General features: G+C 46.2%; 1 protein-coding gene and 1 long non-coding RNA gene across 3 annotated transcripts; both read right to left on the reverse strand.

Annotated features, from left to right (window-relative positions):
• Nucleotides 1–2,491: 2,491 nt before the first annotated feature.
• Nucleotides 2,492–42,101, reverse strand: LOC135326982 (SH2 domain-containing adapter protein B-like). Of its 2 annotated transcripts, XM_064504626.1 has the most exons (3): nucleotides 40,990–42,101; nucleotides 10,713–10,830; nucleotides 2,492–9,233 (listed from the first exon to the last, which is right to left on the reverse strand). In XM_064504626.1, the coding sequence occupies exons 1-3, from the start codon at nucleotides 41,599–41,601 to the stop codon at nucleotides 9,106–9,108; spliced, it is 858 nt and encodes a 285-aa protein (XP_064360696.1). In that variant the 5' UTR covers nucleotides 41,602–42,101; the 3' UTR covers nucleotides 2,492–9,105. The 2 variants fall into 2 exon arrangements, with proteins under 2 accessions (XP_064360696.1, XP_064360697.1); XM_064504627.1 differs by lacking the exon at nucleotides 2,492–9,233 and having other exon boundaries at nucleotides 9,890–10,830.
• Nucleotides 42,102–45,293: 3,192 nt separating this feature from the next.
• Nucleotides 45,294–50,199, reverse strand: LOC135326985 (uncharacterized). Its single transcript, XR_010387126.1, has 2 exons — nucleotides 49,146–50,199; nucleotides 45,294–48,166 (listed from the first exon to the last, which is right to left on the reverse strand). It is a non-coding gene; the product is annotated as an uncharacterized LOC135326985 (long non-coding RNA).
• Between the last annotated feature and the right edge of the window lie 21,621 nt (nucleotides 50,200–71,820).

Genomic DNA, 71,820 nt, shown 5'->3' on the forward strand with positions numbered 1-71,820 from the left:
GATATATGGAAGAAAACTTTTCATCATGACAGTCAAGCAGTAGAACATGTTGCCTGGTGAGGTTGTGACATCTCCATCCTTGGAGGATTTCAAGACCCGACTGGACCAAGCTCTGAGCAACCTGGTCTGAATTCATTGTTGACCCTACTTTGAGCAGGAGATCAGACTAGAGACCTCCTGAAGTCCCTTCCAACTGGAGTGATTCTATGATTCTATGTTCTCGCCCTATGCATGCCTGGGTGCTGCAGAGACTTCCCACAGAGGAGAGGTTTTAGGGTCAGCCAGAAGGGCACAATAGAGCTGGGATGAAGAGAGGAACCGTGTACAGTCAGTGCATCTTGAGAGACACTCAAGTCCAAGCCTGGCTCACTGTGTTCATAAGGCTATGCTCATCTGGAGGCTTCAAGGAACACTAGGGGAGAAAGCACCTGCAATGTGTGCTTTTGCCCTCACGTATATCACCTAGCTTGGGAGTGACAACAGATCGCAGTAGCCGAATGAACCCTGAAGAGAAAGCTCTGAAGCTGTGGGCCTCAAAGGCTGATGGGATATGTATGGTTGGAGCTCAAGCTTTTCCAGGCAGATTGTCAATATCTCGGGATCTCCACATAAGGCTGCACAGTGGTCAGGGAGCCCACCATTCCCTGCCTGGTGCTCACAGGTATTGTGTAGACATATATTTATTGTCGCTCTCCTTCTCTAGCTCCCAGCCAGAATGATTTAGTTCCAAGGACTTGGGCCAGCATCCAAGGATGGGTGGAACACAGGGGCATCCAATTTTCACAGTCTACTGTAACAAATGGGTTTGGGGATGGGAGGATCTTGCCAGAGCAAAACAAAGCAACACTGATGACAATGAGCCAACCCTGCATTTTGGTCCCTTCCCTGAATGTCACTGGTGTAGTGATTGCCTCTTAGAAACCCACTGAATAATCTGGGGTGGGCAGGGGCAGAGAGGAGCTGTGCTCCCAGAACAACACAAACAAATATCAATGACAAACTGCTCAAGGCAAGGTATTTGCAGCCCCGCCTGCTGAAGGTTACACCTCCCCTTGCTATTTGCTAAGCAGTAAAACCAGAACTCTCAGTGTTGGATTAAGCCGGGTTGAGTGCACTCAGGACCGAGGGGCTTGGGGCAGAGACCCCCCTAAGCAGGATTCCCCATGCAATGTAGAAGATTGCAATCAATAAGCATCACAGTGCTTTCCGGCTTTATCATCATCAAGTCAATATGACAGCTGAAAGACTTGGCTTTTAAACAAAACATATACACATCACATTTGCTAGAGAGGCTCTGATTTATAGTCAGTCCATAAACATTGTACGAATCCTGCATGAGCCAATTATCTCTGCCTGGAAGGTGTAAATACAGGCTCTGTTAGGCCAAAAACTGACTTTGCTGGGACATTCCCAACTAGCTGTACTCAAAGACTTCACTGAGCTGTGTTAAAATAAACACCTCCATGACAGCAGTAAAATACATTGTAGTTTCTTTATGACTGAAACCATCTTGAGTAAGATAACGTTTCCTGGAAGAAGAGTGTTTATTCTAGGCTCTGTTGTATTGTGATCAAAATTTCAACCCTACAAGATTTTTTTTCCAAATGAACCTAACTTGGAAAACAGATTTTTATATCCTTAACAACTGACAGGGATGTGAAGCTCTCTTGGCTAAAAGCAAAAGAAGTAAATATTTAGTCATTCTGGATAACTTGATTTAGCCCAATTATTAGGACTGAGCTTGTCTCCAGATTCTCTTGACATAATTTGAACAGAACTAAGAAATGGCTGTCAGACAGGAATGCCAAATTTATTCCTATTAATTTTTATTTATGTGGAAAATGGGCCCATTTTGGAAAGCCAGAAATCATTTTCCCTACTGCAAAGGCAGCTGAGTTCCATTGTTGTCTTGCAGACCAAAGCAAAATGAGAATTTGCTCCTGGAAGTTGAAACTGGAGAAATGCAGGTGGGGTGGAAGGCGTGCTATCTTAGCTGTGGGGGTATTTAACCTGCTGGGACTATCTTCCCAGGGCTGTGCTGGCTTCTCCCTGCCTGACATTTGAACATCAAGACTGCGGGTTTTTTTGTTTGCTTTCTTTCCAGAGAAGTCCTATTTCAAATGGGAATTAATTTAGGGAGCACCTTTGGCCTGTGTCACATGGGGTGTCAGATTAGCTGCTCACAGTTTGGGACCCTCTGGTCTTTTAATCTCTGAATCCCTGTTCCAGGGAAAAACTGCTCAACTCACATGGTTTAAATGAAATCAGCATCAAAGCAGTTGATCAATTTATTAATGACACATAGTTAACCAGCAAGCAGTGAACTGTACATTCAGGATCAATATTGGTAATGCAGCAGATAGATAAACCACAACACTACACACTTTTAAAATGTTAATAAACACCTACATATTTCTAAAACCCTTCTATAACAAATCCAAAGCTAATCCCCCCCCCCATGCACCCCCCCCCCCAGCAGTGTGGGTTACAAGCACACCCCTCCTGTGGGAGCTGCGGGTGCTCCAGCTATAGGTGCACCCGTGCTGCTCCCTACAACCTGCTGATCCACATGCTGGTGAGAAAGCCCCCCCACGAGGCCTGTGCACACCTGAGGGGCGGGGTCCCTATGTGTTGTACCCTGTGCTGTCAGTCTGCTAACTGGATGCAGGTGCTCGCGGCATCCAACGGGGTGGGGTGGCTGCTCCGTCAGGCCTAGGCAGAGGTCGCGATGCCAGCGGGGCCACTTCTGGCAGTGCCAAAGGTGGTTTGACTGCTGCTCTGTTACCTACTTCTCTCCTTTCCCCAGTCACAAATTTTCTTCTTCTTTTACACTTCTTTTCAAGCTAACTCCTTAGTTTCAAAAGTCTCTTTGAAATTCCCCAGTTTAATCAAGCTGATGGTCATCTTCCTCTTTAACTTGATCAGTTTTGGACAAATGCCCTCTCAGACAGATTTGGGTGTCCCATTCACACATGCCATTTACTCACACATTCCTATTTTATCAGCTATAGTTATCCAGGACATTTTGTTGGGTGGGGGTGGGGGGGTGGCTGTGTGAGCATCCCCACTGACCACCATGAGGGCTATTTCAGATGTGCTGGAATTCTTACCTTGTGTCCACAGTAGTCACTAGCAGTTCAGGGGGCAGATGTCTGGTGGTGTGGAACCTCTAGTATTGAGGTAGGGCCAGGTGGGACCTCTAGACACTGGGTTGTGTCACAGGGCAAATGGAACTGAGGAACATTGTCTTGTGTGATTCAGTGTCCTCTGTCTTCACTCAAGCACTTCCCTGCTATCTGCAGGAAAGGCTGGTACGTGGCCCTGAGGACCAACAGTTATGCAGGTCTCACCCCTGGGCATGTGTGCCTACTGTGGTCTGGGGGGCTGATTGTGTGGGCAAGAGGTTTAGAACAGGGCTTGGAAGGCTCCTTCTGCCCAGAGCCTTTGAAAAGAAGTCAGATCTAGCTCCAAATACCTTCCTTCAACTGTTTAGTACACAGAGCATTTGCATCACAAAGAGTGCGAATAACATCCTTGCCATTAAGGACCTAATTCTCTTTAAGCTCCATTTTTTGGTACTTCAGTTTTGTGCTCTTTGGGAGAGCCATAGTTAGAAGGTGCCAAGGAACAGGAGGAATATACACTTAGGCTTCCCTTCTTAGAGGGTTTGCTTTAAATCTGCTGTTAAAACAATGCTGAGGTTCCACAAGGTTCCCCTCCTCTCTCCTAGCTTAGACAATTAATTCATTGAGCAGGGCTGGATGGATGTTTGCCCCCTGTGCTCTGTGGCCATCAGTGTATGTGCATTTCTGGGTTAGTCCACTATAGTGGGACTTTACAGAAATCATTTGGTCACTGTGAAGAGGCTCAAATTCTTCCCAAGTGCTGAAATCTACACTTCTTGTGGGGGTGGTGGGAGTGGGGGTCAAACTCTTTTTCAAAACTCGCCATGCTAAATACCAGTCCTGAAAGAAGAATGGGGGACTGTGCCCTTGTCAGCAGGAATCTGGGCATGCTGGGATGAAATGGAGTATGCATGGGAACAAACTGCCACCTGGCAGAAGAGGGTTTGGTTGAAGGTACAAAATCCACAGGGGCAAAAATGAATTGCAGAGCGAGTCAGAGTATAAATAAAAGGGAGCTAGCCAGTTTGCTCCTTCCTCCCCTGTCCACCAAGGGGAGGACACTTGTCTGGGACCCCAGCTGGCCACTGGGAAGAGTTTTCCCTTTCCCTTTCCCTTTCCCTTTCCCCTCTCTCTCTCCTTTATTTTCCCCAAAGGTAACTTACATTGTTAGAGTCAATGGATGCCATCAGCTACAGACCCTGCTAATAAGTCTTTGTGCGTGTGAATTTGTCTCAACCTCCTTTGTGCAATACATCTGCAGGTCTGCCTTCCCGTGTATCACAGGCTGGAGAATTGCACGTCATTATTCCTGTATTTAACCCAATAACCTGATATTCAACCCCCAGAAGGAACAAAGACAAGGCAAAGATGTGACACTGCTCCCATGCCTGTACCCAAACCAGCTGAGACTCACAACTAGAGCATGCAGCCCATCATGAAATGGTGGGCTGAGCAGGGGCCCCCCTTCCCCATCACGTAAGGAGGAGCTGTAACTTCTGAAGACTACTAGGCTCTTTATGTATGCTTTTCTTCAGTACCATTGAAGGCAAAAACACCAGCTACAGTTATTGTCAACTAGCTGTGCTTCAAAAAGACCCATTAATAAAACACTTGATGATTTTATATTCAGACTTTGAGCAGATGCATTGCAACGCCCCCCCCCCTCCCCCAATGCTATATCCCTAAAATACGAGGTGCAGATCCCACAACACTGTCTGGGCCATCTTCTTATTGCTACAGCTCTAGGTAATGCATTAGAAGGGTCTTCAAAGCACCAAATCCATTAAAAAGCATGTCCCCAGGGAAGCAAGAGAATCTGAAGGACGTAAGTTTAGCAGGCAGAAGATCACTGAATGTTGCCCTTAACCAAAAACTGCCTGACCATAAGACAACTGGAGACTTTCAGTTAATGCTGCTTTATCCTGCTATTCGGCCCATTGAATTATTTCATCATGGCTATCACCCAACAACTTCTGTGACACACAAGAGCATACACCATTCCACAAACTTCTAATTTTACAGGGGGAAAAGTGAATAAGCTATTGCTATTTTTCCTTCTGATGCTTTTATTTCTGGTTTTAGGCGTTTGGGAGCAGTGGGGGCCGGCTGCTCCACGAGGGAAGGTGAGCCAGGAGCCGAGCATGATAACAAGGCAGGCGCCAGCAGCGACCTCACCAACAAGGAGGCGGGATGCAGCGCGGCAAGTCCGGGTCAGGGCCAGGGCCAGAGACAGGGGCCAGGGCCAGACACAGCCCACTGCTCACCCGGCAAGTCCGTAGTGACGAGGCAGGCCCGGGCTCAAGCCAGGAAGCCGAGCCGGCGGGTCCGGGCCAGACTCGGGGAGGTAGGAGACCGGGCGCAGACACGGCTGCTGCACAGCTGCGACGTAGCACAGGCGGGGCCAGCGGTGCAGCCTCAGCTTAAAAGCGGCTCCCAAGGGCAAGGAGGGGCAGGGCCTTGCTCCTAGCTTGCTTCACAACAGCTCTTAGCAGCGAGGGAGCTGACCTTGGGCTCTGAAACTTTGGCACAAGCTCCCTGAAGACAGGACAATTGCACATGAGAATTTACCCAAGCCAGTGGACACATGTGGCCGACAGGAAAAGTCAGCTCCCTGTAAAAACATGGTGGTTCTTATTACATTCTTCCTTAGCATCAGACCTAACCTAGACCAAAGGAGGTGTTTCTCCTTCAGCAAGCCTTTCCAAACCTTGGCACAAGAGCCACTTTCTTATATCCAGCTTCACTGCAAGTCTTAAAAGACTCTATTTTGGGAGATATTATCAGCAGAGCAAACATTCAACCTAATTAAAGCCACTTCCACCATGGACAGCGTAGGATCAGATACACCAGTAAGTTAAGTCACCCACCTCAAGGTTTCTCATTTGATTAAAGTGCAGTTACAAACCAACTTCTTGGAGAACTATGTGGTACCAGGAAGAAAATAACAATACCAAGAAAATACCAACTGATGAGCAAGCAACTGGCTTTTGATAGTGACCAAAGATTGTTGCTGCAGATTGTAATTATCCTCCTCAAGCTCTGGAGCCAGTTAACACCATAATTGTGAGGCTCCACAGCTTTCAATAAGGAATAAGTTGAGATTCAGAAGAACTGACCACTTAGTATAGACAGCTTACATTCTCTTTTTAGTAGTAATTTTAGCTTCTCAAATTGGGGCCACAGGATTTTATTTTATATAGACATTTGCTCTTTGTTAATCCTCAAGACATCTTGCACAAACATTTTAGGCCCTAATTTTGAACTATTGCATCTAGTTTGATTCAACAGACTTGATTAAGAGTTGGAGTACATCTGTACACAGGGAAGGAGCAACCAAATGAGCTCCTTGGTTAATAACACATACAATTGACAAAAAAACCCACTTTGTTAGCTAACAGCATGTCATTCACAGCAGTAAAGAACAGATTGTTGACCTTGCTCAAAGGCTTTAACTTTACAGATATGTATGCAGGAAAAGTCTTAGAACTAAAGTTAGGCTGAAATAATTAAACTGAGTTGTGGGTTCTCTTCCAGAGTAGGAAGAGGTTATGGTGACCTCATTTGACCCTATTAAAAAGGAAAAGAAGGATATCATGCTATTTTTGGAGTTCAAACAGTTGGGGCTTCCTTGGGAAAATTGGTTTTGATTGGTACTAAGTGCAAGGTCAAGCTGCTTTGACACCAGCAATTTGAGGAGACTTTTCTACAGTTAAGCTATAACAACCTGCTACCTTTAAGATAAATACAGTATAAATATGAAAGATCTGTGAAACCAACAAATATTAAACACCCTAGAATGTTGCCTGTGTGATATAAAAATGTGAAATACATAAGAGAGATGGAGGGTTTTTAAGCTTTCTGCAAGACAGGGTCTCCAGACACCATGTTTCCCCACTCTGACAGATCATGTTAAAGGTAAACAAGGTAACAGGCTGAATGGAGAACAAGCTTTTTGATTTAAGCAATAAAAGGATGCGAGCTGATGCCTGAGTTCCTGCAAAAGTTTTTCTGGTATTATAATTGTTTCTGACAAGGTGCATTAAAACTAACCTAGAAAGAAAGGATAGCAAGCATTAAGGCATATTCCCCACTATCAGCCCACCAGACAGACTAGACCAGACCTTTGTACTCTGTATTTTTCATATTGCACCACTGAGGGCCTTAAACAAAAAGGTTTAAATCATAATTAAGCATGGAGACCAGCTCTGAATCTAGCAAAGACCCAGCAATATGTTTTATTTCCTCTACCTCTCCCAAAATGTATTCTGCTGCCGTTTGCAGATTTCCATTGTCTGGGATTAATTCATGCTCAAATACAGTCGTAATACAAAAGAAATTCACCAGATAAACTGAAGTCACAGAGATAGCCCTATAATGTGCTTTAACCCATTGTAATGGGCATGAGTTATAGTCTGCAAGTAGCAGGGGGCTGCAGTGGTGCCCCGTGTGGAAGAAGGCCATGAACTGTCCTGTGCTGGTGAAAAACAGCTCCAGCCAACTCTGAAACCGAAGTAAACAACAGTGGGAAAAAAAATCACACCCTAAAACTTTACCATCGCATGCCCCAATTCCAGCCAATCAGAGAAGCACATGGCACCCCTGCTCAAACATACTTAAGAAGGAAACTGGCAGCTGCTCAGGGCTGGAGACACACTCCTGGGGGGGACTGCAGCCCGTGGGCAACCCACACCAGAGCAGATACATTTAAGCCCAGAGTGGCAGAAAGAAATCATTGCACAAACCACCTCAACCTCCTACGCTACCCATTGCCTCACTGGAGGAATTTTGATGGACTGAGTGTAACCCACAGCAAAAATACAGAAGCTGAAACTGGGGAGGAGGGAGGATAGGTGTTTATGTAAATGTTTGTTTAATTGTTTGTGTCCTTCTTTTTCTCAATACCCAAATCAGTGATCAGAAGTTTGTGTTGATCAACAACAAATTAAGTAAAATTCCCCAACTTGAGACTGTTTGGCCCATGACACTCATCTGACAGCGCAGCAAGCATAATCTCACAAAAATTCAAAGCAGTAAACATTCTGAGACCAAACAAGACTGCATTAGGAATCTCTTCTTTAGAAAGGCTACTCTGGAATAGTTAACAATCCAAATTATAGCTTCCTTTATCCTCACACAGGAATCCAAAACTGAATCTTTAAAAGCTCTCAATAAAGAAGTTTTGGTTTTCATTTGTCAAGCAAAGCACAAAGGGGATATCTATAAGCACACATGCACAATTAAACAGGAGAGGATATAATCTACCGCCACTGAAGTTTGTGGGAAGATTCCCTCAATTTCCATGATCATTAAGGTAAGCCAAAAACAAACCAAATGTCCAGATCTCAAAGCACTAGGAAACTTCACAGAGATATCAAGCACTTTCTATCCAGTTCAATCAAAGGCAAATTAAGACCACTCAGCATTTGATTTTGTTAATTAGATTCCAGATTTGAAAACACCTTTAGCATCTAAGGTCTCTTAACATTTGCTTTATACCAATGTATGTGACCACAGTAGGCCTGCCAGTTCATCAGCTATGCCAAACACCAATTGGACCTAGAGGGTTGGAGAACACTCTCTTACAAATGCAAGGGTATGCAAATTCATTGCCCATCACCTTGGCCCAACCCACTCAATATTGTTCATATAACCATCCCATCTATTATAGCTAACCCATGAAAAGGAGCACACATTTGGGACAGGAGTTCATATTTGTGAAGACAGAAGTTAAGGCACTGCAAATTCAAACGAAAAGCCACATACATACATATTTCTAGTGGGGGGGGAGGGGAAGAGATGCTTCACCAATGCTATATAAGCAGCAAGAACCCATTTCAACCAATTTTTTTTCTGAGAGACTTTTTAGCTGAAATGAACAGAGTTACAGCAGTATATAAGGACCCTGAAAACTCTAGGATTCTGAAAGCTTCCAAATGAGGTAGCCTACAAGTCATTTTCTGTGCCTCTTCAAACACACTATTCAAAGGAAGAAACATAAGAACATTTGAATAAATAAAAAATAAATAAAAAAGAGGATTATTGCATCCAACAGCTTCCTCTTCCCTCTCTGATTACTCTCTACTGAGATGTATGGGCCCAATTCAGGAGCTGTTGATATAAAAGGAAAAAGCACAATCAACCCTGCTGAGCAATATAGCAATGCGCCACCAATCCCGTGTCAGGGCCCTGAGTGCCGCCCCTCCCCCCGCCCAAGGTTTAGCTGCCTGGGCTCAGGACCAACTTCGATACAGTGCAGGTGTCCAGCCTCAAAGAGAGCTCTTTGAGAAAGCTCTGGTAAGAAGCCTCAGCAGGGGCTTCTCCCCCGCCTTTGCTCAGGAGCTGCATTTAAGCTCAGGCCCTCACCCTTGGTCCCTGCCTGAGCTATGTTGCAGCCATGCCTGTACCTGGCCATGTACCCTGCTGATCTGCACCCCGACCCTCTGACTTGACTTACTGGCTTGACCTTGGACCTGCCTTGCCTAAACTGTGGCTGACCATGGTTATCATCATCATACCTGCTTTACTCTTCTTGTTTGGGTCCTGTGGGACGGCGCCCTGTCAGTGAGGGCACTGCCCTGCCTGTGCTGGGGTCACCCTCAGCTCCCAGCTCCCCTTCCCTTGGGAAGCAGCCTGCTCCCTGCTGCTTCCTGACACCCTGCATGAGACAGATGATAAACGGCTCTACCATCCAAACCAGAGGCTCCATCTGACTTCATTGTCACAATAGATAGACACGACCCATGACTCCACAGGCACACTGGCTCTCTGGCACAAAAGCAAATAATTTGTAGTTTATTAAGGTAAATGTGATTTGACTAAGTCAGTATTTCTTAAGTGCGGAGGACATGGCCCCAGGCCTCCCAGAAAAGCTTGTAGACTGAAAAGCCAAAGGGTAGGAAAGGGCTGTACAGAATACAAGGACAACACACAGATAACAACTAGTCACATAGTAATAGGGTTTAAGCAACATTTTGTCCGTACTCCTACAATGCTACCACCACAAAACACTTCCCTACATGATGACAGAGAAAGCAGACTGCCAATGAGCAATTGAAGGATCACAGGTGTGCTCAGGGGTCCTGTTTGGGCCACAGAAACAGAAAAATGGAGCATTAGAGGAGCAAGGCAGAAAGCTACATGAGGAGGTAGCTTCACAGCCCTACTACAGCTAAAACTCAAACAGGAAGCTTTAACCAGATGGAGAAGAAAGCTTACAGGCAAACTCATTAGTCTGCTTTCAACCAAACTACTGCAGCATCATGCTTCAGACAGCCCTACTACATACACAGATGAGAACCTTTCCATCTGCACACAAGGCAACATGCACTCCAACTCCCAGGGCTCATATCACTGTCATCTTCCTAGAACATGGCCCAAAATATTCATATACAATACTCAGGTCTAGAGCAATATTTAGGTACCAAGGTAGGCATGAAATGTCTACATAGTGTCCATTGTTGACTGTCTAAGCATCTTCAAAGCAGTTTCACACACCCAAAGGACATCAGTACAACTGCTATAAGAACATTCATATGAACTACCACAAAATTAAACCTCATATATACATGCATAACTCTCTCTTCTTACCAGTCATTATCCTCTGGGCTTCATACGGTTCCATATAGCCAGTGTCCTCCCCCTTTCCCATTTTGTTCAACTCACTTTTGGCATCAAATGGATCTGAGTAATCATCTGCTATCGAAACCTGAAAGAGAGGAAAAACGACCATTACTGGAATCACCTTTGAGACCTGCAAGCTAGAATTAAGCAATACTATCATCAGTACCCTGAAAGCAAGAAGATGAAGAGGTTTGCACAACTGCATCCCACCCCCCAAAAAAGCCCTTGGTTCAGAGGACATAAACACACAATCACTATAAATAAGCTGCTAATTGGAGCTGAAGTAGAAGCATGCTTATGCTTGCTCCTGCTCATCAAACCAGAAACGTCACAATGGCAGACTTCACTTTCAAGAAACATTTACCAACTAGCACAAAACCTGGAATAATTGGAGTCTGGCAAGCTAGGAAGATCTGAACACTCGGCATTATTCAATCCAAGGAAATTAGCTTGTCACGGCTCCACCTTTGAAATAAAATATTCGGCAGGTGGCTGAAGAGACCATTGGTGATGTCGGTTTGGTGTAGTATAGAAATGGCACCTCCATGGAGAGCAGGAGGGCTTTGAAGAGCTCCCATGCCTAAGTCCATGGTTCAAAGACCATGTTTACTTGCACTTTGTGAAACCAGAGGACAAGATGCAGCAAAGAGAAAGTATCTGTCAAACAGAAGAACTAGCCCCTCTCATCCATAAGGAAACTAGAAAACATTAAGACAGAACCTCATCCCTTACCCTGCACTACCTTCCTTGGTGGCTGCCTGGAACGTCATAACCAGTACGGCTCACACAACAGGTGATGTAGACCCTTTATGCAGCCACTAAGAAGCATTCCTCCCTATGAATGAATAGGCCAAAATGATTTTGTTTCCTAGCAGCTGACAAGACAGTCAAGACAGAAAATGAGATCTCCTTGTGAGAGTTATTGCAGAGCACATGGCAGAGATGCAATATAGGAGTATCTGAGAAGTACCACGGACACAGAGCTTGAAACAGAGAAAGAGGCCGAAGACCATCTAGCCAGAAAGCACAGGAGAAGAATCGCATCCTGTTCATCAGTATCAGGACAGTAGTTAAAGGCCAACTTCCATACAAGATAAGAAGTGACAGGCACTCCACCCCCCAACTTCCAACAGAAGTGATGCCTCCCTCACTTCTGGTCACATGACCTACTTGCCCTGGGGGGTCCCTCCCCATTTCCAGTCACATAGCCCTTTATCCCCAAAGTGCCTTCCCCTCCCTTCCATTTGCATGACCTTCCCTTCCCCCTTAAGTCCTCTCTTTGCCATGCTTCTTGCAGAAGTCACCTTTTTGTTTAGCCCAGAAGTATGTCAAAGGCCCTTAGAGTGAGAAAGTCCTCCCTCTGCCCTTGTGATTTGTCCCAGAATCCCCCAGGGTTATCACCACTTTGACACAGCCATACCCCATGTAATCTCAGAACTCCCTGCAGTTGGTTGGCAGTTGAAGCCCCACCTTCTTGTTTACCCTGGAAGTATGTCTAGTGCCCTTATATATATATATATATATATATACACATATATATACACACACACACACACAAATGCATAAATATATGCACAAATAGGTATAAATATATAGATTTATACCATATATATGCACACATTTTAATACATAATTTAATACACACATCAATAGGCATAAAGTTTGCTTAATAAGAGAAACTAAACTTTAATAATTAAGTTTAAATATGAATAGAAAGAAAATTAGATGAAAAGAAAATACCAGATCAAGGCCACTGTTTTCCAAGTCTGCTGAACAAGTGCTAACATGTCAGGGGTGGGGTGAGTTGGAGCAGGTGTGGGGCAAGGGACCAATCCTGTGAGTCTGACCAAGAGGCCCCGTCACCTGGCCCCAAACCAACCGGATGACCTTACAGTGTTACTGGGGCAGTCTTTTGTCTTTGTGCTGTGTTGCAAGATACAGGCAACACTGCTCACTAAAAGGGAAAGCCAGAACAAAAAAACCCAACTTCATAGGAACACGTGCGTGGGGACAATAAGGACAAGCCCCAAGGGGGTTTCCGAAAAAGACCACGTGCATCAGAAAAGATGAAGGTTGGCCTGGCAGTTAAGAAAAAGAAGATTGATGTGAGTGTGAGTTGGGGGGGGCTCCCTTTGCTCACATCTGTGAGTGAGCTTACAGGTACTTGTAATACCATTAAGGTGCACAGGCTTGCGCTATGTGTGCTTCCTTATCCTTAGGTCTGCACAGATTTTACAGTATGTTTTCAAAACATAGGCTCAGCTGATCGGGTAGAAGACAACATCGTTGTGTGAACTGTTTTCATTTCTGGAAAAAGGCTGAAGATGCCAGCCGCCACCCCTGATGCCCGATTTATAAAGCTTCTTTGACCATGACTTAAATTGATTGTCTGGTGCTTGATTTCTTACATGTGTGTAGTGGCAGCGTGTTACTAGACATGTCTACGCCACAGCATCTGTTAAAAGATGTTTACTATGCTCCTGGGGAGGTAAGAAGCTTTGGGGGTACAAATCCCGATGGTGTTAAACTCATCTTAATGGTGATAGGCATGTTATCCAAACATACCTGGGCCATGGGCTTAAAAGGCAAGATGGATTTCAAAATAGCTGGGGCTCTTAAAACCATTTTTATCAGGGGACTCGCCTCAGAAATTACAGACCAACTGGGGAGGGGGGATCTAAACCAGCCTTTAAACAAGCTGTTAAAGCGGTATAACTTTCACCGCCTTGTTACTAATAACGAAGTGAAAGCATCCATTGTGGAGCCTTTTAACAGGATGCTAAAACCCAAGACATGGAGATACTTCAGTGTGCAACACTTTTTGCTATGGGGACGTGTTATCAGAATTTATAAAGAGCTATAACCACAGCTTCCAGAGACCTATCAGAGGCAGGCCTGTGGACATGAACCCTTTAAACTCTGCGAGGGTTTGGAAAACCGTGGATGGGGATTGGTTTAAAAATAAAGAAACTACGCTCAGAAAGGGAGACGACGTCAGGGTGTCTAGATCAGAAGAGAGATTTGAGACTGGTTATGAGCAGACGTTTACAGATGAAATTTTCATAGTAGCTGAAATGGTGAGAAAGGATCAAATGCCCACATACCGCTTAATAGACTACAGTCACAAAGCTATCGAGGGGGTGCTTTATCCCAGAGAACTTCAAAAAGTGAACCCTGATGAGGACAGTTTGCAGAATTGAGAAGATCCTTGTTGTAAAAGGGAAAGGGAGAAAGAAACAGCTGTTGGTGAAGTGGCATGGCTGCCCCAGAAATGTAACAGCTAGATAGAAGCCTCCCAAGTCCACAACATTTAGCACTTATGGCTTGGGCGTTGGGGGGGGGGGGAGGAGGAGGAGGACGAGGACAAAGATGACGACGACGATGACAACTTACAGTGGTTTTTACATCATGCTTCTCAGCAATGCCTGCACCAGGATTTTCCCACAGAACACCAACTTGAACCTCACCATAGAGCTGGTGAGGCCCCTGGAGCTCTCAGGCAAGTGGGAGGTGGGGCTGGCAGAAATGCAGTACCCGCACAGCTGGAATAACATCAACAAAGACACTGCCTTTGAAATAGGGCTGCTGGGTGAGACGTGGCATTCTACTCTGTGGCCAGGTTTATTATCCATCCATCCCCCTGTTGCTGGAACACGTGAACTGTCTTATTAGCCCCCACAACACAGCTTCAGCCGTAGACCCTCCAGCCATAGGTGTGGTCTATGATCCCCTGACTAGAAAAGCAAAGCTTAAAACAGATAAAAATCCTTGCACTTTTTGTACGGCTGGGGAGCTAGCACATATTTTGGGGGCTGCCACTAAGAAATTTCCCTTTGCGGCAGACATCTCTGGAGGGTTTAACGTGCTCTACCTCGTCACAGATCTTGTAGAGCACCAGCTGATCAGACGCTTCTCGGTTCCATTGTTGCACTATGTTTTGACTGGCGGTAATAGCGAGATCGTTATGGTGATGCACAATAAGCCACATTATGTGTTGATGTGCTGTCAGGTCACGGACACGATCGGCACTGAAATAAAGACCGACCAGAGCAAGCACGTCTCATTTTGCTTCGGGAAGGTGATCGTGAAGTTGCATCTGCTTCTCCAGAAGGCTCTGATAACTTAAGAAAGCATATCAACATGGTGGTGGTAAAGAATTATGGGGACCCGTCCTTGTACATGAATTATTACAGAGCCCAAGCTGCCAACGGTCTCCCTGGTTTTCAGGGCATTCCTGTGATGCACGGGGCTGGTGCAAGAGGTACATTCCGCAGCCACTTTAGAAAGACCGTACCACTTTCAAAAAGGGTTGTGGAAATCATTAAACCTCACGTTAAAAGTGCTGCTCAGAACATTGCCAAAGATGTAATTGGACACATCTCCCAGGCTGTTCCAGACAAGTTGGAAATATCAGCAAAGCAGGAGGGTTCAAGGGCTTGTCTATATTCCAAAAAAAGAGCTTTAAAAGACAAAGAGTATCACCATGCCCCCAGAAAGAAGGCCCACCTCAACCCTTTAAAAGAAAAAAGAAGGGTGGCGCCAGGCATCATTTTGGCCAGGCCAAGAAGGAGGAAAGAACAAGCCATACTGACTGGTGCAAAAGAAATGAGAAACCCAGAGAAAGACAGACCGTTCTGCCACTAGGAAAGGCTACATCTTTCAACAGGGATGACTTTTGTTCACAGCTGCTCGGAAGAATGTACCAAATCAGAGCTGGATTTGTTTGAAGTGTCCCCGACGCAAACCAGCACTGAGAAAGCCTCTTCCTTGAGGTGACTCCGCTTTTGGCTATTGCTGAGTCCGCACCCGTGGACTTTTGCATAGCGGGGAATGGGGAAGATTACATAGATCTGAATGTGCACTCTGCTGTACCTTTGCCGCAAGACTGTAAAAGCTGATGGGTCTGACCTCGGTGCCGGTGAGGCTGTGGGCCTCATGAATTACCAGACGGCATATATTTTTAGCCAGTTGGATGTCAGGCTGGGGGGACCGGCTTACAAGCTGGAGTAACGACTGTTATCCCCACTGCGTATTCATTGAGTTGCTTCTCAATTACAGTCGTGACACGCTGTCCAAACACTTCTCCACAGGGCTGTTCTACAAAGACACAGCTGGGCAGCAGGAAGAGGTCACGCTGGATGGCATTAGTAATCGGGGTTTAGGCAATGCTCGGCTCTGACGGCCCAGAGCAGGAGGATCGAACTGTTGGGACCCCTCCACAGCAAACCGTTATTTCGAGACAAGCTTCTGCTGAATGGCGCAGACGTAAGAATTAAGCCAACTCACAGCAAAGACAGCTTTTGTTTGATGAGCTCCCCAGGGTCAGGGGCCTGCAAGCTGGTTATCACCTATGCCTCGCTGTTTGTGAAGAAAGTGCGGGTGGCACCTGGGGTGCATTTGGGGCACGCTGAGGCTTTGCTCACGGCCAGCGCTAAGTACTCACTTGACCGGATGGGCATGAAAGCGTTCAGCATACTGGCCAGCAGCCGTGTCAGCAACCAGGAAAACTTAGTTCTGGGACAACTACCCAAGCTTGTTGTTACTGGGTTTGTGAATAACAATGCTTTTAGCAGCAATTATGCTAAGAACCTTTTCAACTTTAAACATTACGATATAAACCTTGCGGCCCTGTCAATGGATGGTGAACAAACCCAGCGAAGCCACTGCAACCCGGTTTTGAGAACGGCTGCTGCGCGAGAGAATACATGCAGCTCATTCAGATGATCAGCAGCTGTATGAAGGATCGTTCCCTGCTGGTTGACAGGGAAGAGTTTGCCCGTGGCTATACTCTGTTCGCCTTCGACGTGTCTGCAGCCCAAGAATGCATTGACCACTATGCCCTGATTAAAACAGGGATCCTGAGAGCAGAAATGTGCTTTGCAGGGGCTCTGACCGCCAGCATTAACGTGATCATGTACAGCGTATTTAACAACGTGATGGAGAGAAACTGGAGGAGTCATGTACTTTTCAACTGCATGTGAAGATGAACACCTTGTGGATCTTGAATATTGCTCAGCATGATCTTCCTGTGCAGGGACCACCCCAGTTTGTCATGTAATGCTTCTGCACTGCTTAACAGTTCTGCGTCTGTCAGAGCCCTCACTGCCGTAAGCGCTGTGAGACTCCCAGCAAAACAGAGGTTAGTATCCCTGTTATTTAGAGCAATTAAATAATGCCGCTTCTTTTTGAAAAATTTAGAATTGGGGATAGACTGTATGGTTCTGCATACCCACCCCCAACCACTTTTACAATAACTGTGGTCAGGTGGAAAGTCTGATCAAAAAAACAAATCTCCCTTTGAATTTGCAGGAGATTACTGACCCATTCTAAAAGTTTTGCTGCATTTATATAGCTTAAATTGATCATGGGGGACTATAAAGAGTCATGCATGCTGACAGCTTCAAGATGGAGCTAAGCTTAGGCAACAGGTTCAAACAGCTGGCGTAAGCAGGCAAAGAATTGATCTACACCCCACACGATTGCTTCATAAGCTTCTGTGGTAGGTGAAAAAAAGCTTAAATTATGAATGCTAACAGATGGCAGATAATTGGGCGGATGCGTGCGTGTAAGTGAACTTTTGAACTCTCAAGTACAAGCCTGCTACTTGCTAGCTGCAAACAGTATGGGCTGGCTATAAATTTTGATAACAGCTGGACTAAACAAAAGTGGCATGTCCTGAATCCTGCAATTAATAAAGAGACATGAGACAGAACCACCAATTAGGGGGCTGATCATGCACTGTGCTGGGGGCCCCAAAGGCTTGTGGGTTTGGAAAGAAGAAGGTGAAGATCCTGGCTGGAGGAAAGATCCTGGAAGTAGGGGGAAGATTCTGGAGATGGGGGAGATGCAGGGAGAGAAGTGATGGGGGATACCCAGGGACCTTGGCTGGTAACACCCGAGACTGGTAAATGCAAGCAACTGCACAGCATGAAACCAGCACAACTTTCTACCTGACCTTCCTGGACCAGCAGCGATCTCCCTGATGGGAAGGGAAATCGAGACCCAGTGAATGTGATGTTGAAGGGGGGACGAGTGAGTGAGTGCACGCATGAAATAAGTACGGTAAAAGCTCTGATCTCGTTGGTTCTTAAATAAACCCCACTATCCAGATCCACTACGGCTTGTCGATTACTCTGTCTCGCCCGTGACAGCTTCATGAAGCAATACCTGGTCTAAATTAGCAAATCTGTATTTTTCCATGTGTCCTCTAGCCTTGAACCTCTGGATTGACCATTCCCACTGCCACATGTGTTCCATATAAGCCAAAGACTGTGCTACCTTCCTCTCCCCTGGGGCATTTGGGTTTGGGGGTAAAGTTGGACTTTCAAATGACACTTTGGGGTTATGGACTGCATCCAATGGCCCCTTGTGGGGGGTTGTCCACATTCTGAGATGGTGGGAGCACGGCCTCCTGCTCTTCAAGGGGGCAAAATGCCCTGGAAGTCCCCTCCATGAGGTCATTGTCTGCCCTAGCAGGAGACATGGGCACTAACCAATCAGGTTCAGAAAAGCAGTTTGCACTTGAGGGGTCTTGTTGTAAGCTTAACCCTTTGCCAACAAGATGCTTGTAGTGCTGCAAAATCCATTTAGCTTTACTAATGAGTAGCCTTTGCTGTAATTGTGATTTTTGCTTCATGAGTCTGTGAAATGCGGCACCAGACTTAGCAACACAACCAGCATTTTTACAAACCCTGTTCCATCTGCCACTCCTCTATATCTGGTAATAATCATGGTCTTTGAGTGCTGAAAAACCATCCTCACTGTTTCTGCCATGGTTGTGGTCTCTGAGAGCATGCTTGAGGAGGCTGTGTCCCAAAGACTGCAGCCTGTTGCTTCCACAGTAATCGTGGTCTAACAAAACAACATTGTTCAGATCCTCAGTCTTCTGCTTCTTATTATTTGCATTGTTGATGTAAGGATAAGGAAACAGCTATAGCACAAGCATGTAGGGTATAATGGTACCATTATGCCATTCATAATGGTAAGCTCACTCACAGCCATGGTCAGTTTTCTGTTTCTTATATGCCAGACCAACCTTCATTTCTCCTTGTGTGCATGGTATTTTTTGGAGTCTCCCTTGATGCTCTTTCTTATGTTCCCCACGCACATGTTCCTGTGAATTTTACTTTTTGTTCCGGCTTTCTATTTTTCTATGAATTGTTAAGTGTATCTTGCAGCACAGAGCAAAGGCCAAAGGCTGACACAGTAATACCGTACGACCAGCAGACTGAGATGGTTATGAGGGCCTCTTCTTTGCCTGGTGTTGGAGGTAGTTGGGGACTTCTTGATGAGACACACAGGCTTGTCCCCTTAGCCCTCACCCCCTCCAGCTCACCCCCACCCTGGACATCTTAGAACATGTGCTGCAGCCTTCTGCGATGGAGACCCCAACTGTAAGCTCACTCAGAGGTGCAGAAAATCAGGACATGCCACTTGGCAAAAAAAACCCAAAAAACAAAAAAACAGGCAATAATACATGTTCACAGAAGCTTAGCAACCAATCAGCATGCAACACTTGCACCTGATTAGGCATACTCCAATCAGCACCAATAGTATCATAAATGGGAACAACCATTAGGGAATTTGAGCAGGTCAGGGAATTTGAAAAGTATATAGTACTGGGGGGAAACCATGGCAAAAAAAAATCCTCATCATCCTCATCATCTCCAGCTGCACTGGAAAGGACGTCCAGAGGAGGACAGTCATCTCAGGACCCCATTGCTGCTCTTCCTGGCTGGCCACTGGGGAGAATTTTCCCTTTTCTTTTCCTCTCTCTGTTCTTTTTTTGTTTGTTTTTAAACTTTTCCCCAAAAAAGTAACTTTCACCATTAGAGTCAATGTATGCCATCAGCTACGGGCCCTGCTAATAAGTCTTTGTACATGCGAACCTGCCTCAACATCCTTTGTGCAACACAACCAATCGCAGGGAGTTCTGAGATCACATAGGATATGGCTGTGTCAAAATGGTGGTAATCCTGGGGATTCTGGAACAGATCACATGGGCAAAGGGAGGCCCTCCTGGTCCTAAGGGTCCTTGATGTACTTCTGGGGTAAACAAAATGGTGACTTCCACAGGAAGCATGGCAAGAAGAGGACTTTGGTGGGGAGGTCATATGAATGGAAGCGAGGAGCAGAGACTTTGGGCGGGGGAGGGGAGGGAATGCTCACGTGACCAGAAGTGAGGGAGGCATCACTTCTGTTGGAAGCAGGGGGGGGGGGGGGGTGTGGAGTGCCTGTCGCTTCTTATCTTGTATGGAAGTTGGCCTTTAACTACTGTCGTCACCAAGACAGACGCAGGATTCTCCAAACTCTGGTCTGTCTCTAACCCTTTGCCCAATGGGACTTGTCATGTCACTGTATGCCTTGAAGTTAAAGAAGGAGGATATTCGGAGGTTGGATGGTGTGTAAAGACCTGGGAGGCCAGCGTGAGTGCCGTGAACAGCGCTTTTTTCCAGGGCCAATAAGTACAGTCCACTGGAGTGGATGTGGCAGAACTTAACCCTCAGATAGCAACGTAGAGCAGAATTATGCTTGATATTGTGGTGGTATTAAGGGCCCTGGTTTAGGCACTAGCACAAGGCACTGTATGGACACACACAAGCCAGAGGGCAGCCCCTCTGGAAGCCCAAGCACCCTGAACTTGGGGATACGCCAAAGTGATTATTTTGAGCTATGGAAGAGGATCTCCCATTACACACACACAACCCCAGAGCCTGTGCTCCCAGTGCAGGTGACAGAGTTTTGGTGGTGGTGCATTTTTGCTTTTCTGACAAATATTTTGCTGACCCCATCTTTCCCTCCCACCCTCTTCACCTGCACTTGAAATAGCCCTAGGCTACTGTAGGCTGTGTTTGCTTTGTTACTAGCATCACTAAGACAAATTTCAAGGCCTTACTGTTAGCAACTGTGACTGTCATTTTTCAAAAGAGGCACAGACTCAGCTGCCAAAAGGCCATGGGCCCTCTCAGTTCCCGAGCAGTGAGAGGGAACAATTTAAAGCATGAGGGAAATCATCTCCAGCAACTAAGACAGTAAAGCTGCAGGGATTGTCTGGAGAGCCTTTCATGACAAATGGCATCTGGTTCCCACTGCCTTTCACATGCAGGGTGCTTCATTCCACATCCTATTCTGAGAGCTGAGTGGTGCTGGTCCCTTGCCATCCCCCACCCCCTCTTTCTGTGGTGTGTATCTGGTTTATGGACCTGATTTGCATTAGAAAGGAGACACATGGCTGTTAAATATAGCGCTGGGGGGGGGGGGGGGGAGGTCGCTCTTCAGCTTTTCAACACTTGGCCGCAGGTGACTGCAGGGTTAAATTCAGAGAAATTCTGTCTCATCTGAGCACTCAGCCACTGGAATACCTCTGCAATAAGGGAAGCAACCCCTGCATCAGGAATTGTCTGCAGACGCTGCTGGTCTGGATGGAGGGGGAGCCCAGTGCCACCACATTGACTATGCTTTACAGTCTGAGCTCCCTTCCACTCCTTTGGGCAATGCAGTCTAAGGGCTGGAGCAAGGGGAGGGTGGGGTGCACTCATTTTCCAACTCTGCCCGTTGAGTCACGGTGTGATTTGGGCTGAGTCATTCGTTGCTGCTATGCATGTTTATCAGTTTCCCCTCCTTAGGGACAGTGGAGTAGCCCAGGGAGAGGAGGCAAAGAACTGCTGGGAGGGTGGCTGGTAGAGAAGGGGTTGGCAAAAGCCCACCTTTCTGGGACAACACTGCAGCCTCCCAGAAGGAACCAAAAGGCCTTTGACAAGATTAGAGGTATCATTGTGCGACTAAGGACAGGTCATTGCTGCAGAATCGGCTTGTTTTGGGCGGCCCAAACCTCAAAGATGCCCCATTCATGGCCAACCTCAATAATTTCATGTAATTCCTGGGAAATCGACAGGGTCCCATCAGTCCAACCAATGTAGTAGGAGTCCTTTCCTTCCCAAAAGGTCATAGGATGAACACTTTACAACTGGTCTAGGTCTTCGGCCACTTGAACTAAGTTGTTTTGGAGCCCAACGGCCTGAAGGCCTCCAAACTTGCCCACCATGGACAAGGGATCAATATAAAAGATACACAAATACCTTGGTCGTTAATGTAGACATATTGCAAATATAAGCACCTCTGCATGAAAGTAGCTGTGCTCTAGCCAAGACCTTGTGTTGGTCTAGCCTGGAACCCAAGGCCATTGTAAGCCAATTTGGCCATAGGCTTTTGAGGCACACGGGCCCTGCAGCCATGGAGCTGTGTTTCTAAACCAGAAAAATGCAGGCAAGCAGAAGGGGATGCCCAGGGAGTACAGGCAAGGAGCAAAACAAGCCTCATCTCTTGTAGGAGTTCAGTTTTTTAGCCCTATTTTAAAAGCAGGTCTTGCAAAGACCATCATTAAAGATGGTGTGGGTTTGAAAAGAAAACCCAAATCCATTGCAAACAAACATAGCAAAACGATGTATTTCACAAAAACCTTGGAGGAGAACTGTCTGAATCACTTTCATCTTTCAGCGGGGCTTCTGCTCAGCATACTGGATGTGGTTCATTGGCCTAAGAATTACACTATAATATGGAAGGCCCATTACATGAGCTAGTTAGCTCCATTTTCAGGAGAAAAATATCCCTGTAGTTGTGCACAGAAGAGGCTACAGCTCAGCTGCTGGCAATTTTAAACTGAAGTGTGCAGTAAACATGGTATGACCTCACTTTGGAAAAGGCTGGGTACTTTAATAGAATATGTGTTTTAGAAGAAAAGTGACATACGTGCTACATGACCCCCATGAGGAACTTAAGCCTACATGTGCTCCACTTTGCTCTCATAATTAAACACCAGTCTAAAAACTTTGTTGTTGATTAATTGGACCGATTGGACATCTCAGCATCTACTCTGACCTCCTGGGAGGACAAAGCAAGCAGCTCTCCCTGTAATCTTCAGGAACATGTCTGACTTGAGCATTTTCTAGAAGCCACCTGTAGCAAGAACACCTGCAGAAGATCTGGTGAGGAGTCAGGGGACTGGCAGAGCACGTGTCCCTGTCCGTTACCTGGCACAGTAGCTGCAAACAACCAGGGTGGGTAGGTTTGTACTAAGGCACGGGCCTGTGGACTGCAGCAGCCAAGTTGCACGCGAACACCGACAGAGAGACGCATCCTTTTCTGCTGTCCCTGCTGTGGGGGCAATGGAGAAGGACATTCAGCAGGACAGAGCAGATGGCTGAAGGAAGTAATGGCTTAAACAGCTGCAATGTGCATCCATAAGAGCAGGTGTGCCGGGGTTTTTCTGCCCAACCTTATGTTAAGGCTGCAGGCCAATGACTAGGCCACTGATGAGAAACATGGAAAACTACTGGACGCGACATGAGGAATTGCTGGATGTGACAGATAACAGAGTAGGAAGGTGACAGAAGTTACAGACAACGCCGTGAGGGATGGCTGGATTTCACAGATGGTTAAGGGGGAGTGATGTGAGAGATGGCCCAGCTTCACAGCTAACAGATGGGGAGCGCTGGGGACCTTTGGGGGAGCAGAGTCTTGCAAGGCCAGCAGTGCCTAGGTAACCACACCTGTAATACCATGCAAGGCCGAGATGACCTAGGTAACAGTATCAGAAATGCCAACTTTGAGGGATCAAGGTCAATGGGGGAAGAACAAGCATAGGAAAATGGGGGGGGGGGGAAGGGTAAAAGGGGCCATTTGTATGTAAGTGAGGGGCTGGTCACCACGCTTGTCTGGCTGAGCCCTGTGCCTGATCACCCCAGTCTGTCCTATCTTCTTATTAAACTCTATTCCTAAGTATTTTCTGTTTAAGTTTGTTCTCTATTCTGTGCATGCACGCGTGTGAGAGAGAGCAAGAGCGATCCACTAGTGAACTTCAAGCTGGACTAGCCAGCAAGTAGGAGGAAACCCACATCTGGAAAGACCTGAGGTTGCAGGTAGAGAATGGATAAAAGGGCCCAGGGTCTGGGCATGGACACTGGATAGACTTCAGGTCTGGGCCAGAGTCCAAGGGACCTGCAAATGTGAGTGTGCATGTGAGTTGAGTGAGTGAGGGCATGTGCATGTTCCTCTAGCAAAGTTCAAGCCTGAGTAGCTGGTGAGTAAGAACAGGATCAGCCCATTTGTGTTGTTCATGTTTATGAGTGCTGTTTGTGTACATGCTGTGCCTGTAAAGGTACTGTCTTCCTGTCTGTGTTGATATGTTTATGGCCAGTCATGTTTGGAGAGAGCGTGCCTATTGGGAGTACTTTCTCAGCCTTGCTACTGGCTGGACTTGGGAACAGGGAAAAGCTGCAGCCTCCCATCTAGTGGGCTGGGAGGGGAGGAATCACCTGAATCTTAAAGACCACCCAACTTGACTACCCTTAACACTTTAAAGAGCCCTTTAGAAAGTCCTATGAAGAACAAGTCCTCTCCAAAGTGTCTTCAGCTGGACACACAATCAAGACCTTGGGAAATCTGGGTTTACAATTAAGAGCCTTTAAATCAAGCAAAGAAATACATGCTTTCAAATAGGTCCAAGCCAGGTGATTAAAACACTTAAGGGAGGTTGATGAGGCCATCTCAGAACTTTCCCAGCTTCTTGTATCAAATGAGCATGTCACATTATGTTGTTTCACTGTGGCTGGCACTTATAAATTAGGCACATCATTAGAGAGTCACCAATGAGCACCAGTTGTAGCTTGTCTCCAACAGAGAGCTGGCTGGCTGGCCCTGTCAAATGGTGTTAAGTTATTGGCCAGGGACAATAATTTAGGGGGGCAAAATGGGGGGGGGGGGGGGAGAAAAGAGCAATCAAGGTGCAGCCAAGGCAGGGCAGGATCAAGCTGCAAGGGAGATAGACTGAGGGGGCGAGGGGGCAGGGGAGTCCAAGTGATAGGGCTAGCCAGGTAGAGTTAGTGGGCCCAACCCAGACAAAGCTACAGCTCCAGCCACAGCAAGTGAAAAAGCACAAGAAAGAGCTTGGAAGTCTTGCTAAGAAAATTCATGTTAGGTAACAGTTTGCTCTCAAGTCTTCAGGAGCATTATACCCTAGTCAAACCATATCAGCATAAAACCCCTGCAGAAATGGTTTACCAGAGCTAGCTTTAAAGACTTACCAACATGCAAAGTGTATAGCCTACAACTCCATTCCTTTCAGAGCTGCCATTCTAGTTAGTCTAACCTCCCTAGGATTATTTTGTTTCTTGAGAAGATAAAAGCTATCACAAAGATCAAAGCACAGCTATTCCATCTTGCAGTGTTTAATCAACAATACTGATAGATATCTAGGACTTAGCTAGGAGATTTCAAGCAATACAGCTGAGAGTCATCATTTCTCACCAATATAGATCACATGCTTCAACAGAGAGCTGGAGAGACTTCATTTAGGTCAAGAACATAACAAATGTAAGAACATTTAAAAAAAAAAAAAAAAAAAAAAAAAAGACTTTTTTGAATGATTTCCTCAACATATTCCAGTCAGTACTACTTCAATCTAGATAGTCATGTCAGTTTTCTTTGTGCTTTCAGCTGTGAAAATAAGATATGGACAATCTAACAGAGGGGTTACAGAAACACTATGAGAAAGATGAAGAAAATAATGGCTCAAAGTCCAACACAGGTGAATATGTTTTGCCACCCCTTCATTAGCAAAGCAAACCTTTGCTTACACAAGAGAAGAGCCTCACCTATTCATCACTTTTTTGAAAGCTAGATCATTTTTTGAAAGCTAGATCATTTTCTAAACCACTACAGAGCTGCATGCCAGAATTAGATTAGCTGCAAGGCACAGCCATTAACATCCACCTATTGCATAGGGGTAGTCAAACAGACATGCTTAGCTTCCTAGTTCACCCAAAACAGCAGACAAATGAGTAATAGAGCATCATGTACCCTGATGCTTTGAAAAGTTTAACCATTTTTTCCCCAGTGCGTAGAAGGCTACTGACCTATTCACCAATATAGCCTGAGCAACTAATTCTCCATACTTCTGGAGACAGAAAAATAGCTCCTTGTATTATTATACATACTGCCAAGTATTGCACCCACTCAAATGAAGGGCTGAGCCCCAATTGATTTTACTGTTACAAATTCAGGACTTCACTGAAGTTCAATTTCAACTCAGTAAGCTGTTCTCATCTTTAAAATAGGGATAACATTTGGAGTGGGACACCTTGACTTCCAAAGATGGTCAGGACTAATTATTCAGCTTCCAAAGAGATTATCCAGTATACTAGAGCTCTGAAATCAACAAAACAAAGGAAAATTGTGCTTGACCACATAAAGCCTCTTGTTACAAAACCCTATGAATCTTTCTATTCCAGACACTAGCAAGTAGACAGGCTTTAGCACCAAAATTATTTAGCCTAGCGTTTCAGACACTATCAGAATTTGCCTTGGTATAATCCTCTCATCATCAATTACAGAATATCAGGTGGATCAGAGGAGTTTATTACAGACTATACCTTGTATAATCCACCCTCCTGGTTGCCAGAGCCAAGAACAGGTATTTGTTTTCAATCATCCAAGTGGAATAGAATATTTTTCCACTGAATATTCTTACCGTGTAATCCATCTACATGGATTTATTCACTTGCATTAAGCTCCCTTTTCAAAAGCCCATAAGTAAAAATTAGTCTTGGCTTTAGTAGAATAGCAAGTGGGGGGGGGGGGGAAGAAGGGGACAATTCTTTAAAGAAGGAAGAGACAAGGCCATCAACAATAGTTTCTTACAAGCTAATAATAAGGTAGAAAATAAATATGGATCATTAAAGCAACTTCAAGGCAGTTCACATATTCCACTACAGAAAAAAATGCTGTTGTGTTCAGTGCTCTTTGTTTTATTATAATGTAGTTCAAATAAACTCCAGAGCATACATAAAAGTACATTTATCTAAGACAAGTGAAGACTTGTATTTGAGCTTGCTAGAACAGAGCAATCAACAAGGGTTTTTGGGCAAGGTCACAGGAGGAGTTCTCCCAAGCAGGTAAGATGTTAAAACTCAAGCACAGAAGAAAATAAGTATGCCTTGATTATTACTATTGATGGATACCTTGATGCTAACGGTCTAGATATTTCCTGCCAGAGAAGCTAAATAGCAGATACAGGATTAAAGGAGCAGCCACAAGATGCAAGTTTCATAGTTAACGAATATATTCTCTCTAAAACATAGAGCACAAAGGCACGATTTGTAGGTTCTTTACTCTTCAGTTCATTAAAAAACACTCTTATTTTAAAAAGCTACATGCATTCCAATATTAAATCCAAGTCTAAAGAAACGTTCACATATGCAAAAGCACAACTCCATACACATCCAGGACAAGAGAACAAAGAATAAGCCTGAATGCACAGTTCCACAGATTTCTGTTTCTGGCTGAAGGGAGAACACACACACACACACAAAACCATACAATGGGAATTAACATGCTAGAGTAAGTCCAGTCTTTAGGAGAAATCCTTACATGAACTGAAGCATACAGGAGAATTATCCCTGGGACACAAACCGTAGTGCAGAAAAGCATCTTACAATTGTCAGAGAGACTTGGTGACAATCCAGATCAATTAGTTCTATTCTGTGAGGGTCCAACAGGAATTACAGTAATTAACACACTACACAGAAAGTAAGTCTCTCGCTTGCTAATATGGGGGGGGGGGTTAAATACTACTCCTTCCTCTGTTTTTAACTAGATAGAGGGGTGAACATTTAAGGTGAAAATTTGTCACAGTTTCTTTTAGCTATATATTGAGAGAGAGAAGAAAAAATGAACAGGTCTCTCCCCAACTCTAGCTATAATAAAGAGAAGATGCATACAAACACAAGATCACCATCCTGCAACATCAAGGAAGCTCCTGAGAAATGTGACTGGCAGTTGTGCCCTATGACAGCAGAGACAGGAACATGTGACTGCAGCCAGTGATAAGAAAAAAAAAATCTTTATAATCAAAAACAAACAGTGCTTATGCCCTTTGAATTGACATGAGAGAACATGGGTTAAACACAGGCTTTCCACAGTACTGTAAATTCCTCATCCTCAGAGTTTAGAAGCAGAATAAAGTAGTCACTAGCTCCAGTAGAAATCATTCTGTATAAAGTGTCCATTTATGAAACAAATTTCATTGCCCAGTTTTACAGCCTTGAAAAGTTTTCAATAAGTGTCACAATTCCCTCCCTCAGCCCCCAAAGGATCACCTGGTTTCAATTCAAAAAACACCCCCCCACACGCAGGAGCGCAGACACACACAGGAAGGCATTTCCCACAGCACCTGGCCCCCCATGAAGCACTAAATTCAAACACTAGTTCGGGCAATCCTTCCATAGCCTCGGTACTGCTTTTCTCAAAATAAAATTCACAGCCTTGGAAGGGGACACGTGCAATCTAAATGCAATCCAAATCCTAACAGGACCAACAGAAGGATTAGGGCCAGCAAAAGCAGACTCTGAACACTTGGTTACAGAGTCACAAATTTAGGTCCTGACCCTAGAGGAGTACTCTGTGGAAGGAGGAGCTGGGGGGGGAGGGGGGGGGGCAAAAACACCCCCAAACCACTCCCCTACTGTGAAAGCACAGAATAGCTGAGTCAGCTCTGCCTCTTGGAGCAGCTTACAAAACTGGTGACTCTGGTTTACCCGGGGGGGGGGGGGGGTTGTTAAGGGCAGGAGGGACCCATCCTTGAGTCATTTGTTTAATCCTCCCTATAGAAAAGCTGCTACCAATTGAAGAATCATCCCACTTACTTTCTTTGTTACTGCTGTTCACAAACTCAGCATTTCTTTGGCCAGAGAGGTACAGCTGCAGGAGAGCTCATTACATGAGTTTTAAGGTTTAAACTACTTGCAGAGGGACTTATTTCTTCAAGATCTCTGGCTTGGCACAAACACCAAGCATCAGCCATAACCAACTCATTTCTCTAATGCATACATCTGATGGGACAGGAGAAGAGACAGGAGCACCAGAAGCTGATGATAGACTCTCCCCCAAACACACACACCCTCCTTGTTCTATTCAGTTGTAAGGATGGATGAGTTACAAAGCAACTACAGACCATGGTAGCCACAGTATGCTGCCAGTGCTCAGATCAGAGCAAGCAAACCTACCCTTAACAGATGCTTTTTCCTTGACTAGCAAGATCCCCTCCCAGAGGGTTTAACACTTTATTCCTTTCCACACACACCACAAGGAGGAGTTACACAGAAGATGGGGCAAGATTTTTGTTTGCTGAAACTAATAAGTAGTCAGTTGAAACTAGAGACAAAAGTTACATTTATCTGGAAGGGAAGCAGTTTCAAACAAGCAAGTAAAAAACAAAACCAACCACCAATACAACCCCCAAAACCCCAGAAAACAACAACTACTCCCCACAAAACACAAAAAACACACACACACCCAAACACCCACCAAAAACAAAACAAAAACAAACCACTTCACTTGAATGAGATCCATTCAGATGCAACTTCTGCAACATAACACTCCTCTGCAGTCCTATGCTACTGGCCTATCATCCAAAAAGTTTTACAGGGTCTATAAACAGAAGATGCCCACAGGAAATGCAGTGCAGCTGCAGTTACCGTTGATGTAAAGTCAGAGAGCCCTTTTCTGGCTCATTCAGAAACTAATTATTACTACAAACATGGTTTTAGGGAAGTATTGTTACTGCTTTTCTATGAAAACAGACAGGCTTTTTGTGAAGAAAAAAAACATGCTACATCTTAAAATGGATAACATCTCAAAATGTTACAAGACAACGCTGAGAAGCTCAGAAAGAATGTTTGAAGTAGGTAGATTTGGATAACTTCTATCTTAGACAGAATTTGCTTAGCATGAGTAGCCGCACACTTGCTTAGCATGAGTAGCTAAATTTGCTGAAGCCTTAGGCCGCGCTCCTAGTGCGGTAAGAAAGGGCCTCAGAGCTGGTGCAGGCTGGAAAGATAAGGGAGCTACAAGCAGTCTGCATTCCTGTGCCCCACTCTCCGAAAGGGAGGATGTCAAGGCTGAGAAATAAGGCCTGTTTGGGCACCAGGACCTTGGGAAGCAAAGCCTCCTCTCACTGTTGAAACAGTGTTGATTAAGGGGTCTGGATTATGTCTTCTTCCTCAGGACCTTGGGAGATAACACCTACTGACCCAGCTGGGGCAGTGTTAATTGACCAGGACCTTGAGGAGCAGGGGTGGGACCCAGGGAATGAAGAAATCACTAACCAATCAGTGTAAAAGGGAAAGTCACAAATCTGGCAATTTGTGTGTATAAATGCTACTTGAAAAGTTGGGGGGGGTGTGCTCGATTTGTGGGAAACCACCGAGCACCCAGGCTTGCGCAACTCTGAAATAAATAAATAAATAAATGTCTCTCCTGAGTGTGTAATTATTGGCTCATTGCACACCGGGCAACGAATCCACTTTTCGGACAACAGTTTTCTGGCGACCCAGGTGGGACTCTCGCTGTAAAGCCTTGCCCGGATCGTCTTGCCAGTTCCGTCGGGGAGACACTGCTCATCGGACTCCAGCGCGCACCGACCGTTTTGTTCGGGGACTCCGTGAGCACCCTCCCTGGTCGGAACAGGTAAGCGACTCAAAGGTGCAACGCAGTAATTATTAAGAGACATTGCATAAAGGGTATGATACAAGGGTAATTGGTTGTGGTAACCAAAGGAAAGCTTTGTACACGTTTGGACAGTGACGACTGGAGTGTACAAAAGCGTAATTGGTAAGAACGTTCTTTTAAGGGTAATAATATGGGAACAGGACAGTCTGTGGGGGTATCCTCCTGTTCCTGTTCCTGAAACATTGGAGTAAGTTTGGTGGGAATCCTTTAACAAGGAGAAAATTAAAGGAATACTGTACTCAGTGGTGGCCAATGTATAAACTGGAGGATGAGGAAAAATGGCCAGAAATGGGAACGCTAAACTATAATACAATCTTGCAACTTATGTTGTTTTGCAGAAGACAGAACAAATGGGATGAGGTCCCATATGTAGATTTGTTCTTCTCTCTGAGAAATGATCATGAAACTAGAAAAAAATGTAAGCTATTGATCTCTGACTCAAATGTGTTAATGATGATGGGAAACAAAGAGAAAATGCCTCGGTGTTGCTCTGCTTGTAGTATTGGGAAAAGATGTTTAAAAGTGGGTGATGAGGAAGAGGATGTACAATTATTGGTCTCTCCGGAAAGAGATCAAGATAGTGTCGATAGCAGAAATAAGGGACCCGATTGCAGGCAGAACTCGGGCTACTCGGGCTCAACAAAATCCCGCGATTCAGGCCCCGCTGCGTCAAGCAGTCGGACCAGACGGGATGCCTGTGTATGTGAAGGTCCCTTTTTCAACTACAGATTTAATGAATTGGAAGGAGTCTGCCGGGTCGTACCGAGAAAATCCAGAGAAGATGTATCAATCCTTTAAAATGATAATTGAGAATCATAATCCAGATTGGCAGGATTTACAGGTGCTTTTAAATACTTTGCTTGCACCTGAGGAGAAAAGAATGGTATTAGACAAAGCTCAAGAGGAGAATGAAAGACAAAATGCTAGAGACGGACCAGACCGTTTTATGCCGACCCGGGAACCGGGTTGGGATCAAAACACAGGGGCAGGCAGGTTAATGACTAAACAGTACCAACAGTTAATATTATATGGGGTAAAGCATGGAGTACCTAGGCCCAAAAATATTGCGAAACTATATCAAGTTGCACAGGGTAAGAATGAGGATCCCTCTGCATTTTACGAGCGGTTATGTGAAACTGCCCGAAAATGGACAGACTTGGATCCCGAGGACGAAGCAAATAAAATGACTTTTACTACATTATTTGTAGGACAATCAGCACCAGATATAAGGAGAAAGCTTCAGAAAGTAGATGGTATGTCGGGGATGTCAATATCGCAATTAATAGAAATTGCATACAATAACAGGGAAGAAGTAGAGAGAAAGGAAAAACAAAAGGAGAAACTGAAAGATAAGAGGCAAAATGCTGCAATCTTGGCAGCTGCATTTGCCCGGGCACAAACTCCCTCTCAGGGAAGGGGTTTTCCGAAAGGACAAGGACGTGGAAGAGGGCATAGAGTAGGAGGGAATTTGGGAAATAGAATTCCGCTGAGGAGAGATCAGTGTGCAATTTGCAGGGGGAAGGGGCACTGGAAAAATGAGTGCCCGAAGAGACAATCAGATCATTGGAAGCCTCAGTCTGCATCTGTTCCAGAGGCAGATTTGCTCATGATTGGTACAGAGGATTCAGACTGATGGGGACCGGGGGTTGAGGAATTGGATTCCCCAGCCGAACCCCTGGTTTCAGTAAAGCTGGGGAACGAAACAGTTAAATTTTTAGTAGACACTGGAGCAGCATATTCAGTACTAAATAGCTGTAAGGAACCAATGAGTAAATTCTCTATGCCAGTAATTGGGGCCACGGGAAAGCGAGAGGTCAAACCTTTCTTTCAACCAATTAAATGTGAAATAGGAAATAGAGTGTTAACACATGAATTCTTATATATGCCAGAATGCCCATTACCCCTAATGGGGAGGGATTTACTGAATAAACTGGGGGCACAGATAACCTTTGATCAAAACAAAGTTAAGGTGCACATTCCACAAAGTAACGCCTGGAAGGCACAAGCATATATGTTGCAGAAAGCACTGGATTCCGAACAGGTGGAGGATGGACCAAGCGAAATTCCCTCTGAAGTAATGGACGCAGTAGTCCCTTTTGTGTGGGCAACGGAGAAACCTGGAAGAGCCAGATGTGCAGAACCGGTAAAGGTGGAATTAAAACAAGGAGCTAAACCGGTAAGGCGAAAACAGTATCCCATGAAGTTAGAGGCCCGTGTTGGACTGGAGCCTATGATTAATAATTTCTTAAAGTATGGACTGTTGCGAGAATGTCAATCCGAGTACAATACTCCAATCCTGCCTGTAAGAAAACCACATTCACAAGAATATCGTCTAGTACAGGATTTGCGAGCTATTAACCAGATAGTGACTGATGTGCACCCGGTGGTACCCAATCCATACACTTTGTTAACAACAATAAATGATTCCAATGTCTATTTTACAGTATTGGACTTAAAAGATGCTTTCTTCTGTATTCCTTTGGAGGAACAAAGTCAACAATTATTCGCCTTTGAGTGGGAAAGTCCTACAACGAAACGCAAAATGCAGTTGTGCTGGACAGTACTCCCTCAAGGATTCAAGAACAGCCCTACAATTTTTGGTAATGTACTTGCAAAAGAATTAGAATTATGGCAAGGTAAGAAAGAGACCACTACCTTATTACAGTATGTGGACGATATCTTATTGGGGGCAGACACGATTGAAGAATGTAGAGAAACAACCATCAGTTTATTAAATTTTTTGGGAACAGCGGGATACAGGGTGTCTCAGAAAAAAGTACAGATCATGAAGGAAAACATAATCTATCTAGGATTTGAAATATCCCAGGGGGAAAGAAAATTAGGAATCGAAAGGAAAGAAGCGATTTGTCAGATCGCCCCCCCAAAATCAAAAAGAGAACTCAGGGGATTTTTAGGAATGGCTGGGTGGTGTCGCCTGTGGATACCTAATTTTGGATTAATGGCAAAGCCTTTATATGAAGCTGTTAAGGGGCCGGGAAACTTGCTGGAGTGGACTCCAGAGTGCCGAAAAGGATTTGATGAAATCAAGATTGCTCTCATGAGTGCCCCTGCATTAGGACTTCCGAACCTAACAAAGCCATTTGAGCTTTATGTACATGAGAGAGGGCACCAGGCTTTGGGAGTGCTTGTACAGACTTTAGGAAATTGGAAAAGACCTGTGGCTTATTTTTCAAGACAGCTGGATAAAGTGAGTGCAGGGTAGCCAGGATGCCTCAGAGCAGTTGCAGCTGCTGTGCTGTTAATACAAGAGGCACGAAAATTGACATTGGGACAAAAAGTGACTGTTTATGTACCACATGCTGTTGCAGCAGTTTTAGAACAAAAAGGGCATCACTGGTTATCCCCGAGTAGGATGTAAACCATTTCATGAAGAGGGGAGGTTGGCTCATGACTGCCTGCAAACTATTGAGCGAGTATGTTCCAGCCGTCCAGATTTGAGAGATATTCCGTTGCAGAATCCAGACTGGGAATTATTTACCAATGGGAGCAGTTTTATAGTAAAGGGAGAAAGAAGGGCTGGATACGCTGTTGTCACTTTGGAAGGAGAAATCGCAGCAAGATCGCTACCAGCAAATACATCCGCCCAGAAAGCAGAACTGATTGCTTTAACCCGGACTCTGGAATTATCAGAGGGAAAACGGACTAATGTGTTTACAGATTCAAAATACGCCTTTGCGGTTATACATGCCCATGGCGCAATTTGGAAAGAAAGAGGATTGCTATCTTCTCAAGGGAATCCTATAAAATACAGTAAGGAGATTATGAGACTACTCAAAGCAGTTAATAAACCCAAAGAAAGAGCAGTAATGCATTGCAAAGCGCACCAGTCCGGACAGACTGACATAGTTAAAGGGAACAAAAGGGCCGATGAGGCTGCAAAAAGGGCAGCATTATCCGTGTCGGTGGCAGCCTTAGTTCCAGAAAGAATGTTAAAAATGGAAATTCCAGTATACACTGAAAAAGAAAATAAATTAGCAGAAATACTGAAATGCATAAAAACTCCCGAAGGATGGTGGGTAACATCTACTGGACAATGTGTGGTAACTTTGCCGATAATGAAGAAGCTGATGAAGCAAATACATGATAGCACCCACATGGGAGCCGAGTCACTTGTTGAAACAGTTAAAAGATTTGCTGTGGGAGTCAGTATGCTAATAATTGCAAAGGGTATTACACAAAAATGTGAAATCTGTCTTAGAAATGATCCCAAGATTCAGAAGAAGCCCCCCCCAGGGGAAGTAAAAAGGGGCTTCATGCCTGGGGATTACTGGCAAATTGATTTTTCTGAATTACCAAAATGTAATGGATATAAATATTTGTTGGTAATTGTTGACACCTTTTCAGGATGGCCTGAGGCTTTCCCGTGTCGTACCAATAAAGCCAGGAAAGTAGTAAAAATGTTATTAAAAGAAATTATACCAAGATTTGGGGTACCAGAAGGGTTTTCTTCAGATAGGGGACCTCATTTTATAGCAGAAATAGTACAGCAAATCTCAAAAATACTACAAATTAAATGGGACTTACATACCCCCTGGAGGCCACAATCCAGTGGAAAAGTGGAAAGAATGAATCAAACAATTAAGAGACAGGTAGGAAAATTGTGTCAGGAGATTCAGATGAAATGGACTGATGTTCTACCTCTGGCATTATTAAGAATCAGAATAACCCCAAGGGTTAGGGAGAAAGTTAGTCCATTTGAGATTCTGTATGGTAAACCTTACACTGTAAATTTAACTGGAAATGAAATTCAAATGCACGTTAAGGGCAATCAAATTTTAAGTGATTATCTCTTGTCTATGGCAAAGGTTCTTACTTCTCTCCGTAGGTACATCCAGTTAAGATCTCCTGTACTTTTAGATTCACCTGTACATTCATTCCAGCTGGGAGATCAAGTGTATCTTCGGACCTGGAAGGACGAGCCATTGGTAGAAAAGTGGAGAGGACCGTATCTTGTACTGCTAACAACAAATAATCCACTACACCTGAGTGAAAGCAGTACCTCGAGAGACGTGGAAAGCTGAACAAGTTCAACCTTTAAAGTTAAAAATATATAAAGATATATGAGTTGTATTGGAAGCGAATCGGTTTTAAATTTAGATTGTATTCAGGGAAGAATTGCTTTAATCTGTTTGTTAGGAATAGGGTTAATATTGTTGTTATGTTATCTGTGTAAAAATGATGTTCTCCTTAATAACCAGGGGAGAAATGTGGTGGTTAGCTTTTCTAGGTTGCCTGAGCCAAACAATTAAAGGGAATCAGGAAGGATTTTGGAGTCACAATCTCCATTTGGAAGTAATTACGAAATCTATGAAGATAATTAACCAGAAGGATTGCTGGGTGTGTACCCACTTCCCTGAACATTCCAACAAGGGCTTCCCCCTAACTGGAGTGCCTCTTAATTTTTCCTTTATGGAATTTATGAAACAGATAAGAAATGATAGTGATCAAACGAAATATGATGAAACAACCGAACAGGAATGGGAAGTCCAGAGTGTGACAGGAGATTATTATCAATGTATCCGAAGATGTAATAATAGTAATAGATGGTGGGAAAAAAACTGTACCCTATGGAAAGCAACCGATCAACTGTACTGGAGCCATTAAGGTGGGAGGTTATAAAAATTGCTCTCATATACCTGAAATAGGTTATAAGTGGCCAAGTAAGGAACTAAATGGGTGGCATGTTCCGAAAGGTAGTGGATGGTATTGGTTGTGTGGGAACAAGGCACGAAAAGTGCTACCTCCTAATTGGTCAGGGACATGTACTTTAGGGGCAATAATCCCTAATGTTACTATAAGAAAAGAATTGAGTAATAAATATCAAAAATCCTGGCTAAGAACATTCATGAGGAGACAAAAGAGGGTCAATAATCCTTTAATAGATCGACCTACTAGGTTTCAGTCATTCGTAAGGTGGCTGTTTCCACAATTGGGAGTGAGTGAACTTGAAAAAGCAATAGTAAATATTTCAGCAGTTATTGAAAAAATAGGGAATAAAACCTCTGATGCCATTGCAGCTTTACAAGAGGAGGTTTCAGAAATTGCTAAAATAAGTACCCAAAACAGGATGGCTCTAGATATGTTATTGGCATCTCAGGGAGGAGTATGTACAGTAATAAATACTAGTTGCTGTGTATATGTGGATCAAAGCGGGAGAATTTCTACCGATCTAAATGAAATCTGGAAGCAGACTGAAATCTTACATGAGGTTCAGAAAGATGATACTTCTTTCGGATTTGAAGAAACATGGAAATGGTTGACTTCCTGGTTCCCTGATGTGAGCTCATGGGTTAAAAAATGTTTAACAATTTTGGGAATGGTGCTAGTAGTTTTTGTATGCGTTTATGTAGTGATTCAATGCATTTCTAAGTGTTTTACAAAACTAATATGGGAAAGATTTTAAGAGAGTGAGACTAATATGAAAATGATCATATAAGTCTCAAAGGGGGGAATTGTTACAAGACAACCCTGAGAAGCTCAGAAAGAATGTTTGAAGTAGGTAGATTTGGATAACTTCTATCTTAGGCAGAATTTGCTTAGCATGAGTAGCCGCACACTTGCTTAGCATAAGTAGCTAAATTTGCTGAAGCCTTAGGCCGCGCTCCTAGTGCGGTAAGAAAGGGCCTCAGGGCTGGTGCAGGCTGGAAAGATAAGGGAGTTACAAGCAGTCTGCATTCCTGTGCCCCACTCTCCGAAAGGGAGGATGTCAAGGCTGAGAAATAAGGCCTGTTTGGGTGCCAGGACCTTGGGAAGCAAAGCCTCCTCTCACTGTTGAAACAGTGTTGATTAAGGGGTCTGGATTATGTCTTCTTCCTCAGGACCTTGGGAGATAACACCTACTGACCCAGCTGGGGCAGTGTTAATTGACCAGGACCTTGAGGAGCAGGGGTGGGATCCAGGGAATGAAGAAATCACTAACCAATCAGTGTAAAAGGGAAAGTCGCAAATCTGGCAATTTGTGTGTATAAATGCTACTTGAAAAGTTGGGGGGGGTGTGCTTGATTTGTGGGAAACCACCGAGCACCCAGGCTTGCGCAACTCTGAAATAAATAAATAAATGTCTCTCCTGAGTGTGTAATTATTGGCTCATTGCACACCGGGCAACGAATCTGCTTTTCGGACAACAAAAAGAGCAAGATTTGAATTGAAGAAAGGTGTTCTGCTTACACACATTCTTCATCCAGTTACCTTTTGGAACCCTGGTCCCACAGCACTATTAAATAATCGTTATGTTATACACTAAAAGTGGTTTGAGTTCATCAGTGGCCAGTATGAATCTCGTGTATGGGGGTCTGTGAAATGCTTTCAAATCCTTCAGGATTAAAGCTACTGTAGAAATGCAAGATATTGAATTACTAGAGGCACCCTAAGGAAATTTAAGAATACAAACAGGTGTGACTGAGACAAAGTTGAAAGACAAGACTCTAGGGAAATGGGGGGGAGGGGAGGACCATATCAGAAAATAAAAGGAGATTTAGGAGATGCAAGTTATGTCCCCTCCCCTCTGATGCTTTTGCCTACAACTTTCAACCTCAAACCTAACACTTTGAACACTCCCACCCTTCCATGTGTTGCAGTACAATGAGAATTAGTGCTTTGTACTACAGTCAACAGCCCAGGAGTTAATACAGAGGCATAGCGGAGGATAAAGGCCAGTAAATAAAAAAGCTTGGCAATTTCTAACATGACCACATACACAGTTCTCCCACCTCTCTGCATGCTCTCAACTGCTTTGAATTTTACCTACTGCTCCCTCACTCCCCCAGACCTCATCTGCTTATACAAGATCCTTTCATTTATTTCATGGCAAAAAGCACTAGCAAAAGTTACAACAGAATGTACATGTCACCTCTCCCCACACACCTCCACAGGACAATAATTATAAAGAAGAAACAAATGGAAGCACAGACATTTTAAGAAGAGACAGCAATAGCACTACTCTCCCACCACTGCAAGATGCTACACAAAGCTTAATTGGGGTGAGGAGGAGGGCTCAGAGATCTGCAGCTTTTACATTAAGTTTATCAACCAGCTATAGAAAGGTTGGGGGAAAGGTCACACTAGTATGTGCCATTTGAGGTTTAGAGCTGTTTTTGTCTCTTAGACATTTTAAGACTGCCTGCCACTTGCATTTCTCTCTCTCTCTCAAACAACAGAAAGATACAGTATGAGTGTTCTGCAACCTTTTGGAATTACATTTATGTTGGATGAGCAACTTGTAGCTTTAAGATCTGTTATGACCCCTGCAACAAGGGCTTAGAGAAGCCACTGAACTAAAAAAAGCAGTTCTTTGAGTTGGATGATTACAGCATACATTTTTATAACAAGACACCTGATAACAGATGCAGTTTCTACTTTGAAAGACAGTTTAAAAAAAATAAAGAACCCACAAAACACAAAAACCCCCAAAACCCATGCCCAATAAGAATCCATCAGTTGTATTTAGAAGTGCTTTGCCCTGAGCAGTATTTTTTTTTCCCTAGAGCATACAGTTGTAAGAAGTATTTGCCTAGGAGGGAATGCACGGTCTCAACTCATGCAACTGACAGAAGACTGAAACATATATTGAGATTTTCACTTGAATTATTCAATTTTCTGAAACTGCTTGCAGTCAGGAACATCTAAAAATGATTAGCAATGTAATAAGCACCTAGAGTTTTAATCTTATCATCATGACAAGCTGATTTATTTGGGACTGCATCTGGACAGGATATAATTTATCAACTCGGATTGTCATGGAAATGCATCATCACTCAATGCAATAATGTTATATGGTTAAACATGCACACACAGATCATTTAAACTGATAGTGTTTAACAGTTATTAGGAATTCTTGCAATGCAACTGTTACACTGAACTCATACTCCAACTTACATAATTGTCAATTAGAAAAAAAATATATAATTTCCATGATAACAGAAAGCAAAATTATACTGTCATCCCTACAAGATGGGGATACAGACTGTGCTTATAAAATGATTAGTGCTACTTTCCTGCTACAGAGCTCACCATCTGTAATCTAATTCATCAGAGCACAGCTTTTTCCACCAGTGTCTACAGTACTTGGTAAATACCTGTAGAGAAACACTACTAGAAGACAACACAGCAATTGTGACAGCCTGTAGCTCTGTAGTCTGCTTCAGGTCTGTGCCCATGATGGCACAAAGCTATGTACACATAACCATGCTGCAACTGACAGGACTTTCAAGGACCTCACCTTCACCACTGAACTGGGAGGCAAAAAAAGTCACTTACAAACATCTGACAAATCTCCACCTTATAAAGCAGGCAGTCTGATATTATCACAACATAAAGCCTTCCTATGGGTTAATCAGTCTGCAACAGACATAAGGAGCTCAGTTGATGCACAGTCATCACCTAGAGTGCACAAGCCTACTACCCCACACCCAAAGCCTGTAACAAGCAGCAAAATAATTCGGGTTAGTGGAAGATTATTAACCTACAAAGATGACCTTTCCAAATGTTTTGCATGCTTGGCTATTAAGCGGTCTGTACAGCAGCCTTATTACCATTTCCCTGATCTTGAGATTTGATTTATTCAATTAGAGAGTCTCCTGCATATGGAGGCCTTTAAGGCATACTGCTCACCCTACACAGAACAGCTGTCAAGAAGCACAGGCACTTTAAAAAAAAAAAAAAAAGCCACCAGCAACACTCCTGCAACTTAAGTTACAGCATGGAGAAAAACACAAGCAAGCAAGACCAAGCAGCCTCTGTGCACTCCTAGCAAAGAACCAGTTCTCACACAGGAAGACAAGGCAACATTGCAAGATTTTAATTACAGCACTCTCTAGAAATAAGCCAAGGACTTGGTATGCATCCATGACAGTTACACTGAGAACAAGGGAGCAGCAGGCAGTATGCCTCCAAGGATCATCACATCAGTACCTCTGGGCTTAATCCATCACTAAGCACCAGGACCCAACCCTGCAGTGACATCCTTTGTATGTGACTACCCAAATCATGAGTGGCTCTCAAATCATAGTAGTTCACAGGCAAAAATAAGCTCCCTTTCCCCCATCCAACCCTACTATGCACGCCTAGCGCCTCTTCTCCCCACTCACACAGAATCTCGTTCTTTCTTTGGACCAGGGGAGAGGTAGCAAAGTATACACACCACAACCACTTGCAGAAGGCCCAAGAAGGGCCACAACTTTATCCCAAAAGCCTGGGGCTTCCCAGGCATCCCCCCAGGGACTCAAGCTCCTATCAGTAGTTGCACACCAAGTCAAGATGGTGGAGGAAGGGAGGAGACTTTGTGCTCCTCAGGGCAGTGCTGGACATATCTGCAAATCTGTTCCAGCATAAGGGAAGCGAGTTCAAGAGCCTAAGCAAGAAGGTACTACTCTCCCACACACACACACTGCTTGCCCAGAAGTCTGGAGCAAGGCAACTCCCCAACCAGGGCAATTGTAGGCTAATGCTTTAAGGCTCCAAGGGGATTGGGGGGGGGAAGAGAGTTGCACACAGCAATGGGGAGCTGTGAGCCCTTCACATCAGCTCGAGATGGAGTTATGCTACTGAACCGCTAGTGAACAATTCCCCCCCCCCCCAAAACTCTTCCCAGGGTGGGTACATGCCCAGCCCTACACCCTAGACCAAGGTGGGGAGGGGGAGAAAGGAAGAGGAGACATCTTACTTTCTCCTTCTTGGTAGGGGGGGCAGGGGTCTTCAGTTGCTCGAGGCCCTTGTTGAGCTTCTTGGCAACACTACCCAGGGAACTCCAAGTGACCATAGAAGCAGCGCTATCGGGAGCATGGCTGCAACCACTCTCAACCTTGATGAGGTGGTGCTCAGAGGAAGTGTACTTGATATTAGGCAGCAGGGCCAGCTGATTCTTGCTATGGCTGTGGAAGAGGCGTGGAGAGCCAATGGGAGTAGCAGCAGAGAGCATAGAGGTCCTGGCACAACAGGAGGAGGAGAAAGCCTTGGGGGCTGCCTCATCCAAGTTCTCAGGCACGTAGTAGTCCAGGTGGTATACAGCACACAACTTGCACAAGGACGAGCCGGGCCTGCTGTAGGGGTCCTCAAAGTCACGGTCCTTCTGGGCGTGGTAGGCACAGAGCAGGTCGCTGGTGTTGCCACACAGGTGGTGGTGTAGGAAGCCAGGCAAAATACAATAGTGATAGTGTAGGCCGTCAGAGCCAGACGTGCTGCTGGCCCCATCGCGCTTATCGTGGTAGTCAGGCCGCAGAGGACTCTTGGTCTTGTTATTGCCCAGACTGAAGTACTTGTTCAGCCATTTGGCCATCCTCTCTGATAAACCCCTACTGCGCTGCACCCATGGGGGGGGGGGGGGAGAGGCGCGCGGAGCCCAGGTCCTGGGACCGAGCGTGCACCCGAGCCGCGGCCACTGAGGACCATATGCTATCCTCGCGGTCCTGCTCACTAGCTCCACTCATCGCCGCTGCGCGACCGCAACCCCCAGCACTTACATGGACAAGAGCGAGGGAGGGGAAAGAGAGACGGATAGGCTGCTCCTTCCTTTACGCACACACAACTTGCCGACAGGGACCAAAACGCACCACTCAAAGTCTTTAACTTCCCAGCAGGGACGAAACAGCTCCTCCTCCCTACCCCCAGGCTACGCACTTTTTCCCCTTGCACTGAGGAGTTTCTCCGAGCATAGCCCCTCCAACTCTACTGCACGCGCCGCACCACCCAACCCCAGCACGTACTAGGAAGGCAGGGAACGTATATGTATACAAGCTCCATCGCCGGGACCCAGCCTATCACCGTGGCTGGGGGGTGGAGAGAAGTGGGGAGGGGCTGAGCGAGGTGCCTGCTGGGTGGTAGGAGGGAGATTTCTCAGTGCAACGCCCTCATCTTGGGGGAGGAGTGTGGTGTTTGAGTTCTTTTTTTATCAAGCTGATCTCTCTCCCCAGGGCTTCCAGGAGCCTGTTGCTGCTTCCTTCCTGTGAGCATGGATGGCTAAGGGGGAAGACGTTTAAAAAAACAATGCAAAACAAAAAATTTCCGGGGAGGAGGGGGAGCAATCTAGCTCCAGGTAGGGTGATGGGGGAGGGGAGAGGAGGGGAGGGGAACATGGAGCCGAGGTTGGAAGGTGTGGGACCCACCGAGGCTTTGAGGGTGCATCCTGGAAAGGACAGAGGAGGAAAGCCCCGCCCCCCTGTGAACAGAGGATACAGAGGGGATCTCCCTCCTCCTGCTGCAATCCTGCACGGGGGGGGGGGGGGGGGGGGAGGTAGAAAGCACGGTCACTCCTCTTTTGCTGAGCCAGCTCAAGCTTTGAAAGCCCCTGTGAAAACATTACCCTGTTGAGCTCTTCTGGGGGACAGGGGGAGATGCATCTGCAACAAGGGCAATGTGGCCCTAGCTGACTGTGTGGTTTAGCCTCTGACCTTTCCAGCCCTGATGCCTTCTGAATCTCCCCCCACCTTCGTTGTTGGTGGTGGGGGTTTGGACAGGACCCTTAAGCAGATCCTTTGAGTAGATAAACCCAGTCCCACTGAGGTCTGGGGAGGCAGGAAGAATGAAGCCAGTCTCCCAAAGGACAGCACCAAGCCCTGCATTGCATGCAACTGGGGTTGTTAAGCAAACAGGATATTGTGTTTTGTGTTAGTAGATGCTTTTCCAGGATGTGTTGCTGCATTCCTAGCTAAAGGCAAAAGTCTCACTAAATCACATGCAGAGATGATACCTGTGTGAATCTGCCAATCCTGCATCTGCCAGGAGGGTGTGCAGCCTTCTGGCCTGCTGTGGGTGGGAGCAGCTAGTTTTGGCTCTCGTTTGCATTCCTGAGGCGCATTCTTTACTATCTGCCCAAGAATGAACGTCCATTGTAACAAGGGCTGTTTTATGGGTAGCAAGTTCTCCCAAGCATTTTGCCCAACCCAAGTTGGTCTCACCTGGATCTTTAGTCACCATCCCAGCACTGATTTGAACTGAGTTTGGAGAAGGCTTGAGGCATTGAATAGATATTCAGTGGGGCATCACCTGTTTGCACCTAGCCTGATCTCTCTGGGTCTCTTTATGGCCTCTGCCACAGGAAGGTCAGGAGACTGAAGGCCTGAGTAAGAGTGTAGCTAGTAGAGTTGCAATTATGCAGACCAGTCTGGAAGGAAGGAGTTCATGGTGTTTCTGTTCTATTTGCATTGCAGAACTAGGAGTCAGCCTCGGATAAGGGCAGAGAAGGCCTCATACCTACATCTTTGAGTCCTTCACTAGCCAGACTTCAGGCCCATATACACAAGCAATAAAAAGCTTTCATTTTTTCCTTCCACTTGTTCCTTGTCACTTGTTTTGTCCCTTTGATTCACACTATTCCAAATTGTTACAGCAATTTTCAGACTATTGCTTTTGTGTTACTCCCTGCTGCCATTTCATGTTCATGAATTCAGAGAGGCGAACAAGCTTGGGACATGTGGGACAGGAATTCTGTTCTTTAGACTCGGGGGCGAGGGGTAGTAGTGGAAGAGGCAACTCTCTTAAAATTGCTCTGGGAAATAATAAACTCTAAAATGCTATGTTCTGAATTGAATGCAAGCTTCTGCTGGGCCCTACACCTCTTGGAATAGAAGCACTAGGACAGGCTTCACAATCTGTTCAAACTGAGAGAATGAATAATGCTAAGATTCTTATCTTCCCTGAGACCAAATGAGGATCTGGCACTTGATATGTGCTTATTATTGCACTCATTGGTTTGTCCTGACTAAGCGTGTGTATCACCAGTTATATCAATTAAATAATGAAGCTACAGAGAAACTTCTCTGAAATTTGAGAGAGATTTGTTTACTCTTTTGCTTCTGGTTTTCATGTTTAATAAAAATTGAAATAAATTTTAATTGCATTTATAATTAAGAATAATAATCAAGAAAAAGGAGCAGATAACATACCAAGGAAATAACTCTCTGGATTAATAAATGCCCAAGGATGCTGCTCTAATTCTGCAGTTATTCTACTGTGTCTGGGGTTTGGGGGTTGTTCCTGTTATTGCTTGAAAATACATTTGCAAAGGGGTAAACAAATAAGTTCTACTTTTTGGATACTCTGACTAGCTCCTCATGTTGAAATACCCACAGAACAGTGCTCAAAAGGAGGAAAATCTTGCTGGTTATTGTGGTCTTGGGCTGGACAAAAGATCAAACACGTTCTGCATGTTAAGAACTGCCATCACAAAATATAGAAAGCTTCTGTGTTTCCTGACACGCTTCTCTCTTGGCGACCATTGCCAGGTATTTCAGAGCAGGTGTTTAGCACCCATAATGCACTTGAGTTTCTCCTATCTGTGCATATTACACCATTATCAAATCCCAGGTAAAGACTGGTTTGTGACTCAAATCTTGACCGTCAAAAATCTGTCCTATTTCCTTTGTCCGATTGACTATATGTGGTATTACTAGAAATATCAGACTTTCCCAATATCCAAAATGACCTCCTACAGGAATTACTTTACTCTTGGGGGGGGGGGGGGGAGGAGGAACTTGACATCCACGAGTCCATGGGTCCTGATGGGATGCACCCATGAGTGCTGAGGGAGCTGGCGGACGCCATTGCTAGGCCACTCCCCATCATCTTTGAAAGGACATGGCGATCAGGAGAGGTGCCTGAGAACTGGAAGAAAGCTAATGTCACTCCAGTCTTCAAAAAGGGCAAGAAGGAGGACCCAGGGAACTACAGGCTAGTCAGCCTCGCCTCCATCCCTGGAAAGGCGATGGAGCAGCTCATCCTGGATGCCATCTCTAAGCATGTGAAGGACAAGAAGGTGATCAGGAGCAGTCAGCATGGATTCACCAAGGGGAAATCATGCTTAACCAACCTGATAGCCTTCTATGATGGAATCACTGGCTGGGTAGATGAGGGGAGAGCAGTGGCTGTTGTCTACCTTGACTTCGGGAAGGCTTTCGTGTTATGGAAGTTAGGCCTGTCGGCCACCATAACAGGGCTCGACCCTAGGTTCCCGCAGAAAAGTTCAGAGTCAAATGAAAACAAATCAGATAATTTTAATCACGCGCGTGCCGTAATTACAGCTCGAGCTGGGTGCCTCCGAAGAGGGACCCTAACATAAACAAATTCTGGGTAATTATAGTCTTTTCGACTTCCATTTCCCACCCCTCACGCGATAGTTAGACCAATAGTAATTTTTTGGTCTGGGGTCTCCTGCTCCTCATTGGGTCTCATCATCTTTCTGAGGCAAGCTGTTTTTCTCCTTATTCTTGTTTTTTGCAGTCTCTGATGACGGTTGTACCTCTGTTTTTGTTGGGTCTGGCAGTTGTCTCCCAAGGTCTTATTTTTCCCCATTGTTTTGGCGTTTTCCCTCTCGGAGTCGGTGACACAGGTGCGCAGACTGCGTGTGGCTCCCTTATCTGCCCAGCCTGAACGAGCTCTGAGGCACTATTTTTTATTAAACTAAGTAAAGATTCGTTACTTTTCCCACGCTTGGCCTAAGGCTTCAGCAAATCTAGCCACTCATGCTAAGCAAGTTTTATATAAGTTGTGCTAAGCAGCCATTTCTAGACAGTTTCAATTCACTATTCTTTAACAGTTTCCCCCCTTTGTTTTTATGAAGCATCCCTGCTAATATTTTAAACAGAGTTCTCGAAGTCTTTCGAGGCATACTATCACTTTCCATAATCTTATGTATAATATGATCGTAAGCAATAGGCATAACAGTTAAACTTAACACAACTACTACTGGGTGCAATACATGATTATAAATCCCTGTTGCGGTTGGTGACCACCCTAGAAGAGTTTCCCAGCCATGATGTTCTCCGTCCCTTTTTACCCTTTCTAAGATATGATGTATCTCTTTTGCATCATGGTGAACAGTGATTAGAGTTTTCTGTCCACTGTTCCGGATGCGCTCTAGCAGTCGATGCAAATCATCATGTTGTAGTAGTTTCTTTACCAGGGTGAGATTCATCCCAATGGGGGTAGGTAGTAAATTTTGAATTAATGTATAATTAGATTGTAACAATTGATAAGACGTGATAGGAGCTGAATAATTGAAATCACATCCCATGATTTTGGTAAAGTTACAAATACAAATATTTGAATGATTACTCATATCTACTACAATGCCATCTATAACTATAAGACTACAAAAGATTCTCATACATACGCACCCTCTCCCAATATATACAAGTATAGTTTCAGGTGTTTTATCAGGGTGTATTTCAAAATGACAAACATTTTGCTCAGTGTCAAGACAAATGTCTTGGGCTTTGATAGTATTACTTTCACAAATAAACCCTTGCTGTTCCTGTACAATACATGCGCTAACGTCCACAGTTTGCCATTTATTTCCATTTTGTTGGGCCCATACTCTATGTTCCAATGGATAGAGTATAGCTCCATGGTGATTTAATCCTAACGCAATGATTGGATATATTGTATATGTTGAAGCATTACGTATTGTTAAAACAAAGGCTGTGGCCTTAGTGTTGATAGGATCATAAGTAAAATTGACCAGATACCACCAGGATTGGAATTCCTTTTCAAATTTGGTCGCATTATCCCAAATTACCTTTTGAATTTCAGTGGGTAAAGTGCCCTCTTCCCCTTCCCTTATAATCGCTGCTGCCATAGATTGCATCCACAGTTGAGCTTGGATGCAACTGAGGGCCAGGGAACTATTAATTTGGGCTTCCCCAAGTGCATCTATTATCAATTGGTGATCTTTTTCATTCATTTTTTCCCATTGAGGTAATATCTCAGATGAAAGCCATTGGTTAGTTCCTAATGCTAATAAGGAAGACTTCAATGGATGTTTTAATCTGTATAAGTCACTTGTTGTTGTGCTCAGTTTATTTACGAGTACTTCAGCATCTATACTGTTTAGGACTCCCAATCCTGTTCCTATGATACCGGTCACATCTCTCCTTGTTCGTTTTGGAGAGGTGAGGGTTCGCCTATGTAACCACGCCGTCCATCCCACATAGGACGTACCTAAGAATGGTGAACAGGTCGGTTTGATTGTAGAGATATTAATTTGCATTAATAGCTCTACTCATTTGAGAGACCATGATGGATTAAATAACACTCATTGTTGGCCTGTATTTCTAATCACATACGGTCCAATTTCAAAATTTTGTGGGGATAAGGTTTTCTTACTCTTCATGGTAACAGAGTTATTTATATTGGTGGAAATAATTGTAGTCAGGGTAGGTATTGCTGTACTGGGCTCAATAATGTCTATTTTAAATTCAAATGATAGTCCCACATTGTGGTGAGCCCACAGACAAACTATTAAAACAGGCTGTTCTAAGGTAAAATTGTACCAACAATCCAGGTTTTCAGTGGCACAAATTTTCCTTTCTTTTTCATTTGATTTGATTTTAGTGAGAGAGATTTGAGTCGCCTTCTCGTGGGTGGACCCGTTGATCATTCGACACCCTATCTTTATTTCCTTTCCTGTCCCTCCCAGGAGTTGGGGAAGTTGGTTAGTATTATCCCAGCTCCATTCATTTTCTGAGTATACTTCAGTTCCATGCATGACCAGGGTTGAGAGGTTTCAGTTTTTAGTAGAATTTGATCCCATACTTCCGGTATACTTAACACGGGCCTGGGACCATGGCCACTCTAAGGTTCTTTGACCACAGCTTAGGGAAAGTAGCATTGCCAGGGTTTGAAACAGCAACATGAGCACGGCACTTCTGCCTGCCATCCTGCAGGGTGCAGTAGAGGGAAAGAGATTTGTGTTAGTGAGGCGAGTCCCAACAGATTACCCTGGGGAAGTCGTGTATCCCATCGAGCTTTACGTGGTTGTCTTCATTGTTCTGCTGCAACCTCTGCTGTGCTTGCTTCTTGGACTGTCACTCGTTTCACGTGAGAGTGGTGAATCCAATTCTCTTTTCCTAGAATTTTAACAGCGTAGTAAGAACTTAACAATACAGTATAGGGTCCTTCCCATTTTGGTTCTAATTTTGTTTTTCGTGAGAATACCTTTATCAGCACTTTATCTCCAGGCTGTATATCATGTGCCTGAATGTCTGATGGCACCGGCTGAAACCACTGAGCCTGATTTTGCAAAGCCTTAAACCGTTCTTGTAAGGCTAGTACATATTGTGTTACTCGTTCATCTCCGTCTAATAGGCTGGTCTTAGCAGGGATATAAGTCCCTGGTATCGCTAAATGTCTCCCAAAAAGAATTTCTGCTGGTGTTAGTCCTATGGGTTGCCGTGGAGAATTTCGAACATCCCATAGAGCTAAGTTTAATGCCTCTGGCCATTTTAGGCTAGCATGTGTGCATATTCTTGCTATTTTCTCTTTTAATGTTCTATTCATTCTTTCTACTTGTCCTGAAGATTGTGGGTGATAAGGAGTATGTAGGTTTCTTTTTATTCCTAACGATTTACATAACTGATTGATTATGCTTGCTGTAAAATGGGCACCCTTGTCTGAATCAATGGCTTCTGGGACCCCATACCTGGGTATGATTTCTTTTAGTAAGGCTTTTACCACTCCCCCTGTGTCAGCCTTTCTTGTTGGGAAAGCTTCTACCCAGCCTGATAACTGATCTACTATCACTAACAAGTGTTTGTATCCATAGACAGATGGCATATCTGCATAATCTATTTGCAGCTTCTGGAAAGGGAAGTAAGCCCATGGTCGCCCCCCCCAAATCTGAGCTTGGCTTGTGTCCCGATCCAATATCGGGGGGGGGGGTCGTTACGATCCCAAGGACGAGATTAAGACGCTAAAACCGGTCAAATATCGTACAACCTTTTAACTTTATTTTCCACGGAGTGGGGAGAAAAGGTGGGGGGAGAAGGCGAAGGGGAGGAGAGAGAGAAAGAGAGAGAGAGAAAAGGGGGAGAGAGAAAGAGATATCACCACCCGTGGATCCAGCGGCGTCCCGTTGGTCCTCTTCACCCTGGGTGTAAATTTTAGCGATACGCGTGCAGTAATTACAACTCGAGCAGGGTCCGACCCTAGGTTCCCGCTGAAAAGTTTGGAATGACACACGTGCAGTAGTTACAGCTCGAGTTGGGTGCCTCCAAAGAGGGACCCTGAACAAAGAAATCCCTGGGCAATTATAGCTTTTTTCAAATTAAGTTTCCCGCCCCTCACGCGGTAGTTCAGACCAATAGTAATTTTTGGGTCTGGGGTCTCCTGCTCCCTATTGGGTCTCATCGTTGTTCCCAGGCAGGCTGCTTTTCTCCCTTATCTTTACTGTTGCGGTTTCTGCTGACAAATGTGTTGATTCCTCGGGTTCTGCCCTTCTTTCTCAGGGCCCTGACCAACAGGTGTTGTTCCAGCAATTAGCACTGCCCCAGCAGTGACAATAGGTGTTATCTTCCAAGGTCCTGACGAGGAGGATATAATCCAGACCCCCCCTAATTAACACTGTTTCAGCAGTGAGGGGAGGCTGTGTTTCCCAGGGTCCTGGCGCCCAAGCAGGCCTTATTTCAAAGCCTTGACATCCTCCCTCCTGGAGTGTGACACACAGGAATGCAAACTGCTTGTAACTCCCTTATCTTTCCAGTCTGCACCAGCTCTGGGGCCCTTTCTCACTGAACTAGGGAGTGCGGCTAAGCAAGTTTTATAAAAGTTGTGTTAAGCGGCAGTAATTTGCAGTCCAGGTCCCAAAGTCTCTGTCCGATCGTGGTCCGGTTCAGCGCAGGCTCGGTGTGTCCCGAATGGTCGCAGGGAGACCATTTCAGGGGTCGCAGCAGCTCAGTCCTGTTTCCGCTGGGAACAGATGGCTTGTTTGGGGTTTTGGTTTGCTTGCACCTTATGTACCAAGAAATGTTTAAGGCAAAAGTTCACTCATCTGTCCGCCACAGCTTGTTATTTGAAAACTTCTGGCAGGTCGGGCAGCTATTTGTTATTCTTTTAGCAGCTGCATAAATTCCTGGAGCAGCCCATACTTTCTGTACCTGTTTAGCTATTGCCTCGGCTCCCCCATGAGCTTTATCGTGAAACCACCTAGCTATAGTAATTAAATATTTTTTTGGTAGAATTGGTTTTTCCCCAATTGTCCATATTCCATCATCACTTTGTTTTGCTTCCCACTGTTCCCATTGTTTTTTCTCTTCCACTGAGCAGTCTTTTTCATACATAGTTTTGGGGTCTATTAAGTTTGGCCACTCACTCTGGTCCATCCTTGGAACTGCCCCCATACATTCTTTCAGAGGCTGTCGAGCTGCAGCTTTTGCAGCAGCGTCGGCTAAAGCATTTCCTCTGCTAATTTCTGTAGTGTCTTTAGTATGGGCTGGGCAGTGTATTACAGCAATTTCTTTGGGCAGTTGAACTGCTTCCAGCAAATTACGTATTTTTTCTCCATTAGCTAATTTCTTTCCTGATGACGAAAAGAATCCTCGTTCTTTCCATAACATCCCTGTTGCATGACACACTCCAAATGCATATTTAGAGTCGGTATAGATATTTACCCGCAAGTTCTTACCTATTTTTGCTGCTTGGGTCAATGCTATTAATTCTGCTCCTTGAGCACTTACTGATGGAGACAAAGGATTGGCCTCGAGCACCTCAAAGATGTTAGTGACAGCATAGCCGGAGTGACGTCTTCCGTCCAAATAATAGGATGATCCATCTGTAAACAGAACTAAGTCCGGGTTCTCCAAAGGTTCATCTTTAAGCTCCTCCCAGGGCTTGCTCGAGCTGACGACCACCTGCTCACAGGAATGATGTGGCTCTCCGTCCTCCGGTAGAGGCAATAGTGTTGCTGGATTTAAAATATTGCATCTTTTTAAAGTCACATTATCTGCATGCAGTATTATCAGTTCATAGCGGTGAGCTCTCTGTGGGGATAGTGCTTGAGTCGCATATTGCTTCATTAACAGTTCTACTTCATGTGGCACATACACAGTCAATGAATGACCCAAAACTACAGGTCGTGTTTTTTTCAATAAGAGCTGCAGTAGCTGCTATTGCTCTGATGCATCCTGGAGTGCCTTTAGCTACCTCATCTAGTTGCGTGGAGTAATAGGCCACTGGTCTACGGTGAGGGCCTAGTTTTTGGGTGAGTACCCCACTTGCTACTCCCTGTCGTTCATGGACAAATAATTCAAATAGTTTGCTATAATCTGGTAATCCTAGAGCAGGGGCTGAAACCAACGCTTTTTTCACAGATGTAAAAGCTTTCTCCCTTTCTGGGCCCCAGGCCAAAGGCTCTATCTCCTCCTTTTTTGTTGCCTGTACCAGAGGCTTAGTAAATTCTGCTAACCCAGGAATCCACGGTCGGCAGAATCCTACAGCTCCTAAAAATCCCCTAAGCTGTTTTTTTGTTACAGGACGAGGCATATCAAGAATTGTCTTTACTCGTTCTGGATCAACTAGCCTGTGTCCTTCTTTTAAGATAAAACCCAAATATTTTACCTCTCTTTGACACAGCTGGAGTTTAGACAGAGATGCTCGATGCCCTTTTTCTGCAAGAGCGTTACATAGAGAAACAGTATCTTTCAAACATCTCATAATCTTTACTTGCTAATAACAAATCATCTACATATTGTATTAATACAGAATGTCCTGGAAGTTCGATATCTGAGAGGTCATTTTTAAGTATACGCGAAAAAATAGTCGGAGACCCAGTAAATCCCTGTGGCAGCCTTGTCCAAGTTAATTGTCGTCCCTTCCAAGTGAAAGCAAAGAGATCTTGGCTATCTTCAGCTATCGGTATACTAAAAAAGGCTGCTGTTAGGTCAATCACAGTAAAATAAGTTGCCCAATGGGGTATCTGTAGTAAAATGGTTGATGGGTCGGGGACTACTGGATGTGGAGCAACTACATGTTGGTTTATAGCCCTTAAGTCTTGTACAAAGCGATACTCTGGATCACCATCAGCATCTTGCCTGTTCTTTTTAACTGGCAGAATTGGGGTGTTATACGGGGATTCACAGACTCTAAGGATACCCAGTTTCAGATAATGATCAATTTGTTTTTGGATACTCTTCTCTGCTTCCTTTGGGATAGGATATTGTTTAACTGCAGGAGGCAATCCCCCCTTTGTTTTTATCGAGACTGGACTGGCTGATTTTAGTAGTCCCACATCCATCCCTGAAGAGCTCCATAATTTTTTAGAAACTGATTCTAAACCTGTTGGAATTTGCAGATTAGTTGACTCTGGTTCTGGTGTCTTAGCCAGAACACATGAACCCATAATTATTAGCTTTATCCCTTCTGGCTGTAAGCAGATCTGAGTATCCAAGGCTTGCAGGAGATCTCTCCCCAAAAGGCATATAGGTGCGTCTGTGGAAATTATAAAACGTCCCCACACTGTTTTACCCCCAATAGTGAGTAATAAGGGCTTAGATAACATTCGTTCGCCCTTTCCTATCACTCCTTGCATCACTATTTTATCTGATGATTTGCATCCTTTAGGCTCAAAATTTAAAAGGGAAAGGGTGGCTCCAGTATCCACTAGAAAGGGAACTTCTAAACCTTCTATATTTGCCATTACGTGACCCTCAAAATCCAAATCTACATCCCATAAATTTACTCCAATTTCCACAGTATTTTCTGAGTCTCCTGTTTCCTGTCATTGTGGATTGACTGGGAATCGCCTGGTCTCCTCCTCAGTGTTTGATTGTCTCATGCCGGTTCCTCTGTTCCTAACTACATGGGGCCTCACTGGGCACTCCTGCTGCCAGTGTCCTTGTTCCCTGCAATAATAACAAACATCATTAACTCCTGACTGTACAGCACGTTCACTTTGACTCCATCTATCTCTCCTGGCTCTTTCACGTCCCCTCCCCCTGGGTCCTCTAAATCCATCTCTTAACACAGCTGCTAACACACTAACTACTACTTTTTTTTTTGCTGTCTCTTTTCTTTTGCCCTCTCCTCCTCTCGACTATTATACACAAATGTGGCTAAACGTAATATTTCATCCATTCGCTTTCCTGGCCAGTCAGGGACATGTTTGGAAAAATACTTTTTAATGTCCGGGGCTGCTTGGTCTACAAATGTAGAAATCATTAACGGCCTGTTAGCCTCAGCTTCTGGGTCTAGTCCTCCCCCATACATTCTGACTTGCTTAATTAGCCTAGCAAAGTAAGCCGAGGGGTGTTCCTCTGCCTGTTGCTGACACTCCCTTACTTTAGACCAATTTGCAGTCTTTTGTCCTGCCAAACGTATAGCTTCTTCTAAGTCCTCTCTGGCTAATTGCAACTGCCTGTAATCTGCATCTACATTATGATTCCACCCGGGGCCCACAGCTGGCCAGGCTGTTCGAGCAGCCCCGACACCCCCCTCTGCTGCCCAACGGCGGTTTGCATCCAAAATTGAGCACCTTTCATCTGGAGTGAACACAGATTCAAGGAGCGTTTGTACATCTCCCCAGGTAGGGCCATACGCCCGCATAATTCCCCTTATGATTTGTAACACTCTCTCTGGATCATCCCTAAGTCTGGGGAGCCGTTGACTTCATATAATTAAATCTTGGGGTCTCCAGAGTCGGTAGACTCGTGTAGTGGCGACCCCAGGTACCCCTTCCGGATCGGGTGGGGCCGCTCCTGGCACAGGAACGACTTCCAGAGGAGCTTGAAGGGCGGGGGCGGAAGGCAAGGGGGGGTATAGGGAAGCTGAAGCAGGGGGTGGCGCATAGGGTGGAATAACTGCCACAGGCTTTTCAGCAGCTGCGGTACTTACAGCATTCTGAGGAAAGATTCTCTCTTTCCTAGGCGCCTCTTTTCGTCTAGCAAATGCCCAGTTGTCCCATACATACCAGTAATCCATTTCTCTGGGGAACCTATCCTCCAAATGATGACGCAGGAAAGCTAGCTCCTGGTAACCGAAGGTCCCCTGGGGCAGCCATCGCTCTGCCAGATTACCTTCCTTAGTCAGGAACGGCCAATCCTCCTGACATAATTGGACTAACCTTTTTCTCCCTAAATTTTTGGTGCCATCAATTTTACTCCAGTTTTCCAAAATTTCAGCTAAGGGCATCCCCTTGTCTATGTCAAGATTATTTCCCATACTGAGTTTCTGGAAAGTGTGTCTTAAGCAAATCAGGCAGCGCACTTCCTTACCAGTAATACCAGTCCCTGTAGCTGGTGTGATCACACACTTTCACACTTTCTTTCTCTCTCTCTCTCTCTCGCTCGCTCCCTGGGAACTGCAGTCACACCACCCGAGTCTTTAACTGCTAGGACTGCTGTCCCTTCGCAGTGGGCGGCTTTTCAGCTGACGGGTGCCCCGATAGGTTCCCAGGCTACACGCACACACACACATACATACACATACACAGTACTGTTTAAACTCACACCAGTCACAGTGACTCCAATTTTCGGTCTCAAAGTTTTGCAGTGCGTCTTATGCTGATCAGGCTGTGCACCCCCCCCCCCCCGGCCGGGCCGGACCGAGCTGGGACTTAGACCCACTCTAACCGTGGAAATGGGACTCCTACCTGTCCCCCTGGGGATGGGACTCGTGCCCGTCCCCCTGGTACACCTTACGGTGGCCAGTTCGCGTACCCTCTTCAGTGCACTGTTATCAGACCAGATTTTAGAATTTAGGCGGGAGTTTAAGACTCACCTTCTCGGTGCCTCTCGTTGCCAAAGATCCCAGGTGAACTCACCCGATGGCACCAGATGATCGTTTGGAGACGAGAGGCCCGACAGTGGTCGCCTAGGGTCCCATCTGGGGTGCCAAACTGTTATGGAAGTTAGGTCTGTCGGCCACCATAACAGGGCTCGACCCTAGGTTCCCGCAGAAAAGTTCAGAGTCAAATGAAAACAAATCAGATAATTTTAATCACGCGCGTGCCGTAATTACAGCTCGAGCTGGGTGCCTCCGAAGAGGGACCCTAACATAAACAAATTCTGGGTAATTATAGTCTTTTCGACTTCCATTTCCCACCCCTCACGCGATAGTTAGACCAATAGTAATTTTTTGGTCTGGGGTCTCCTGCTCCTCATTGGGTCTCATCATCTTTCTGAGGCAAGCTGTTTTTCTCCTTATTCTTGTTTTTTGCAGTCTCTGATGACGGTTGTACCTCTGTTTTTGTTGGGTCTGGCGGTTGTCTCCCAAGGTCTTATTTTTCCCCATTGTTTTGGCGTTTTCCCTCTCGGAGTCGGTGACACAGGTGCGCAGACTGCGTGTGGCTCCCTTATCTGCCCAGCCTGAACGAGCTCTGAGGCACTATTTTTTATTAAACTAAGTAAAGATTCGTTACTTTTCCCACGCTTGGCCTAAGGCTTCAGCAAATCTAGCCACTCATGCTAAGCAAGTTTTATATAAGTTGTGCTAAGCAGCCATTTCTAGACAGTTTCAATTCACTCTTCTTTAACATTCGACACTGTCTCCCATAGCATCCTCATAGGCAAGCTCAGGAAGTGCAGGCTAGATGAGTGGACAGTGAGGTGGATTGAGAACTGGCTGAATGGCAGAGCTCAGAGGGTTGTGCTCAGGGGCACAAAGTCAATGCAATGTGCCCTTGTGGCCAAGAAGGCCAATGGTATCCTGGGCTGCATTAGGCAGAGCATTGCCAGCAGGCCGAGAGAGGTGATCCTCCCCCTCTCCTCAGCCCTGGTGAGGCCACACCTGGAGTGCTGTGTCCAGTTCTGGGCTCCCCAGTACAAGAGAGACATGGAGCTACTGGAGCGAGGCCAGCAAAGGGCTACTAAGATGATTAAGGGCCTGGCGCATCTCTCCTATGAGGAGAGGCTGAGAGAGCTGGGCCTGTTCAGCCTGGAGAAGAGAAGGCTCAGGGGGGATCTTATCAAGGTGTATAAATATCTGAAGGGAGAAGTATCTGGGTGTAGAGAGGATGGGGCCAGACTCTTTTCAGTGGTGCCCAGTGACAGGACGAGCGGCAACGGGCACAAACCGGAACACAGGAAGTTCCGTCTGAACCTAAGGAAAAGCTTATTTACTGTGAGGGTGACAGAGCACTGGACCAGGTTGTCCAGAGAGGTTGTGGAGTCTCCTTCCTTGGAGATATTCAAATGCCATCCGGACACAATCCTGGGAATGTGCTCTAGGTGACCCTGCTTGAGGAGGGGGTTGGACTAGATGATCTCCAGAGGTCCTGTCCAACCTCAACCATTCTGTGACTATCTTGCTTTCATTTTGCAGTCAAGTTTTGGTTATTTAAGTTCATCAAATGCCCCCATATTATCATAATGCAAGAAAAGTTTGGCATATGTTTTTCTTCTTTTTATTCTTGTGACTGTCTCTTCCCTCGCTAATCAGTGTGGCTAATATTGTCTCCTTGCCTTTACAGTCCACTTTTGCTATATTTCATGGGCTATTCGAGGTCAGATTTTGAAAAGTATTTTGTCAGCTACAGGTGTCCTGTAGTATTTGCAGAAGTGCCTCACAAGCCAGCTGGAATTGGGGGCCTGGGGGGGCCTTTAAGCATCTCACTTGTCACCTACTTGCATTTTTAAGTGCCTACAATTTTTAAAATCTCAGGCCCCGGTGATCAATATGGGCTGCATCATGGATTTTCTTGAAGCATGGACAGCCTGGGATTGCCTTACTTTGGGGGGATGTGTATGCCCTGCAATCCCAGTCAACCTTAAACTAGCTAGATTAGGTTTAACTGTGGTGTAGCTGCAGCAGTGCATGGTTCTGTATGGGCTGTCAAACCTTGGAGGAACCTTGGAGAAACCTGTAGGGCAGGGTTCACCTGTACTAAGCTGATGGTTTGCTGGTTAAGCTGTTGGCTGTACTGAAATGGCTAGTTCAAAGGGAGCTCAGTCATGTTGATGTAAACTGTTTTCCTATCTTTGTGCTGCACTGTGCAATGACCCCAGAGTTTCTGACTCCTTCTGCTCTGCATGAGTCTGTTCCCTTCCTGCGCTGCACCTCTCCCCCTAGTCCTGCCACTTGGCTCGAGTAAAAGGTGTTAGGGACCGCAGAATCCGAGGGGCTTCGGGACCCAGAGGACTCCTCCCTCCAAGACATGAGAGCCATCTGTGGTGGTCTCTAGAACCTGGGTTTCTCCCGGTCCGGCCGACAGCGGCGGGGCTGCAGCGGTCCCCCATCTCACCAGTAGCAAGGCTCAGTGCATATCAGTGATAAGGCAGCTCACGCTATACACAATATATACATATATACACGGCCGGCCTCACGATCAACACAGACAGACACACTTAGCACTCTCAAACAGCACCAACAGCCTCATCCTGTTCTCTATGGCTGAGATGCAGAACTGTTAAGTAGAGCAAAAGAGCTACACGACAAACTGTTATTAAGCTGATGTCAGAGGCCCACACTTGGGCCTTCAGAAGGGTGAGGCAGACAGGAAGATGTTCTCTTTAGCTTCTGCTACTTTTTTTAGCCTCTTTAGCTACTGCTACCTCTGAGAGGACACCAAGTCATGGCCCTGGAACTGCACAAAGAAGCCTCTGCCACAGTTGAGTCTTGGTGTCACAGCTTAACCGTGCTGGGATGGCACTTAGGCACTGTCTCATTGTGTAGCCACACTACATCCCAGTCCAGTGTCTCACAGAACATCTTCATCCAACTGTCTCCGCCTTCTGCCTCTCTGCCTGCATCACTCACCTGTGGTGCATCCATACATCTCACTGCGTGCAGCACATAGTTTGCTGCAAAATGGACACATCTCCACTAAAGAACTGTGGAAAACCAACCTGGCCTATTTTATTGTAATAAAGCATTGAAACCTGAAATCTCTTTGGATTTGTGCTGAACCAAGGTGGGAAGCTGCTTTACACTTGCAAAGTAAGAATTTGATGTTATACATCCTAGCTAGGCTTGACCAGGAAGGGAGGTGTTCCAGTGATCTGGAGTAAGCAGGAGACTCAGGCTTTCTGGCTTGAGAGAAGGGCCCTTTTAGGCTGCATTGCTATCTCCCAGAGGCATGGCATATAGTCTAAGGTTACAGGATTTCAGAAAAGGAGAAATGGAGATGGTGTTCCTGTGTTGCAGGGAAAACCTGCTCAACTCACTTGTTTTAAATCAAATCAGGATCAAAGCAGTCTATTGATTTATTAATGACATAATTAACCAGCAATCAGTGAACTATACATTCAGGATCAATATCAGCAACACAACAGATAAACCACAATAGTAGATGCTTACAAACTATTAATAAACACCTAAAAATATTAAACAGTTCTATAATTAATCCCCCAAAGTTCTAATCCCCCCCCCCGGCAGTATGGGTTACAAGCAACACCCCCGCCCCCCCATGGGAGTGTGGGTTCCCCCACTTGCACACCCCTCCTGTGGGAGCTGCGGGTGCTCCAGCTATAGGTGCACCCGTGCTGCTCCCTACAACCGGCTGATCCACATGCTGGTGAGAAAGCCCCCCCACGAGGCCTGTGCACACCTGAGGGGCGGGGTCCCTATGTGTTGTACCCTGTGCTGTCAGTCTGCTAACTGGATGCAGGTGCTCGCGGCATCCAACGGGGTGGGGTGGCTGCTCTGTCAGGCCTAGGCAGAGGTCGCGATGCCAGCGGGGCCACTTCTGGCAGTGCCAAAGGTGGTTTGACTGCTGCTCTGTTACTGTCTTCTCATTCCGAGATCTCTCTCCACGATCACAATTTTTCATGCTGCTTTTATACTTCTTTTCGAGATGACTCCTTTTCTCAAAAGTCTCTTGGTAATCTCCTGGTTACTGTTTAATCCAGTTGATGGTTGGTCTTAAGCAAATTTTGTCATTGTTAATTTCCTCAAAGCATTGTCAGTTTTTGGGCAAACATCCTCTCAGAATAGACAGTTTTGGGTGTCCTATTCACACACGCTGTTTACACTCACATTCCTATCTTAACAGCTGTTATCCAGGCCATGTTACCAAGAGTAACATGGTGGACTCCCCCACACTCCTGCCCCAAGCTAGTTCTCGTGATGGGGAGATGCTGCGCTGAGTCACAGAATGGATTATGTAGCCACCCAAGCATCTTTACGGATGATCCATCTAGCCGTTGTCTCTCAAGGTCCTGATGAGGAGGAGGTGATTCCAGACCACAACAATTAACACTGCCCCAGCAGTGAGAGGAGGCTTTGTCCCTCAAGGTCCCGATGCCCTGCACAGGCCTTATTTCAAAGTCTTGACACCCTCCCTTTTGGAGTGTGAGAGACAGGAACGCAGACTGCTTGTAGCTTCCTTATCTTCCCAGCTGGAACCGGCTCTGAGGCCCTTTTCTTACTGAACTAGGTGAAAGATCCTCATGTTATCTGAGTGCGGCCTAAGGCTTCAGCAACTTTAGCTACTCATGCTAGGCAAGTTTTATATAAGTTGTGCTAAGCGGCTACCTCTAGACAGTTTCAGTTCAATAATTTCCTTAACAGCACCCTCCTTGATGAGTGCATTAAGTCAAATTGCCCAACAGATAGGTAGGACAAAAATGCAATTGGCAGCACTAGCATTAATCCATAAGCCAGGAAAATACGGAGAACAATTTACGAACAGTTGGGGAGTTGTTCAAATATTGCCAGGACACGATATCATGTACCAACCACCCATTCCTGCTGAGGCATTGTGGCGGACAGATGAGTGAACTTTTGCCTTAAACATTTCGTGGTACATAAGGTGCAAGCAAACCATAACCCCGAACAAGCCATCTGTTCCCGGCGGAAACAGGACTGAGCTGTTACGACCCCCGAAATGGTCTCCCTGCGACCACCCAGGACACACCGAGCCTGCGCTGAACCAGACCACGATCGGGCAGAGACTTTGGGGCCTGGACTGCAAATTATTGCCGCTTAGCACAACTTCTATAAAACTTGCTTAGCATGAGTAGCTAAATTTGTTGAAGCCTTAGGCCGCACTTAGATAAAATAATGAACTTTTACCTAGTTCAGTAAGAAAAAGGGGCCTGAGCACTGGTTCAAACTGGAATAAGGGAGTTACAAGCAGTCTGCATTCCTGTGCTTCGCACTCCAGGAGGGAGGATGTCAAGGCTTTGAAGTGAGGCCTGCTTGGGCGCCAGGACCCTGGGGAGCAGGCTGCTGAAACAGTGTTGATTAGGGGTGGGGGTCCGGACTATCTCAGGGTCTGGATTATATCCCCTTTGTCAGGACCTTGGGAGATGACACCTACTATCACTGCTGGGGCAGTGCTAATTGCTGGAACAACATCTCTTTGTCAGGGCCTTGAGAGATAAGGGCAGGACCCGAAGAATGAAGACGCATCTGTCAGCAGAAACCGCAACAGTAAACAGCCTACCTAGGGACAGTGATGAGACCCAATAAGGAGAAGGAGACCCCAGACCTAAATATTACTATTGGTCCAAACTACCGCGTGAGGGGTGGAGACCAAGTTGACCATGAGCCAGCAATGTGCCCTTGTGGCCAAGAAGGCCAATGGTATCCTGGGCTGCATTAGGCAGAGCATTGCCAGCAGGCCGAGAGAGGTGATCCTCCCCCTCTCCTCAGCCCTGGTGAGGCCGCACCTGGAGTGCTGTGTCCAGTTCTGGGCTCCCCAATACCAGAGAGACATGGAGCTACTGGAGCGAGGCCAGCAAAGGGCTACTAAGATGATTAAGGGCCTGGCGCATCTCTCCTATGAGGAGAGGCTGAGAGAGCTGGGCCTGTTCAGCCTGGAGAAGAGAAGGCTCAGGGGGGATCTTATCAAGGTGTATAAGTATCTGAAGGGAGGGTGTAGAGAGGATGGGGCCAGACTCTTTTCAGTGGTGCCCAGTGACAGGACGAGCGGCAACGGGCACAAACCGGAACACAGGAAGTTCCGTCTGAACCTAAGGAAAAGCTTATTTACTGTGAGGGTGACAGAGCACTGGAACAAGTTGCCCAGAGAGGTTGTGGAGTCTCCTTCCTTGGAGCTATTCAAAAGCTGTCCGGACACAATCCTGGGCAATGTGTTCTAGGTGACTCTGCTTGAGCAGGGAGGTTGGACTAGATGATCTCCAGAGGTCCCTTCCAACCTCAACCATTCTGTGATTCTGAAATAAAAACTGAAAAGCATCATGATGGTGCAGAAGTACAAGTGTTATATCAGAATCAACACATCATTCAACCCACAAGGTGAGTAGCTAGTGCTGCTGCTACCTAATGGTGGGACATCTTTGGTGGTTTTTCGCTCCAATGCCACTGCTATTCTACACCTATTCTCACACCCAATATTTGTTTCACTTCTCGCTGCCCTAGTATTATTAGTTGTAGTAATCGCTTTGTATCTAAGAGGCTTTCTAGTTGCCAAAAAGCTTACTGATGTAACCTGCAAATTACAGTATCTTTAGGAAAGATCAACTGTATGTGGATCAAGGGGTGGAGTGTAGTGGTCCTAACTGGAATGCTATTGTACATCGAGGAGTCAGTGATCCACATAACAGCTGACCTGAGTAAGCGCAGGCCTGTGCTGCGCTGCACGTATCACTTGGCTGCAGGGTAAACTTGACAGCTAATTGTAACAGAGGATCCTGTAGGTGACTCCTACTTGGCACCTGGTGATCCTTTTGCTCAACAGTAGAAATGATGACTGAAGTTGTTTACTTCTAAAAAAAAATCCTGTAAAAACTCTAAAGACCACAATGCTGGTGAACCTTAGCACTGACGGGGTCTGCACGGCATGCTTTGCCCTGACTAGAGGTCTGTCCGAAGCTGCACAACTCAGGGTTCCCAGCATCTGAAGGGACGTAAGATTATCTACACTATCCCCTCTTTCCTTCTCATGTTATCTCCAATAAATGGTATTTTCATCATCACCTTACAAAGTCTAAGTGCCTTTCTTACTGAGATCATAACGAACACTTGCACCAGTGCATTACAACTCTGATATGTACATTTAGGAGTTGCTGCAGTAGAGCTCATATCTAGGCTCCAGAACTTTTGATACGGCACCTTGTATAAAATCATTGGTTGAGCAAGAGGAGGGTTGTAAAGCTGATAAGGAACCAAGGGGAAAAAAACAACAGTGAAGGGAAGATGCTGTCTGAAAGGAGTTTCTATTGAAGATTGGTTTCATATTTTCATTAATGGTTTTGGCACAGAAGGTAAGCATGGCCCAATATCACAATGTCAGTAGATGCTGTCCCTGTAGAAAGGGTATCTTATGGGAAGAACTGGATGACTTTTAGAATTGTGATTATAGAAGCAGGCTGAGGTTCAGTAGTACAATGTGCAAAGTCATGGAGATGAAGAGATCTTGGGTTGTTAGTCTAGCAAAACCAAAGCCCTGTTATGTGTACATTCATTAGGGGTGAACCTCTGGGAGAGAAAAGAACCAAGATAAGGTTCTTGAAAATAATGGGTATAAACCACCATGAATTAGTTTGGCTTCCTCATGAGAATGTTTCTCACTGTCAGAGAAGGGAGGTTCTTCTCAACTCCCAATGGGCGTAATGGCAACAAAAGTCTAACCTAAGATAGCACATGGTTGGTTAGGGTCGTGGGGACTGGACTCAAGTGCTCAGGAAGTCTCTGCTGGTTCTATGCCACACATGGGCCCATGCAGGGAATGACAGTGAAGTGATGTGGGATGTGGTAGGATAGGAAGTATGACGGAGTTTCATTCCAGGGCTGTGTGTACTGGTCTCCTGGAATTTAGTCAGAGAAAAATCTGGCTTCTGTCCACATCTCTGGTCTTATCTTGAGGACAGCCTTTGAGTCTTGAAAAGCATTAAACTGCTCAACTGAGCTGGCATGAAAATGCAACAGCCTGAGCATGAAAATTCCATTAACCTAACACAGGCCACTCATTTTTGTACAAGCTAGGACCAGGGTGTGTTCAAACGTTGGACAAGACAAAGAAAGGGGGATGTATCATCTCTGCCAGTCTTTGGGGCATACAACACTGCAGAACCTAGGCTCAAGAAACTCATTGTGATTATTATTATTTTTTAGAAGAGCCAAAAGTCCAGGGAAGACTCTTCAATTAACAAATAACAGTAAGGCTGCATCCCAGCAACCTGTCCCCCTCCTCCCAGTGATCAATAATTAATAACTGGAAAAGAGTATGAGGAACTGGCAAGCATATATGATACTTCCCCAATACATATTTTCCAGATGTAGCACCTTTAAGAGTTTCATTTCCTGAATATATTTAACTTGATTTTTGGATCTGTGTCAACTTTAGGCTCTGCAACAAAAAGACAAAACATTCCAGAGTTTCCCTGTGTGTTCTTATTTGTACTGTTTTCTTTACTCTTCAGAGGATCAGAGCAATCTGATGGGATCTGTTCTTGTTCTCCTTGCAAGTTGAAAGTCTCTAGCCTGTTCTCTAGTCCAACTTTGCTGGAGGGCCCCTTGGAAAACTGGAGGGGGGAAAAAACCCATCTTTACGGAAGATACAATAAATCCCCCTTCTTCAAGAAGCGATTACCCAACTACAGGGGAGATGAGAGAGGGGTGAGGGAGTGAGGGACACCCCAAATAACATCTGGGTAATTTAAAATGCAGGAGATTAAAAAATAGCTACTGTAAGCAGGATAAAAGGGGGTGATGGCGGCAGACGAAAGCTATCCCTGAGAAAGTGCGCAATACTATTCAACCATACCCTGTTCCCACTGCTGTAAAACAACTACAAGCTTTTGGGGGCCTTTTGGGGTTCTGGCGGACCTTTATGCCCCACTTAGCATATTTAATGCGGCCACTACAGCGTTTGACCAAAAAAAAAGGGTAGCCAGTGGCAATGGACTAAAGAGCAGCAGCAAGCCTTTGACCTGTGCAAGGAGGCGGTGGTCCAACGTTCCAAGCTATTCACTCCATACGAGGGACAACGTTTCGAGCTGGAGGTAACAGTTATGGGGGATACGATGTCTTGGGGGGTGTGGCAGCAATGTGCCCACGCAAGGCGGGAACCTATAGGTTTCTGATCCTGTTCCCTGCAAGGGGCCACAGCAAATTACACACCTCTGGAGAAACAGCTTTTGGCTGTGGTGTGGGCTTTGCAGGATACTGAACGGGTTACAGGACGTGACCTGGTGACCGTACACACTCCCATCCCCATTCAGGCATGGGTGACGGATGATACAGTCAGGGCCCATGTAGGGGTGGCCCAAGCTGCAACGCAGTGGAAATGGAAACACTGTCTACAAGCCCGGTTTAAGAGGGGAGAAAGAATATGAGTACCCCACATGCCTTGGGGTACCTTAACCTTGGTAAGGGAAGTACGTTTTGAGCACATGCCTCTATTGTCTGAGCCGGAGGGGTTGCCCCCGCCCCTCGCTCCCCCAATAGAGCCATTGCCTGTCCAAGAGGCCCCTCCTTTTGGGACGTTATCTCCTGAGCGAGTACAAGCCAAACCGACCCTAGCAATCTCTGCTCGGATATCTGTAATGGAAGGGGGGGATTGCCCCCCGCGTACTCGCCTCTGGGCAGGTAGAATTCTATACATCTGAGCAACTTATGATTACTGAACGAAGAGTTATAAGCTTACATTTAAGACTTGACTGCCCTTCACACTGTGTATGGCTGATTGCACCTTTGATACCTGTTAAAATAGCCCCACTCTTATTGACCTCTTCTCAAGATTTATCTTTCCAGGTATCCGTATCCACGCCAGTGAATGTCTCACAGGGAGCACCCATACTGCGAGGAATCCTGATCCACAGTGCTGGAGTGCCTCAAGTTCAGCAAACACCCTCAGTGCACTCTTTAGCCAGTGTGTGGGTACTAACTCCTCAAAAGAAAAAACAGCCTGGCACTGTTTTAGCAGATGGTCCAGGAGCCACTGCTCTTGTTCTTCCTGATGGCGATACACTGCCTTTCTGTCTTCCCATCAACAGGTTATCACGCCGGCATCTGGAAGTTGCTGTTGGAATGTCGCCTCTTGCGACCACGACAGATGCCGTTGATCTACAAGACCATCCAGCTTCCCATGTAAATACATGGATTTGGCTCGCACAAAGATCAGCTAACCTCTCTGCTTTCTGTATTGCAGGAGGATGATCAGTGGATGATGTCTTAACTGCATGTTACATAGGTGTACCAGCTCCACTCGTGGTATTGCAGAGTTATACTTTAAAAAAAAAAAATGTTGACATTTCTGTTACTCCCATGAATTTATACGATTTGGGTATTGTTTCCCAAAAGCTGACACCTTGGGCTTACTCTTTTCATAGAGCTAACATATCTAAAGCAGATACTTGCTTTCGCTTTGTAAATGCTGCCTCTGTTCTGCAGAATGTAACTGATATGCAGTTAATTTGTAATGACACTATGGATATTACCTATGCATCTGCTCACCTTATACTGCCATTAGGATGGTTCCTTCTGTGTGGCCCTACAGCATATACATTATGTGCCGGCCGACGCCACAGGTGGCCTGTGCACTGTAGGTCGTGTTACTTTAAGCATTCCTCCCTTTATGACGGAGCGGCAGAGGACCCCGTAGCATATCCTAAGATGCCACTTGTAACTGCCATATAAGTTTATTTTCTCATGCAGAAGCTCTAGGCCTCTTGTTGAGCCTAGTTGGGATCCCGGGGGTGGTGGCACATAATTGCAGACAGAGCATGTTGCCTGTGCTTTGGCTCAAAGCTTAAATTGGACATCTAGGGCCATTGCCTCTTTAAATAGGGAGTTGGGAGCAGTGTAGCAAGGAACACTGCAAAACCACCTAGGGATCGACTGCCTCCTACTGCGAGATAACCACAGACACCATGACTTTGCCGAGATGTGCTGTTTCAACATCACCGATGAATCGGCATCTATTGAGAATATCAGCCACCTCATACAAGGAGGACTCTTGTCTACCTCTTGCTTTGTATTATGTTATGTTTTGATTTCATTACTTTGTAAACTCCCTTGCCCTCATACCCCATGCCCTTCTGAAGATTGGGATGGCCTGTAACTAGCTTTCCATCGCGGGGGTGGAGCGTTAGGGAAAGTGCGGAAGAATGTCGAGGAGATAGGCGATGGAAGCTAGCCAGACCGTTCCGTGGGAAAAGGAGCATCAACAGGGCATGTTGACCCACAGTCACGTAGTTGAGCCTGTGCCAAGGTGACGCTGCACCTGGGCTTTGAATCGGGAATAACAATGAGCTCAACATGCTTACTGCGCATGTGTATGGCACATAAAAACTTCATCTAGTGCCCCCCCTGGGGTTCCTCACCCTGGACCGACACTTGGCGGTGCCAGGGATCCCCCACTCCATTATTGCCTCGATTGGGAAAACGCTGGGGAGCCCCCGTTCAAACGCAGAGGTAATAAACGCTCCATATCGACCATCGTATGCCTTGTGTTTGTGCATCCGTCCCTGCCGGGAGTCCAGGTGGTGCCCCCCGCCTCACCCTTACACTGGTCCTACCAACTGGCAGCATCAATCCATATGAATGCTGAAAAAAATCTGTGCTGCAATAAGGAGTCACTCTGGAATTAATTAAATTCATCCCAGGCAGGTGCTTTTGGAGACTCATATAGAAGCAATCACTGCTAACTAGGTTTTGGCCAACTCTAACACAGATGTCTTGAAGGCTAAGAGAAGATAAGGAGCAGATAATGCTCTCTGCATCATGTGGTACAATTGCTGGGTAAAATAATGCACTTTATGGTTCTGTTGCAAAGCTAATTGGAAGTGCTGTTTTTCTGGTGGCTAACCCAACTATTGCAACAGAAATCCTTGGTTCAAAGCCACTGATTCCAGGGCACTTGCATTTCAGGGAGTTTGGCTTTCTTCTGTGGTATGCATTCCATGTAACATTAACTGCTGCTACCTCGGTGAAACCCGTGTCTGTGTTGCAGGAGGTTGTGTGTTGGGGGGTCTCTCTCCTGTCCCTCCCCACCTAGGGTTCTTGTTTTCCTAGGGGCTAGGATCAGTCCCTTAGGGTCTTTACCCTATGGTGAGGACTTCAGTGCAAGATGGTGCTAGGCCCTACTCTAGCAAGATGGGGTCTAGGCCTATATATACTTCAGCCCTCTGACTCCAACACAACCCCTAGCCCCATGTACTCACCTCCTGGGACCCACTGCCCCACATACACAGCACCTATGTGGTACCCCAGTGCTTTGGGGGCAGAATCACCCACTGGGACAGGGGAAAGGTGATTTGACTGCCTCTGACTTTCCCCTCCATCCCAGTGCTGGAGCAAAGAAACTGGGCTGGTAGACCTGCCCTGGCTCTGGACAAGGAGGGGGAGCTGGAGGCTGAGGAACAGCAGGGCCAAGATGGACTGCACAAGCCTGGTGCTGTGGATACTGTGACACTCACAGGAGTATCAGCATCTAATAATTTTGCTTTCATTTGGTCTTGTGCCCTTCAGTATGGCAGGGCCTACCCCCTGCTACCTCAAGAGCACCTGGAGACCCTCCCCGTGGCCTGTAAGGTGAACCCATTGTTGTCATCAAATGTGCTGATGCAGGGAATTCACCTGTGGACACTTCACCATGTGGCCCCTTGGTTCTGTCAAGAGTAGGTGTCAGGGAGCAGCAAGAATGGCTGCTCCTCCAGGGAAGAAATAATTCAGCATTGAGCAGGGAAGGTATGTAGGGGCCAGGAAAGGAAGTCCCGGGAGAAAGGCCTTGTTCTCAGGGGTTGTATCTGCCCTCCACCAGCATTAGGCTGCTTTACAGCCTGCAGCTTCCCACCCAATGCACTCAGTTCCCCAAGTCAGAGCTACCCACAGAGCAGACACATCCCCTTTTGGAGCAGGGCCAGGCAGGTTTGTCAAGTGCACAACCTCAGAGGGACTTTCAGATATATAGATGCCACTTCCTCCTCACAAAGACTGGCAACAGAAACAATCTCTGCCTTCACTGGGACCCAGCTGCAAGAAGGCGAAGACAGACAAGACCAACCTACGGTCACAAGAGAGGAACAAGGAAAATCTACCCTCTCTCCAACTCCTCTGGAACTATAGGCCAGAAGAGATGGCTGTGGGGAAAAAGGCTGTGAGGACATTTGTACATTCAGGCCAGGGCATCCCGGACCCCTTTCTCTGCTTCTTCACAACTACTTCAGGACTGTGCTTGGGTGGCTACATAATCCATTCTGTGACTCAGCGCAGCATCTCCCCATCACGAGAACTAGCTTGGGGCAGGAGTGTGGGGGAGTCCACCATGTTACTCTTGGTAACATGGCCTGGATAACAGCTGTTAAGATAGGAATGTGAGTGTAAACAGCGTGTGTGAATAGGACACCCAAAACTGTCTATTCTGAGAGGATGTTTGCCCAAAAACTGATAATGTCTCTTCCAACCTCAACCATTCTGTGATTCTGTGACAGGCCAGGAAGGTGGAGTTGTGAACTTAATAGTAGGCATGGAGTCAGTTTGGCTAGAGAGAGGAAGCGCAGAGGTGCAATTGGATTTGGGGACACAGAGCGAATAGGCTTCCCATCACTCATTCTCTGGCTTTCTTGCTCTCTGTGCCCCCCATCTGGCTCACTCCCTTTCTGTGCTCCATTGCTCTCATACTCTCTTTGCCCCCTTGCTCGCTTGCTCACTCTCTGTGCCCACTCTCCGGCTCACTCTGTGCCTGCATGCTCTCTGTGCCCTCTCACCCACTAGCTCACTTCCTGTGTCCCTTCACTGCATGCTCTCTTTGCTGGCTCTCTGTGCCCCCTTGCCCGCTTGCTTTCTTCACTCACTTTCTGTGCTCCCTTACTCTTTGTGCCCCCTCTCTGACTGGCTCTCTGGCTCACTCTCTTTGCCCCATTGCCCTCCCAGTCCCTCCTCGACCGCTTGCTCTTTTCACTCACTCTCTATGCCCTCTTGCTTGCTCGCTCTCTTTGCACACTGTGTGCCCTTTTGCCCCCTTCCTCTATTCGCTCGCTTTCTCTGCCCCCTTGCTCTCTGTGCCCTCTCACTCTGTCTCGCTTGCTCTCTGTGCCCCCTCATTCGCTTGCTCGGTCTCTTCACTTGCTTTCTGTGCCCCCTCACTCACCCGCTTTCTGTGCCCCCTTGATCGCTCGCTCGCTGGCTCTCTGGTTTGCTCGCTCTCTGTGCCCCATTGCTCTCTCGCTTGCTCTCTGTGCCTGCTCTCTTGATATCTCACTCTCTGTGCCCACCCACTCCCTCACTCTCAGTACCCGGTCTCTGGCTTGCTCTCTGTGCCTGCTCACTCGCTCTCTCCGCCCTCTCTGGTTCAGTCTCTGTGCCCCCTCTCTGGCTTGCTCTCTTTGCCTACTCTCTTGCTCATGCTCTGTGCCTGGTCGCCCTCGCTGTGCCCCTCTCGCTCTCTCTGTGCAACCACTCTTGCAATGTGTGCTCTCTTGCTCACTCTGTGCCCCCACTCTCATGCTCACTTTGTGCCCCTGCTCTCTCACTCTCTCTATGTGCTCGCTCGCTCACTGTGCCTGCTCTCTGTGCCTGTTCTCCGTGCCCTCTCGCTTGCTACCTCTCTGTGCCCACTCTCTCACTCACTTGCTCTCTCTGCCTCCTCTCTGGCTCGCTCTCTGAGCCCACTCTCCCACTTGCTTGCTCTCTGTGACCATTCTCTGGCTTACCTGCTCTCTGTGCCTGCTCGCTTGCTCACTCTATGTGCTCCCTCTCTATGCCCACTCGCACTCCCTCTGTGACCCCTTGCTCGCTCTCTTCCTCTTTCTCTATGCCCCCTCACTCGCTCGCTGTGCTTCCTCTCTTTCTCCCTCTCTGTGCCCCCTTGCTCTCTTGCTTTCTCTGTACTCCCTCTCTGTGCCCACTCGCTTGCTAGCTCGCACTCTGTGCTCCCTCTCTGTGCCTGCTCACTCCCTCTCTGTGCCCCCTCTCTGGCTCAGTCTGTGCCTGCCCCCTCACTCACTCTCTGTGCCCCCTCATACGCTCTCTGTGCCCTCTCACTCGCACGGTCTGTATCCCCTCGCTCTCTCACTTTCTTGCTCTGTGCCCACTCTCTGGCTCGCACTCTGTGTCCACTCTCTGTGCCTGCTCGCTGGTTCACTTGCTCTTTATGCCTACTTGCCAGGTCTCTGTGCCCTCCTTGCTGTGCCCCCACTCTCTCGCTTGCTCACTCTGTGTCCTCTCTCTGACTCACTCTGTTCCCCTTCTCTGGCTCACTATTTTGCCCACTCTCCTGTTCGCTCCTTCTCTGTGCCCGCTCTCTCTCTCTGCCTGCTCTCTTGCTTGCTCTCTATCTGTGACCCCTCGCGCTCTCTCTCTCTGTGCTCCCTTCCTTTGCCCACTCACTCGCTCTCTGTGCTCCCTCTCTGTGGCTGCTCGCTCTGTCTCTCTGCACCCGCTATCATGCTTACTCTGCATCCCTGCTCTTGCTTGCTGTGTCCGCTCTCTCGCTCGCTCTCTGTGCTCACCTGCTCTCTGGTTTGCTCTCTGTGCTCCCTCTCTGTGCCCGCTCACTCACTCTCTGTTCCCACTCTCTGCCTCACGCGCTCTCTGTACCCCCTTGCTCACTTGCTCTTTGTGCCTGCTCACTCACTCTCTGTTTCTGCTCTCTCTCACTGTGCCCCCTCACTCACTCTTTCCTTGTGCCTCCTCTCTATGCCCACTCTCCCGCTCGCTCAGTCTCTGTGCCCACTCGCTTGCTTTGTGCCCCCTCTCTTGCTTGCTTGCCCTCTGTGCCAGCTTGCTGCTCTCTCTCTGTTCCCCTCGCTTGCTCGCTCTGTCTCTCTGTCTCTCTCTCTGTGTTCCCTCGCTCACTCACCTGCTCTCTGTGCCCACTCTCTCTTTCACTTGCTCTCTGTGATCACTCTCTCTCTCACTCTATGTGTCCGCTCGCTCTCTGTTCCTGCTCTCTTTGCCTGCTGTGTCCCCTTGCTTTCTCGCTCTTTGTTCCGGCACACTCTCTGTGCCCACTAGCTCTCTGTGTCCCCTCTCTGGCTTGCTCTCTGTGCCTGCTCCCTGCTCGCTTGCTCTCCATGCCTGCTCACTGGCTTGCTTGCTCTCTGTGCCCTCTCTCTCGCTTGCTTGCTCTATGTGCTGGCTTGCTTGCTCTCTGTGCCTGCTGTCTTGTTCGCTTACTCTCTGTGGCTCCTCTCTTTGCCTGCTCTCTATGTGCCCACTCCCTTGCTCTCTGTGCCCACTCACTCGCTCTCTGTGCCTGCTCTCTGGCTCTCTCTCTGTGCCCCCTCTCTGGCTTGCTCTCTGCCCCTGCTCTATTGCTCGCTCTATGTGCCCACTCTCTGTGCCCCCTCGCTTGCTAGCGCTCTCTGCCTGCCTTCTCACTCACTAGCTCTCTGTACCCCCTCTCTGGCTCTTTCTCTGTGCCTCCTCTCCTGCTCACTCCCTCTCTGTTCCTGCTCGCTCTCTCTCTCTCTCTCTCTGTGCCCGCACTCTCTCGCTCTTTGCCCACTTGATCGCTGTCTCTTTCCCCCTTCGATCTCTCCTCCCCTTTGCTCGCTTGCTCTCTGTTCCTGCTCTCTGGCTAGCTTGCACTCTGGGCCCCCTTGCTCATTCGCTCTCTGGGCCCCCTCACTTGCTCGCTCTGTGCCTGCTCTCTGCCTCACTCGCTCTCTGTGCCCCCTCTTTCGCTCACTTGCTCTCTGTACCCGCTCTTTCATTTGCTCATTCTCATCTCCTGCTCTCTGTGCCCACTCACTCTCTCTCTCTATGCCCAGTCTCTCTCTTGCTCGCTCACTCTCTGTGCCCCCTTTACTCTCTGTCTTTATCCCCACTCTTGCTTGCTCTCTGTGCCTGCTCTCTTGCTCACTCGCTTTCTGTGCCCCTTTGCTCTCTCTCTGTCCCTGCCCTGTTGCTTGTTCTCTGTGCCTGCTCCCTCGCTCGCTCAGTC

The sequence above is a fragment of the Dromaius novaehollandiae genome, unplaced genomic scaffold (assembly GCF_036370855.1).
Source record: "Dromaius novaehollandiae isolate bDroNov1 unplaced genomic scaffold, bDroNov1.hap1 HAP1_SCAFFOLD_93, whole genome shotgun sequence".
Lineage (NCBI taxonomy): Eukaryota > Metazoa > Chordata > Aves > Casuariiformes > Dromaiidae > Dromaius > Dromaius novaehollandiae.

Coding starts and splice junctions, on each gene's coding strand:
- LOC135326982 (XM_064504626.1), bottom strand. CDS start 41,601: ATGGCCAAATGGCTGAACAAGTACTTCAGTCTGGGCAATAACAAGACC. Junction 10,831..40,989: donor CCCCTACCAAGAAGGAGAAA/GTAAGATGTCTC, acceptor CCTCTCTTTCAG/GTTTCGATAGCAGATGATTA. Junction 9,234..10,712: donor AGCCCAGAGGATAATGACTG/GTAAGAAGAGAG, acceptor TTATATCAACAG/CTCCTGAATTGGGCCCATAC.